Source organism: Gastrolobium bilobum, unplaced genomic scaffold, assembly GCF_033153095.1.
Source record: "Gastrolobium bilobum isolate Gb01-03AN ecotype WA unplaced genomic scaffold, APGP_CSIRO_Gbil_v1 utg57853, whole genome shotgun sequence".
NCBI classification, from domain to species: Eukaryota; Viridiplantae; Streptophyta; class Magnoliopsida; order Fabales; family Fabaceae; genus Gastrolobium; species Gastrolobium bilobum.
In genome coordinates, this window is record NW_026897351.1 from 164,273 (window position 1) to 226,387 (window position 62,115).

General features: G+C 34.1%; 3 protein-coding genes and 1 pseudogene across 7 annotated transcripts; all 4 read left to right on the plus strand.

Annotated features, from left to right (window-relative positions):
- Positions 1 to 7,722: 7,722 nt before the first annotated feature.
- Positions 7,723 to 15,194, plus strand: LOC133306160 (probable protein S-acyltransferase 19). 2 transcript variants are annotated; one of them, XM_061506432.1, is made up of 9 exons: positions 7,723 to 7,826; positions 9,040 to 9,153; positions 9,259 to 9,666; positions 10,438 to 10,506; positions 10,625 to 10,696; positions 10,797 to 10,925; positions 11,030 to 11,110; positions 11,768 to 11,968; positions 13,600 to 15,194. In XM_061506432.1, exons 1-9 carry the CDS (start codon positions 7,782 to 7,784, stop codon positions 14,689 to 14,691), a joined length of 2,211 nt encoding a protein of 736 aa, XP_061362416.1. In that variant the 5' UTR covers positions 7,723 to 7,781; the 3' UTR covers positions 14,692 to 15,194. The 2 variants fall into 2 exon arrangements, with proteins under 2 accessions (XP_061362416.1, XP_061362417.1); XM_061506433.1 differs by lacking the exon at positions 11,030 to 11,110.
- Positions 15,195 to 19,753: 4,559 nt separating this feature from the next.
- LOC133306167 (scarecrow-like protein 3) lies at positions 19,754 to 22,022 on the plus strand. Of its 4 annotated transcripts, none has more exons than XM_061506445.1 (2): positions 19,754 to 19,900; positions 20,381 to 22,022. In XM_061506445.1, exon 2 carries the CDS (start codon positions 20,428 to 20,430, stop codon positions 21,796 to 21,798), a length of 1,371 nt encoding a protein of 456 aa, XP_061362429.1. In that variant the 5' UTR covers positions 19,754 to 19,900; positions 20,381 to 20,427; the 3' UTR covers positions 21,799 to 22,022. The 4 variants fall into 4 exon arrangements, with proteins under 4 accessions (XP_061362429.1, XP_061362430.1, XP_061362431.1 ...); XM_061506446.1 differs by having other exon boundaries at positions 20,384 to 22,022; XM_061506447.1 differs by having other exon boundaries at positions 20,387 to 22,022.
- Positions 22,023 to 27,449: 5,427 nt separating this feature from the next.
- On the plus strand, positions 27,450 to 44,309 carry LOC133306170 (DDT domain-containing protein PTM). The gene is made up of 11 exons (XM_061506449.1): positions 27,450 to 29,329; positions 29,418 to 30,029; positions 30,477 to 31,635; positions 33,563 to 33,845; positions 33,958 to 34,082; positions 37,375 to 37,835; positions 39,871 to 39,899; positions 41,087 to 41,767; positions 42,002 to 42,204; positions 43,071 to 43,340; positions 43,624 to 44,309. Exons 1-10 carry the CDS (start codon positions 27,657 to 27,659, stop codon positions 43,083 to 43,085), a joined length of 5,241 nt encoding a protein of 1,746 aa, XP_061362433.1. The 5' UTR covers positions 27,450 to 27,656; the 3' UTR covers positions 43,086 to 43,340; positions 43,624 to 44,309.
- On the plus strand, positions 43,252 to 46,523 carry LOC133306158 (ubiquitin-conjugating enzyme E2 20-like; annotated as a pseudogene).
- The last annotated feature ends 15,592 nt before the right edge of the window (positions 46,524 to 62,115 follow it).

Genomic DNA, 62,115 nt, shown 5'->3' on the forward strand with positions numbered 1-62,115 from the left:
TTATTTTTATAAATTTAGAAAATATTATTAACAACGATTTTACTTCGTACAGAAATTCATAATTACTTTATTATAAAATAATTAAAATACATCATTAAAATAAATGAATACTTTACCTTTATATTGAATAAATTTCAAAATTAAGTATGTCATTTAATATTTTAAACTTTTAATAATAAAAAATAAAATAAATGAAAGTTCTTATGATTTTGGAATAAATATTTTTATTGCTTTTTTTATACACAGTATTTTTATTACTTTTAAACCGTTCAAGTAATATAACTTATGTCATTTGCAACTCTATCCTTGATATGATACTATTTTTTAATTCTTTTGAATGACAAACTTTTTATAGCAAACAAAAACTAAACATTTCATACATTATTTATAGCAAATCAATATTATTTACAGAAAAATCAATAAGATTTGAAATGCAATAAATATGATAATATTGTTAATGTTGGATATCGACACGATATTGCAAACAAGAAAAGAGAGTAAATGGATAGAAAAGAATGACACAACAGTTTACGTGGTTCACCCAATACATAGGCTACGTGCAGTTTATTTGAATTATATTCACTTCATTGACTCAGTTTAAAAGGCAACATAAATAGAATTTAAAAAAAAATGGTGAAGGAATTTAAAAAAATTTAACAACAGTTATTCATGGCACAAGTCCAAAGAAAAAGATAAATATAATGAGTCAGCAATTGACGGAACCTAATTGAGTTTCTGCTGACTCCGCCAACAAAATCTCCAATACAAAGTATGAGTCATGTCTAACAAATATTTTCTAAATAATAGAAATAGAGCATTAAAGTAAATTAAATACGTTATCTCTATATTGAATAAATTTTAAAACTAGGTATTTCATTTGCTATTTTAATTTTTTAAATAATAAAAAAATTAAGATGGTTATGATTTTTCACTAATACTTTTATTTCTTTTGAATTTTTCAAGTAATTCAATTTATGTCATTTTTAACCCTATCCTCCATATGATACTACTTTTTTTTATTTCTATTGAAGAATAAAGTATGGCAAACATTTCATTAATTATTTATAGCAAAATTTATAAGACTCGAAATACAGTAAATTGGAGAAAATCATTGCACCTTTTGTTTTATTGAATTGCAAAATAAAATATATTAAATTAGTACTATTACGAATATAGAGAATGTTATTCCCTGTGTGTGTAAATTATGTGTAAAGGCAACCCTCTGCCTACTAAATTAATGAAATTTATATAAAGTATACGCAAAGTTAGAGGGGAAAGAAATAGTGACTGAGTAAAAGAAAAAAATTGATCCAGATATTATAGACACAAAAATATTATTAATTATCTAGATTTTAAAATAAAAGATACTATCATAAATTAGAAAAAAAAGAACAAATATATATCAAAAAGATAAATTAACCTCCATGAAATAAGTAATAAATTATCAAAATAGAAAAACAAAATGATTTTGACCCAAAAAAATCATGAAAAATTAACGGATGACCTTTAAAAAATGTTTTTTATTAAGTTTATAAATAGATATTTAAATTTAATTAAATACTTTGTTATTATGCTAAAAGCTTTAATATGATATTATTTTTGTATAACTAATTATATATAAATTACTTTTGATAGGTTTTTATTTTGTTTTTAAGAAAAAAACTATTTCACTTATATGTTTTGTGCTGCGTCAGTCCAAATTAAGTGTATAATTATTTGTCTCTTCGGGACATCCGATAAGTGTATAATTATTTAGGAGGCCCTTATCGTGACTTATCACTTATGTGTTGGACAGTAGTCCCGTGAAACTTCTTATTTTGATTCGGAGTATTATGATTATAATATGGAAAAAAGGTGTATCATTTTAAACAACACACACCTTACCTTATTTCATTCTCACAAAGAGGCGAGGTTCACATTTTAAAACTTTTTTCCTTCACTCTTTCTTCCATGATTTATCTTTTTTACTCACTTAAAATGACACAACTTTATATTATTTAAAATGATATATATTTTTCCCTTATAACATATAATCAGAGGACATTCAATCTTCTTTTTAATATCTTTGAACTCGAAATAAAAATTAAATAACCTATCAAGGGAATTGGTTGGTGCCCCGTCAGCCGTCAATGTACATCGAGTCTATATTTGGGTTGTAACTTATGAACCCACGATAATAGATGATAGGTGGGTTTGATTAAAGTTGACATGATGATAGGATACAAACTATATTTTTTTTGGAAAATTATACTCTTATTTTGTATGGGATTTATTTCTTACCTTACATTCACGTAAAAAATGTGCTTCTCTTTTTCTTTTCTTTTTAAAATTAATGAATCTCATTTTATTTGTTTTATAATATAAGATAACTTATTTCTTAATATATGAGAAAAGTAAAGCACATATTTTTTATAGGATAATTTGGGTTGTGTTGGATCCAAGAGGACCGAATTGTGTTTATTAGATCAATGTGATCCAACTAACGCGGCAGGATATCAATTTGGGGAAAAAAAATTAAAATATCACACTTTTAATAATTAATTATGAATAGGTAGCATTTTGAAAATTATATACGAATTTATTGCAGTCATTCACCTCTAAATTAGGCGGGACTATTCACGCCTAAGTTAGGCGTGACTCCTAGGCATTCACGCCTAATTTAGGCGTGAATCATCTGGTGTTGACACGTGGTAAAAAAAGTCAACTTACGAACCGTAAAACTTTATAAAGCCATAACTTTTGACTCGGATATCCGAATGAGGTAATTCTTTTTTTGATTCCACATAACTTTTCGATATCTACGCAATGACATATCATTTAATATATTTTATCTCTCACAAACACAATTCAAATTTGTAATAATTATATTATATAGTGTATTACCAAAAAAAAATTAAAAAATTATTATTAATAAGAAAAACAAAATAAAGATTTAATTTGTGATTTAAAATAAAAAATCAATTTGAAAAATATGTATTAATAAATAAAACAATTAAATAAATATTCTAAACACTTGCTTTTTTTAATAAATAATTACAAATAAGTTGCCGTTTTGAACCTAACTACGAATATATTGCACTCATTCAAAATTCAAATAACCTCTAATAAGTTGATTGCATTTTGTATTTAATAGGAGTTAATTGTGTTTTGTATTTAATAGGAGCTGATTGCGTTGTAATTTTATGAGTTTGTTACAGATTGTCGTCAATTCAAATAAATTTGCTGGTGGTTATTTGAATTTTGAATTTAATGTTATAGAAGTTGATTGCGTTTTGTATTCAATAGGAAATTTGGTGCCATCTTATTTATAGATGAGTTAATCCACTTTGGTGTCATCTTTATAGTATCATTGTTGTAAATTTGAATTGTGTTTGTGAGAGATAAAATATATCAAATGAGATGTCATTGCGTAGATCTCGAAAAGTTACGTGGAATCAAAAAAAGAATTACCTCATTCGGATACCCGAGTCAAAAGTTACGGCCTTATAAAATTTTACGGTTAAACTATTAATTTTTTGTGCCAGGTGTCAACACCAGACGAGTCACGCCTAATTTAGGCGTGAATGCCTTGGAAGTCACGCCGAACTTAGGCATGAATAATCACGCCTAATTTGGACGTGAATGACTGCAATAAATTTGAATATAATTTCCAAATTGCCACCTATTCGTAATTAATTATTAAAAGTGTAATTTTTTAATTTTTTTGCCTATCAATTTGATCTTTTAAATAAAGTTAACAAGGTTATGTTTCCTTTCCCTCTCCCTTACCTCGTGCATTAGTTGATGTTAATTAACAAGGTAATTGAACTTCCTATGCCTTGCTTCAATTATATTAAGAGGCAAAAAATTATAATATATTTAATGGGAGATGTTATACTTGTAACATCTCGTTCTAGAATCGGTTTGTTAACATTACATTATGATATTAAGCGCAGTTACAATCACATTGGTTCAATTAGAAATTCAGATAAATTTTCTTTTTGAACAAAGCCGAATTTAAAATACCCAATTGCGTGATCATAACCATATGTCGTTGTGGAATAAAATAAACTAAGCTTAACATCATATTCTTATTTTATTAGATCGCACGTTGTTGAGTGTCTTTATCTATTTTATTATTAAATGAATTCTTTACTTCCTCTATGGTTCTTATCTACTACTATATTGTAGATCTCTTCGATTTCAAACCGCGCTCAAATCGGAGCACTGTAGCTCAAGTTATTCAGTTTTTACTAAATCATGTTTGTGCTGATTTGGGGCATAGCGTTCTGGCGCCCGGCTTAGCGTTTAAACGCCCAGAGGCAGAAAATTTGGCCTTCTCCAAGTCTTCAGAGCGTTTTGGCGCTCAATTTAAGCGTTAAAACGCACACTTGAGCGTATTAGCGCCCACTTGTGCGTTAAAATGCCAAAGGGCAGAGACTTTTCCTCCATTTTGCGAACTCTGCGTGTTTTAGCGCCCTTCCCAGCGCGCTAAAACGCTCTCCAGCAGAGCAAAACATGCCCTCCTCTGTTTTTATATAACTACATGGGGAAAACCCCTCCCTCTTTCACAATTTCCCTAACACCTAATTGATCATATATCTATCCAACATATCATTTATCAAAGTTTAACATAAAAGCTATTCAATTGTACAAGAACTCATGAAATTATATAATTTTTCATAGTCTCAATGACATATCCATAAGGTACTCAAAATACATATCCATGATAACTCAATTACAACCCAAGTTTCACCATGCTTTTCAACAAATATATTCATCTTGTCATAAGTGCATGCATAATCAAAATACCAGTTAGAGCCTCCATCGAATGATACAAGTATGCAAGCATGTCAAAATATTCAAAATGTATGCGAAAGTATGCATCACTGCTCGGGCCTCCTGCCTTGGGGTTCGTCTCTTGTACTATCTATGGATCCTAAAAATAAATCCCACAAGGGGTGAGAGACAATCTCAGTAAACTCAAGGGCTTTGGAGACCCCTCCAACCCTGAGCTCACTTACATGTTATACAGACATCAAAATGGCATATAGCATACACACATAGCGATTCTACTGGCCAGAGAACCATCCAGTCAAGCATAAGCGCAAGACCAACCAATCCAGTCAAGCACAAGCGCAAGACAATCCAATCCAGTCAAGCATGAGCACAAGACCAACCAATCCAGTCAAGCACAAGCGCAAGACCAACCAATCCAGTCAAGCACAAGCGCAAGACCAACCAATCCAGTCAAGCACAAGCGCAAGACCATCCAATCCAGTCAAGCATGAGCACAAGACCAACCAATCCAGTCAAGCATTTTTTAATACCACAGGGCCGTTTGGTACGAGGCATTTTTTAAGATTCCCGGAAAACTGAGAGTGGTAATCATATTTACCCATATTTGGTACAAGCTTTTTAAATTTTTTTCGAGAATCCGATTTTTCTGGGATTTTATTTTGTGTGTAATTTTTTTGAAAATACCTTTCAGGAATACCATCCAGGGGTGGTATTCTAGGATTTCTATGACAATGAAAAATTTAATACAATGAAACATAACATTAAGAAAATTAACCCAATATTCTCGAAAATATTTAAGTCTACCAAACACATTTTTGCTAAAATTTTCAAAAAACTCATCTTCCTGGAAATTGTGATTTCCGGGTAAATTTTTTTTCTCCTCTACCAATACATATTCCTGGAAAACTCATCTTAATAAATATCACATTACGGTTAACTTTTCGGTGGTGATCTGTAATCCAATGCATTATTATTTCTTGCGCAATCATATTTGTCCGTTATTGAATAAAAAGTCTTAAAACAAATTTTTATGGAAAAAAACATCTATCCTTTTAAAGGATAGAAGCTTATATCATTTTAGATCTTAACCGTTGATTTTCGTCCATCAACGGTTATAATCTATTGGGTCAAACTTAATGAGCCAAATTTATTATTAATTAATTAATAATTTTGATCCAATAAATTAACCGTTGATGGACGGAAATCAACGGTTAGGATCTAAAATGATATAAACTTATATCCTTTAAAATGACAGATGTGATTCCCAATTTTTATTGTGCTTAAGAGTTTCGTTAATAATAAAGGCAAATGTTAGAAAACATTTATTTATAATAAATTAAAAATGCATGTTAATCAAATTGAAAATACACACTCGATTTCTTTCACACACACAAAAAATACACACTCGATTATATAGATGCATTAGTGACGTGTGCGCACTTTTTTTTTTTTTGTTTAAAATTTTTCCGCATTGACAATTTGACTCACTTGGGTTGAAATTATGTCATCTATTGTGTTATATAACCTTAAATTTAAATTTAAATATTGTTGTAGAAGATAATATGTGACTGAATTTGTTAAGGGATAAAAATGGTGATATATTTGTTAGAGGGTGAAGTAGATCAATGTAACAGCGATAATGTGAGGAAATAATATGAAGTAATGGAGGTTATTGTAGAGAGGTCTTAGACAAATTGAGAATTAAGAGGAGGTGCAAGAACACGATTATGGCCATGAGAGGGGATTTCTCTTACTAGAAGTAATAACTCATCAATGTGAAAGTAGAGATATTTATAAGGCGAGGGGAGGTTCTCATGCGTGAGAATGGTGTTACATAATTTTTAGTTCTATGGACCTGCTAATGTATGAGAAATCGTGACTTCTCATATGTCAAGGTCATACATGTACAACAAGAGTAATATAGAATCAAATGTAAAAGGACATTTCATCCTCTCGTTAATTGGGAGTTGGGCTTGCCAAACGACCCAATGGAGAAATCCAAAAAAATCCAACCCACCAGTCATGAACTACCTAATTATGATAATAAATTGTAGGACAATTTTTTATAATTAAGTATTTTTTAATGGAATTTATACTTCTAATGCAATGTAAGAAGAGAATTTTTGTAGCACACACGTATTCAGGTTGGCCACATTAAAAATAAATAAATAAATAAATAAATAAATAAAACATATTAGCATGCAAATCGATGTAGATGTAACATACAGAGACTTTTCTTATCTTGTATGGATTTAATTATGTAATTATGTTATTTGATCACAATTTATCATTTAAATAAAAATATTACATTTTGTTTCTCTTATTTATAACACGGAGAAGATCCAAATCTATCTTGAATAAGAAGTATACACCCCCCCTTTTTTTTTTAAACTTGTTTACTTCGATGTTGTGAAAGGGTAACTCCAAAAAAGACCAAACTTCTTGTTTTGAAATTTTTTACAGTTTTATGGCTGTATGTGCGTGCGAAAAGTAAATTGAGATTTTGGTTCACGAAAGATTGTGTTATAGATTTTAATTTAATTTAAAGATTAAAAGGTCCACTTAATTTCCAAAAATTTGAAAACTAAATTAGTGTAGATGCAAAGTTTTAAAATTAATTCTTAAGTGCGTTTAATGAAACTCTTAAGTCTTAATTATTGTTCAAATATTTTTATCTGTTCATCTAAATTTAATCGAAAATCTTCAAACATAAATTGAAACTACTAATGAAAACTAACGATCTAAATTTTGAACTGAAAATCAAACCAGTGAAAATTTTGAAAACATAATTGATTATCGATTTAAACTTCCGAATTCATTATTATTTTCAGAAGACTGATAAAAACAAAGAAGTGTGTGTGTAAGAAACGTTTCTATTTTGGGATTAGGTATATTTAGTGTTTATTTAATGTTACTTTACCTTGCTATTCCAAGTCTGCAACTGGAACTGGAAGTGAACAAGCTGGTGCGCGCGCTTTGAGAGAAATCTGAATTGAGTAGATATGGTGAGAAAAAATGGATGGCAATTACCTGCTCACACTTTTCAGGTAAAACTTCTCGCACTCTTCTTCTTCTAATTCTGAGCTCTTTTTTTTTTTTGTTAGGGTTTGCTGGAATCAGTAATTCATGAATTTCTCCATGTGGATTGTCATATCGTGTGTTTTTATTTCTTCATTCTTGTGATCGTGTGATTTTCATACTTCTTTGTTATGTCTACGTTCCATGATTAACGCATAACTTGGCTGCTTGCTCAGAAAGGTCTACTTTGGGGTAGTTGAATTGAATCATGATTTCAAGTTTTCAATATATCAAGTTTTAGGACCTGTTTGATTATGTCTTGCTATCAACTGAATGAAGTAGTAAAACTCATCCTCTGTACATTTCTCATGCACTGTTTCCTAATTCCAAAGTTATAAACCACCAAGTAAGTAAGCAACAGCAGGTGTATTTCGTTTTCGTGGCACGGTTGAGAATTAAAAGGAATGCTATCTATAAATCTCATTCAGGTAGATTGGGAATATAGAATTTTTATTTTTAATTTTGGGTGATTTAGACTGGAACATATGGGTGTAAGTGGGCGGTCCATGAAGAAAATGTGCTGCAAGTTTTAGGATGTCCAACGTGACATATAAATATTTTTGATATAAATATGTTTGAAGAAAATGGGCAGTTTTCTTCTGTCTTCAACTCTCAATGTCACCAGTAGCTAGTTTTGAACACTCCTACTACCGAGTGTGGAACTTTAGATGATGAAATCAAGTTTTGAGCACATTTACTATCGGCTTTGAGACTTCACTTCATTTTCTAAAGCCCAAAAGTCAATAGTAACTTAGTAAGGGGTTTGAAATTAGTTGCTGATGATGCTAGAGAGGAAAATTACCCCGAAAAAAACTCTCTCAAATTGGACTGTAAGAGTAGCACATTTTAATCTCCCAGGGGATGAGAGTGTAATATTTCAAAATAGGGGAGACTGGAGAGCACAATATAATTTGAGCATATCTCAAAGAGAGGGGTATAAATTACCCTAATATGTAATATAACTGGTTTAATATTTATAGACTACAGGACCCGTATAATACTTAAATGAGAAAAATATATTTGATCCTTACATCAGTAAAATATATCCAAATTCTTTTTTTATTTTTTTTATTTTCTTGTTTATTTATATAATGTTTAGCATTTTGATTACACTGACTTGTATTTTATCAGTTGCAGGCATGTCAACTTATGTTTCTAAAATTGTTGGTTTTACATGAATAGGTTGTTGCAATAACTGTATTCTGCTTATTGGTGATTGCTTTCTATGCTTTCCTTGCTCCCTTCATTGGAGGCCATATATTGGAATACACCTTTATTGCTGTTTACTCTCCTCTGGTATGTTAATCTCCTTTTTATTATTTCACCTCTTTTATTATATTTTATTTACTTACCTACAAGAGGAATGGCTTATAATGTTGTCTCATTCTTTTGGCATTGCAGGCGCTCATTGTCTTCATACTTTACATCAGATGTACTGCAATTAACCCTGCGGATCCAGGAATTATGTCTAAATTTGACCCTAGAGTTGGAAATAAGTTCACTTCTGCCCATGGTTTATTGGGGAAGCATCAAGCTTCTGAACATGATGACATTGCAGCAGGAGAACATTCTTCCCCTTCATCTGCTGTTTCCAAAAGCTCTATGGCAAATGTGAGCAAGAAAAGCTCTGTGGAAGATCTTGACAGAGTAGATAGTTCAAGGAAACAGAATAACCGAAACTCATGTGATGTAATTGGAGGAATTTTCTGCATATTATTTTCACATGAAGATTGTCGGAAACGGGAAGCAACAGCTGATGAGCAGGGTGGTGGTGAAGATGCTCTGTTCTGCACTTTGTGCAATGCTGAGGTATAACATTGTGATCTGTGACTCTTTGACACATTGCATAACGATATTCCAATTTCCATTCTTTCCATTCCTATTCAGTTTGGTTGTAAGTGATATATGTTACATTTTCTATTACCCAGCCCCTGCATTGCTGTTAATCGCATATACTAATGTCACAAGGACAATACATTATGAATAACTTCAACATTAGAATTTTTTTCTTTGAGAAACACCATTTTTTTTATATAAACTGAGCCTGAGAAAAACATTAAGATGATATTAAATCATTTTTCATGGAAAAATGTAATAATGGTCACAAGCTTTGAGGAGCCTTGGTTTTTGGGATTTTTTTCGCTTTTTGATGGAGATATGGTTTTGATGATTTTTTTTTTTTGTTTGTTTATCTTTCATTTTCCCCCCTTTTAAGGACATCTAGTTCTCCTGTATGTTCTTCTTTTTTCTTCAATAATATCTCTCTTTTTAAAAAAAAAAATAATTTGGCCAAAACTTTTTATCTATCTGTGGTCCTAATTTAACTTCGGACTTCCACTTTCCTGGAAACTTGTGCAACAGAGATGCTGGTGAATTATGAGCCCTTTTGCTTTCATTCCTTTTTCATATTTTTTGGAAATCTGTTCCACTAGAAATTTGGGGCACAATGTTGGTTACTCTAATATTCTAAATATCTATGGTTGCATACAGTTGCCTATGGAGGCATTTAGAGAAGTAGCTTTAATCCTTAGATCTCCACTTCTCACCCAGTTTGTATATTTCATGCCCTTTGTGTTGTAGGTGCGCAAGTTCAGTAAACATTGTAGAAGTTGTGATAAATGTGTTGATGGCTTTGATCACCATTGTCGGGTATGATTCGGTGTGTTTAGTGTCAGCATACATCTTGGAGTATTGTTCCATTTTGGTAAAACATTTTTATCTTTTCTTTTCAACTTTGAGCTTCGCTTGATATATCACCTTGCTGCAGTGGCTTAACAACTGTGTGGGTCACAAAAATTACCATTCTTTTATTGCTCTCATGGCCTTTAGTCTTACGTGGGTACGTATATTGAACCATACAAAACATTTGTTCTTTAAAAGCAATAACTTTGTTTTGGTTGCTAAGAATGCCTTTTGTACATAATTATTCTGCATTTCAGCTTGTTATTGAAGCTGGAGTTGGTGTTGCTGTTTTAGTCCGTTTCTTTGTTAAGAAGAGAGGAATGGAATCTGAAATCATTGATAGACTTGGAAATGGATTCTCTCGTCCCCCATTTGCAGCAGTTGTGGTATCTCTTTTATTTTTTGTTTTATAGTAAATCTGGCATATGGCAAATAGTCATTTTTAAGTATATTTGACAATTTGTTATGATTCTGGGATTTATATGTGTAGGTCGTATGTACTGCAGTTTCTGTCTTGGCTTGTGTGCCTTTGGGTGAACTTTTCTTTTTCCACATGATACTAATCAGGAAGGTCAGTGATTCAGTAGCTGAGAGTCTGAGGTTGTTTTTCTGTTCTTTTTTCTCCCCACCCCCAGTCTTTTGTACATGGTTCTGTACTGCTCAGCTATTTCTGGTTTAATCGAGGGAACTCTCTGCAATGGATCTTAAGGTGCACATGGTGGAGTTTTATAAAATTTATCTAGAATCAGAAGAGCATTTTTCGAATGGGTTTGTATTCATAATTTGTTTTCCCCTAATTAAAATCCAATTACTTAGAAAAGAAAATAATAGTTTCGTCTCTGCATAAAAATGCTCTGGTAAAAGTTTCAGAATAGTGATTCTGGCTGTCTTACTATTATCTGCTTTTAGGAACAGAAAACTCACTTGGTTGTTTTTTCTATTATAAAAGAAGAAAAATTATTTGATTTAGAGAAATTAGAATACAAAGACAGAGGAGGGTAAAACATCATCCTAAACAGGTGCAAAAAACGAAATAGAAGGAAGGAACATTCATACTAGAATAGAATTTATCTTTGTTAGTTTGTGAACTATGCCTTGTATGTTTTGCTTCCGCATGGAGATCTACAAATCACTACAAAAACCTGCTTTTAGTTTATGGCCGTAATTTTAGTTATTTCACACGTGGAGCAATACTCTCATATGCCCCCCTTTCTTCCTATTGCATCAGGGCATCACAACCTATGAATATGTTGTAGCAATGAGAGCCATGAGTGAAGCACCTGCAGGGGCATCTGTGGATGAGGATTTACCAAATGTACTTTACTCTCCATCAGGCTCTAACACAACTGGATTGAGTGGAGGAAGTTCTTTGGGTTTGCAGTATAAAGGGGCATGGTGTACCCCTCCTAGGGTATTCGTGGATTATCAGGTACATGGATTGAAATTTATTTTTATCTGTATAGTTATTTGATTGAACGAAAGATAAGTTTTGCTACTATATTAAGTACTGAAAGATGTTTGTTTGGCTTGTGGTTTGATATCATAGATTTGTAGTGAGGAAACTTAATGAGGACTCTTGGGCAATAATCAATGCATCAGGAGTTTTTATTCAACATCACCATCACCTTTATCCCGACCCAAACTAGTTGGGGTCGGTGACATCAGGAGTTTTTATTATTTAGTTTAATTCTATTTTACTGCAAATAGGTACAGAAGTTAAATCCTTTAAAAGGAGATGTTTAATTATGTCATTGAGCATTTCCATCATGACTTTTAATTCTGTAAGATGTTCTACATCCATTTGGTACTTCAAATGGATGATGAGTAATTCTTGCACGTTCTTTTGCCATTTAGAAATCTTAATATTAAGAAAACCCCTGCATTGGCAAAAGTTATTATAGTTATTACTCTGTTGTATAGACTACGGATGTAGAGTGGTACTGCTATAGCATGAGGAAAAAGACAAGAAATTTCAGTTTGTAGGAATATAGTGGAATAATAAATTTCAAAATCTTCACCTCATTACCATAAAATTCCAGAAGATAACAAGAGGAGAAGGTACTTTTGTCCAACCAGCATTGTAGGATTGGGAGTATCAAACTTCAGCAAAGTGGCCAGAAATGCTAACTTTGAGGCTGCATATGGCAGTGTCTAAGACTTGAATACCTAATAAAATATGATCATTTTGTCCAATTATAAATCACCTCTAGAAAAATTCTTTTCCTATCATCCAAATGCTACTTATTTTAAAATTTTGAAGAACATGCATTAACCAAAAATCAGTAGCTTTCCAATGCACAGAAAGAAGTTAAGTGGTTCGATAAACTAATATAACCCATTGAGCATTACAATCATGCCTCTATGTTTTGAATTAAAACTCACTTCAGGATTTCCTTCACTGTTTTGAGCATATTGCTTGTTAACCCTTTTGTTTGCATAATTTTCATGAGACTAAATATTTCCATGGATGGGGTATTATGAAAATTGTGTTATGTTAAAATGTTTCAGCATGGCAATCATAAGTTAAATCCTAACGGTTGCGATGTATGACTTGCTTAACTCTTTAAAAAAGGTTTTATTAATGTATTGCTGAAAGCCTCCATCATCCCAAGTTCCAAGCAATAGCCAGTATCCTTAACTGAATTGTTGTGTTAAATGTCTTAAGTAGGATAGGTATGAGAAATGGATGAAAGAATGAATAGGAAGAACAAAAAGAATGGGGGCAAAGAATGAACTGTATATTTAATGACCCATGCTGCAACCTTGACTGGATTTATATTGGGCTGTTACGTGCAATCCCTTAAGAAAACCAAAGCATGATAGGACAAGTAATCTTATAGAATTTCTAAATAAAATTCTCATTGATTTTCCTTATTAGCTATTGTTCACGCCTTCTATTTATTTATTTTATACCTTTTTTTTACTTGTGACTTAATGAACATTTTATGTGGTTTTCGATGCAAATCACATGCTATCAACAATTTGACTTTTTTCTTACAAGAAAAAAATTGTTGTTTTTAAAAAGTATATATGACTTGATTTAAGCGCCTTGGGTTTTAGGATGAAGTTGTGCCTCACTTGGAGCCTGGAATGCTACCGTCAACTGTTGATCCAGATGCAGCTGGGATTGCAGAAAGAGGACAAAAGATGCCAAAAAGGCCTGTTCGTATTAGTGCTTGGAAGCTTGCTAAGTTGGATTCACAAGAGGCAATGAAAGCAGCTGCAAAAGCCAGGGCATCTTCTTCAGTTTTGCGACCTGTAGATAATCCCCGTCTACCAGATCAAGAATTAAGCTCTAGTGGCAACATGAGCATCAGAAGTAGTTTGAGCACGGAGACTGGAACTAATAAAGAGATAAAATATGAGTTGAGATTGTCTCCAGTGAGAAATTCTATGGCTCCTAGTCAAGGAAGTCGTGATGAGTATGAAACTGGAACTCATAGTATGAGTAGTTTCAGTAGTCCAAGCCATGTTCAAGAGGCAGTGTCTCTAAGCCCTCTTCCACAGGGCCACAGTTTGGGTGGCTTTAGGGCAGGTGCCTCAATTCCTAGTCTGGTGCCTGAGCGTCCTTTACCTTCTAATGCAACTTTGTCAAACTTGAGGAACCCAATATCTAACCCTTCTCTTGGATTTGATGGAAGAATGGTGCCAAAGGGAGTCGGTAATGATCCGTTATTGCTTTCAGCTTCTAGCACTTCTATTCTAAGAGAGGTGAAACGGACATCTGTTGTTTGGGATCAAGAAGCTGGCAGATATGTGTCGGTCCCTTTATTGCCCTCGGAAGCTCGAAATAGGTCATCCATGCGAATAGAATTGCCAAATTTAAATGCTGAAACAAGCAGTATTGGGAGAAAACCAATGATTCCTCCGCAGGAGTTATCATCATCTGCACCCAAATCTCCAGGGCAGCATTCTCAGAATCTGATGTATACAGGAGATTCTATCTTTTTTGGTGGTCCATTTTTTAGTGTCCCTGTTAAGGATGGTTTAAAAAATGAAAGACATTTGGGATCAGCAGAGACCCAAGATAGCACAGCAATAAACTTACCCCAAGAGCCAAGATATAAAAGGGATTCATTATCAAACCAGCTTCCCGTATTTGTCCCCGGTGGTTTTGACAATTCTCTTCAACCTCGGTCTAGCATAAATTAGCTGAAGATGTTCCAATGAGTCGGACAAAGTTTTTGTTGGAATCATATGAACAGTGAAGGGGAAGGTTTTGAAATTAAAAGGATCTGGTAGACATGATGCTAGCCTTTCTGACCATGCAATTTCAAACTATGGCGTACAACATTTGGCTCCAATAGCTGTGTATGTTTGGGATTTATCTCAATGCCACTGGACGTCTGAGAGAATGAACATCATTGTTCCTTTTGCTTCACATGCCTTGAGAAATGTGAATCTTCCGTTTTGCGGTAGATGAAATCTCAAAGCAGGTAGCACGTCATTAAAGACGAGCCTCCTAAATGGATTTTAATTTATTACTGTACCTTTTGTTCCATTAGATACTATCATACTAAAATTGTTCTTACCATGCCAACAAAACATTGTTTTGGTTCGTAGATTGCTCTGTTCTCTCTTCTCTTCTAGTGTTTTAGATCCTTTGCTAGATTTTCTGCCACATGCCACTTGCTTTAGGGTATACAAGGCTCTTATCTACCGACTAGGTTCCAGCAGTATCTCAGCTCCTACTATTATTGGTAAGAACTACTGATTCAAAAGATAATGACGTGTTCTGACTTCTGATAAAATACTCCTTACCGTTATTCTCTGCATCAGAAAGGTTTGACTGATTAGTTTGCTATGAAGATTTTGTCGTAACCAAGGCTTGATTCTCGAAGCAGCACCACGACACTGATCAATATAAATATTGATTCGCAGATAGAGGAAAATTTCTCGTGTTCACTGAGGTAATTGCGTATTTAACCCACCATTCTTTTATATTAAATAAATATATAAATTTTCGTATAAAACAAGAGGAGAGATATTTTCACTACCAAAATTTTTCACTACCAACTTACTACTTATCTAATCAATTAGATTAACATTTTCTCTCTCTTCAAATTTTTTTTCAAATTCTCTCTCTTTCATTCATTGGTGATGTGATGGGTAGTAAGTTAGTAGTGAAAATTTTTGTAAGTTAGAATATCCTCACTCATAAAACAATGAATTTAAAATTACGATCTGTTACTTTGTAATTAGAATTAAATTATATGATTTTTTTTTAAATGTTTTAAGATACTGGTTAAGAAACAAAAAATATTAAATATTAAATAAAATAAAATCGTTTAATGTATTGAGAATTTATAAAGTATTATTTTTTATTTAAGACTTTTTTTTTTATAAAGTATTAAGAAGCTTATTAAGATGATACTTTTTTATTTGGTATGCTGAGTAAAATCCCAGCAAGAAACTACAAAACAGTCACTGTTTGAGCTCTATAAACAGAGGCTAAATCAGCAATAAAAACAGACTGAATCTGAAAAGGGGGAAAACCGAAGCTACACATATCAGGAGCAGTAGTATTGTCCAGAGGATAATTCGCCAGCTAGTCAGCAACATAATTTCCTTCTCTATAAGTATGGACAAGTTGAATATTCCAATCTTTTTGGAACCAAGTCCGTATGCGAGTCACCAAGTGGGACTCACCTTCTAGAAAGAATGGTGATTGCAGATGTTGAATCATATTCAACAATTAAATTTTTCCAGCCTTCCTCCCAAGCCATCTCCAAACCTTTAAGTATACCCCACAGTTCGGCATTGAGAGCATTGCAATTTCCAATCCTGTAAGAGAAACCTTTAAGCCAGTGACCCTCATGATTTCTAGCAATACCTTCACAAGCTGCTAAACCTTGAGTGCTCCTAGCAGCTCCATCAGTATTGCGCTTAATCCAATTCTCTTATGGTGGTTTCCAACTAATGAAAATTTCAGCTCTGAGCTTGATTAATCTATTACAGGAAGCAGAATGAAAAGTCAATTTGTACTCTTCAGCTGTACTAATAACCGAATTCTTCTTATAGAAAAGAGAAGAAATAGGATTTCCAAAGACTAAGTCATTTCTCCATTTCCAAGCCAACCAGCAGGTAGTGCCAAACACAATACACCATGGTATATTATTTGTAAACTTGTCCAAACAAGATAAATTTTTTTCCAGCCAACCATGAAGATCAGCAGTAAAAAATGAATTATGCAAACCAATTGGAACTAAATCAGCCCAAAGCACTTTCATTTTCACACAGTCCCTAAGCAAATGCAAAGATGTTTCGGCCTCAACAAGACAGATTGGACATTAAGCTTGGCCTAGTTCAAAAGAACTCAACCTAGTTTTTGTTGGCAGTCTGTTATGAAGGACCTTCCACAAAAATAATCGGACAACTTAGAGGACCCTCCCAACTCCAAATCTTTTTCCAAATCTCTGAACTGCCAGGAGTATCAGAAACATTACCTGTAAGAGTTTGATACATGGCTTTTACTGAAATCCGATCTGAATGGTCTAAGCTCCAGCGCAAATAATCATCTCCATCTTGCTCATTTGGAGGTAAGATGCTCCTAATTGATAACACATAAGGTGATACTTTTAAATAGTATAGCATTACTCCCGTAATTAACTTAAATTGTGTTTGGTTTAACTTAAATCATGAGAATTTTTTTCTTCTTCCAAAATTGCTCTAAAAAAATTGCTAAAAGAATCAGTATTATTATTTAAAAAGTTAATTTCAACACACACTTAGTGCATGTTTAATAATTGATCAATTTTATAAAATAAAAAATCTAAAAGCTGTTAATTTTTTTTTCTTCACAGTTTCGAAAATAACTAATTCAAATACTTGCCTTATATAATTTGTATAAGACTAAAACTCTATAGATGGAGCAAAATCATTGAGATAATAGGAATGAACTAAAATGAAAATCATCTCCCTTTATTTAATATTATTTTCTACTTTTTTTTAAGTCAAAGAGAGATACCGAACACATTTATAAATAGTGACAATTTTATTTTATTTAATAGATTAACACCCTCCGTATAAATTATTATATTCAAATATGTATAAATCTCCCAGGTATAAAATTGTTTCCCTTTCTCAAAACCTTCAACAATTCTTGTGGTTCCTCCTTAGCTCTTTCACACTTGGGAGTTGCTTTGCCTGTTTGTCAATTTTATTTTATTTTTTGGGGTTAAAATGCCTGTTTTATATCATTAATCTTTATATCCCTTCTTTACTCTCTTTTTTTAATAAAAAATATCACATTATTTTATTTTATATTTTTAAATGTTTTTTTTAAAGAAGATAAAAACAGAAAAATCTTTTTTTCAATATTTTTTACAATTAAAAATAATAAAATACTTTTATAATTGTTAACAAAAGTATATTAATTTAAATTAAAAAATAAATAACTAACATAACGCACCAGCCTTCTTGTCCCATCTTTCTCACGCTTCCCTCCTTCTTAAATGTTTGTCTATAGTTTGGTACATGTACTGCATCAGGTCCTTAACTGTGGGCAGCAAACTTTTTCTTGTCCCATGATATAAATTGACCTAGGAATGCAGTGGATAGGCTATGTCTTCTTCCTTTTTTTTTTTTTTTTTTAACTTCTTATAGGTTGATGTATGTGATCTTTGAAGAGTTGCATTATGATATGTTCATGAATCTGCTGCCGACAATTGGGTAAATATCCTCCAATTCAAGCATCCTTTATTTTCAAGTAATATATTCTGTGCATATAGGATAATATTTTAACAATTATAAATATAATTCTTAATTTAAATATTAAGATGTACGCATACATTTATTTTTTCTGTCGTTTTGTATTTATTTATGTTTTTGTATAGAAAAATTAAAAATTACTCCACTGTAAGGTCATGATGATGATTTTCGAACTAGTAATATAGATTTACTAATAATCTACCAATAAAAATAAATAAATTCGAATTGAAGGCACGTATTTGTCATGGGTACAGACATATTTTTGTATTTATGTGCATTCGTGTTTATTTTCCATCTTTGTTTATTTTACTAACCTACGAATTTAAGGAAAAAAAGAAAGAATAAATAAGCAACTTAGTCACTTAAATTATCCTTCACACGCAATTTAATTCATGAATTTATTTATGTACACAAGTTGATCTTTAAACTTACAAAGTTATATTAAATTAGTACTTGGCAGGGACTAAAATGAAATACAAAAAATAATATGCTGATAGAACAACTAATTCATAAAAAAAAAAGATTTAAAAGTTAAACTTTAGGTAAAAGAATATTTCCAAAGACCAAATCAATAATCTTTTATATGAAAAAATAAAATAAAATCAGATGCTATGGTGTCATACTAGTTTATAATTGTAAACCAATACAAATATCTGATCACATAGCACCTAACCAGCGAATAAATTTTTGGTGCTACTGTTGCATTAAAATTCAATGCATTTTATTAATGAGAGCATTACACATTATAGGAGAGAGAGAAATTTTTACAGAAAAAAAAACATTTTGACTGATATGTAATATTTTTATTGATGAGATATACTAAATCTTTTGTGCTAAGAGTTAGGTGATTTTTGGCAATTTTGTATGAAAGTTGGGAATTCCTAAGAACAACGGCAGGGTGCTACGGTTTTCGTAATTGCCACCTAAGAATCCACAAGTAAAGATAAATGTTCAATCCCCTTTTGGATGTTTCCTTAACCTCCGTGTCTGTTTGTCCTAATAAAAAAAGAAGATAATACCAATTGTATGGTCAATTGCTTTTGAAAATAAAACAAAACCATAATTTGGAAGCATGTTTGGAGCCTTCTTGTCATTCTCTCTCACACGCACACCCCACTCGGAAGCAAAAACTGTGAGGGTAATGTTTGTCTTTGTCAAGGCATGTTTGGATTCATGTAACCTTTGGGAATATTAAAAGGCTTTTTGGCCAGCCCTGAGAAAAAGAAAGCCAGCTTCTAGAGAGAGAAAGAAAAGGACAATTCTAGAGAGAGATAGAGATAGAGAAATTTCCTAAAGGCTCACCTTCTCACAAATTCCATACTCCACTAAGGTTTGAAGGACAACAAAACAATAAAGACAAAAGGGACCCTTCACACATTGTCGACAACGTAGCCATGAAGAAGTCCTTGAAACCAAAACTAGAGTCCAAACATTGAAACTCACTCCCATAAAATAAAAATAAATAAATAAATAAACACTAACAGAGGAACCCGTTACGGTTCTGGTTTTTTCAGAGTGTTCCAAGAGGCAAGCTTTGGAATTTTCTTGGGGCTTCAGCTGGATTATTCTTCAATTTGAAAACCCACTGAAGGATAAGTGTTTCCTGGTTACAATGGCTAGTTATTGTGCTGACACTGCTTACCTGGTCCTGGTAGGTTTCCCTCTTCTTCTTGTAACTGCTTCCATGTTTTTTTGCTGAGTTGGTGTAGAATCTTTTACCATCACTTTCTGAGATAAAAAAAAGCTCGAGCTTCTGATCAAAGTTCTTAACTTGGGTCATCCAGTTTCTTATAATCAATCTTTACTGTTTCTCTTTTTCATTTTTGCTTGTCCTACTTTGCTTTGCTTATGGGATCTGCACAAGTCAACTGCAAAATCTTCTTTGCTAAATGTTGTGCTTTGAATTTGTGTTTTCTTCGTCATTCCGTATTCATTGGCTTCTTCTAAGTCCCAATTGTTGTAAAATGTGATGTTTTTATCTGAATGAGCCTAAAGTTTTTTTTTGTTCAACTTAATCAAATTTATCTGTGACTCCATTGTGCCTCTTTCTTACTATTGACAATCATCACCCTTTCGTTATTTCCAAATTCCTAAGATTGTTGTTGTTGTTACATGGGATTTATGTTGCAAGAAGAAGGGTCATCTTCTGTAACTCCTTCACCACTGCAGTTTTTCTCCATGATGTCACTTTCACCTAGCTTAGGATCTCCGAATTTCTTGCTTAGAGAACTGAAACCCGAGGAAAGGGGTTTGTACTTGATCCATTTGTTGCTCTCTTGTGCAAATCATGTTGCTGCTGGAAGTCTTGAAAATGCAAATACCACACTTGAGCAAATTTCCCTTCTTGCATCCCCTGATGGGGATACTATGCAGCGGATTGCAGCATATTTTTCAGAAGCACTTGCTGATAGAATACTTAAAACATGGCCTGGGATTCACAGAGCACTCAACTCAACTAGAATGATTATGGTTTCTGAAGAAATTCTTGTTCAGAAGCTCTTCTTTGAGCTTTTCCCTTTCTTGAAGGTAGCTTTTGCTCTGACAAATCAGGCAATCATTGAAGCAATGGAAGGGGAGAAAATGATTCATATAATCGATCTCAATGCTGCTGAACCTGCTCAGTGGATTTCTCTCCTCCAAGTTTTGAGTGCACGTCCTGAAGGCCCTCCTCATTTGAGAATCACTGGTGTTCATCAGAAGAAAGAGATTCTGGATCAGATAGCTCATAGGCTGACTGAAGAAGCAGAAAAGTTGGATATACCATTCCAGTTCAATCCTGTAGTCAGCAAATTGGAAAACCTTGATTTTGACAAACTTCGTGTAAAAACTGGGGAGGCACTAGCAATAAGTTCTATTCTCCAATTGCATTCCCTTTTAGCTTTGGATGATGAAGCCATGCAGAGAAAATCTCCTCTTCTGTCAAAAAGCTCAAATGGAATTCACCTGCAAAGAGTGCTGCCAATGAGCCAAAGCACATTGGGTGATTTGCTTGAGAAAGATATGGTTAATGGGTATACGTATACCCCAAGTCCTGACTCAACCTCATCGTCACCAGCATCTTTAAGTACTTCAAATTTGATGAACATGGAAAGCTTTCTTAATGCCTTGTGGGTATTATCACCAAAGGTCATGGTTGTAACAGAACAAGACTCTAATCATAATGGTTCAACTCTAATGGAGAGGCTACTAGAAGCTCTATATTCTTATGCAGCATTATTTGATTGTGTGGAATCCACTGTCTCAAGAACATCCTTGGAGAGATTTAGGGTGGAGAAGATGCTTTTTGGTGAGGAAATCAAGAACATAATTGCATGTGAGGGGTCTGAACGAAAGGAAAGGCATGAAAAGCTGGATAAGTGGTTCCAGAGATTTGATTTAGCTGGGTTTGGTAACGTGCCTTTAAGTTATTTTGGTATGTTGCAAGCAAATCGGTTGCTACAAAGCTATGGTTGTGAGGGATACAGAATGAGGGACGAAAATGGTTGTGTACTAATTTGCTGGCAGGATCGGTCCTTGTTTTCAATATCAGCTTGGAGATCTAGGAAGTAAGACATAATTAAAAGACATAACTAATAGGGATTTGTATTGATGGTAATATTTTTTCTTTCTTTCTTTTCTTTGTATGAAAGTATTTTGTCTGTATGGTAATGAATATTCATGAAGATGAGTTTTTAAACATACTCCTATTTCCCAATATACTCCATCAAGAGAGAAATATTTGGGAAGACAAAGAAAGGCAAAAGAAGAGGGACAGAAGAAATGAAAAGATTTAATTCGTGTTCTGCTTGCAGTTTCATTGTTTACTGATGATCAATTTAATTTTTATGAATTCCTATACCCAAACATGTATCTAGTATCCACCATCTTTTTTTTATTCATTTATTTATTTATTTAGTGTAAGTTAATTTTCTAAATCCCAGGACATATAATGTTGACTCACTTTCAGCAAATATAGCAAGTTGGCTTTTAGTGGACTTGGATCAGTCCTGAAAAATCATTGCCCCATATGCTTAGTAAGTTAGGTGGTTTATTCCAAACGGATGTAATGTAACAATACAATGTTTTTGCTTTTAGTGTTTTGGTCATAGTGACGATTGTCAAATGTCATGTTTGGAAGATTTGTAAATTATGGTCTGATATTTCGACTAGTGGTGACAGATGATCCAATTTGCCAAATTGTTCTTTAGTGTTATATATATATATATATATATATATATATATATATATATATATATATATATATATATATATATATATATATATATAGAGGTAGGATCCTTTGACACCGGTGTCAAATTTGAAATTTGACACCTCGTCTGATCAAAAAAGATCAATGGTGTCACATGCTTACAAATCAGAGCCATTGATTTTTTTTATCTAACGGCTCTCAGATGAGATGTCAAATTTTAAATTTGACACCGGTGTCAAAGGATCTGCCTCAATATATATATATATATATATATATATATATGATCTAATCAAATTTCAAAGATAGCCGTTAGGTGTCATATATATATAAATTATATATATATATATATATATATATATATATATATATATATATAGGTAGGATCTTTTGACACCGGTATCAAATTTCAAATTTGACACCTCATCTAATAGCCGTTAGAACAACAAAGATCAATAGCTCTGATTTGTAAGCATATGACATATCTAATCAATATGAGGTGTCAAATTTATATATATATATATATATATATATATATATATATATATATATGAGGTAGGATCATTTGACTCCAGGGTAAGACTTTTAAGTCTTACTCCAAATCTCAGCCGTTGATGGACGGAAATCAACGGTTGTCATTAATAGTATAATTAATAATTAATTAATTAATATAATTTCCTAAATTATAACCGTTGGATGAACGGAAATCAACGGTTAGGATGGAGAGTAAGACTTATAAGTCTTACTCTTGAGTCAAATGATCTCTATATATATATATATATATATATATATATCATGTCAACCGCAGCAAAAGAAAATCATGCTTTCCCCCATGTCATCTTTTCTTATGCTTTGCTTTTTCGGTTGGTATGGTGGCTGTTGGAAAATTGGGGCATGTAATCAATTCATAAACAATATTTAAATAATTGGATCAGGTAAAAAGGATTATTGTTGACCAAACAAGACACTTTATTAAAGTGCGGAGTTAATACTTGTAATAGAGTGAGGTACTGAATTAATAATATCTCTTCGTAACAGAGACTTTTGTGAGAAGCAACTAGAAGAGGAACTTGGGTTTTTGAGATGGTGATAATTCTTGCGTGAATTGGATTTCATGACTTGAACTGCTGATTTGATATTGAGAATCGGTTCATCAGGATCTATAAAGTTAAACTAAATGTCGTAACTACTGCAAAGAGAACTTATTATGTATATAATTAGCAAGGGTGGCACAAGCATAAATAGTAATAGGGGTATTATGTATATAATTAACAGGGGTGGCACACGAAAAATTTATATTTAGGTTGATTTATTTTTAAATTCGTATTGTGTATATGTTGCAAAAAATTAACAAGAAAAAATTCATGTCATGTTTCCTGTCAATCCATAAACACAAATTTGACCCACATTAATTTTATTACAAGTTATTTGTGTGTCTATCAACATGCATAATAAACAAAACATTTTGAGGTTGACAGGTTATTCGTATCGTATCAACTCACATAATAATTGACACACTTTAAGTTCGTGTTGAATGTATTCTTGTTCTTGTTGAATTCGTATTGTGTCGTGCCATGTCAACCTGAAACATAAACGAGACGTGTTTGTATAGAATGTCTTAACCCATTTTTAAATTCATGAATATATTTATATTGCCAAATTTATGTTATATTGTGTCATATCGTGTTAATCCAAATTATAAACAATATCTATAACTTTCAACATATACTGCCTATCGCAGGACAAACATATATTATTCCAGTTACGACATAGGACAACTCAAATAGATATTATCTCGTGTGTAAAAAAAAAAATCATTTCAATATTATTAAGATAAACAAAATACATTGCCTTTTTTTGTGTAAATTAGCAAGAAAAACGTTACTTTGAAGTTTGAAGTGAACGAGCAATAACGCGGCCGTTTATGCTTTATCAAATAAATATAGTAGTGTTCAATCCGGTTAAAAAAAAAAATCCAGGTCTTTTCTTTTAATTTCATTTGACAAAAGTATATATGTACATGGAAAATCATTTTCTCATATTGTTGGAGATTGCTTTCTCATGTTGTGAGGCATTGAAATCTGTGCTAATTTTTTTTTTTATTCTTTTAACAAGTGATGAGACCTATCACTTGTTATGTCTATAATATGAGAGATGTTATCTCATATAACATGAAAAAAGAAAAACCCTATGTATATATAATGTAATGCATAAACAAAATACAATAAAAAAGCCTAGGCTTACGGTGCAGTCCCTTGTTTAAGATATAAGCCCAAAAACTCACTTTTCATAATTCTGAACTCAGTCCAGTAAAGCCCAATTCATTTGTTGAGTCCATACTTTACGATTCAGATTTGGCCCAAATTGCACCTACCACTTCAACCTTACCCAACTATGTTGACGCTTAGTTCAACTTGATCAGAGAATTACTAAATATTAAGTTAATCGATACTTGGTTAAATATATAAATTATAAATTTTGATTAATTAAAATATAATAAAGAATCAACGGGTAAAAGTTAGTGTAAAACTTTGTATTCTTACATTAGTAAAAATAACTTGCCCTCTTTCTATATTGAAAAATTATATAAATTAAAAGATACGAGATCGATAAATTAAGTAAAAAATCAAAGAGCAACTTAGGGAGAAAATCAAGGAATGTGTATTAGGAAAAAAATCTTATTTTAACATGATAGTATATATATATATATATATATATATATATATATATATATATATATATGATTACAACATTGAATGATAATTAATTTGGCATTGAACAATGATAAATGGAGAAATAAATGCAAGATTTTCAAAATTCAAATTTAAATTACCATTTCGAAATTCAAATTGAAGTCATCCATTAATATTTTATAAAAAAATATTATCATTTTATCATTTTTTTAAATTAATATATTTAATTAGTAAAGTCAAATTATGTTTCTTCATCTAATACACATTACAAATTACACATATAATCTCCATTTTACAAATTTTGATAATTATTATTTTATAATTGAATTGTTTTTGAACCATTACATTTGAATAAAATAGAATATCAGGCGTAATTCTCACATATAGTGTAAATATAAGCGCAATTTCTTTACACATCATCTTCATGGCTATTTGTTTTATTTTACTTGATACCCATTATCATAATATTCTTCCATTAACTTTAATATCTCAAATATTTTATGATGCTTAATTGATTCAATAAAGTTTACGTTTGTACATAACTTTTCCTGCTTATATATTCCTTACTTGCATCCCTTTTAAACTGAATTTAGATACATATTATATTAGTGATGTAACTAAAACTAATCATTAAAGAGTTGATACTCATTTAATTGAATTATTGCAATTTGCAAACATATGAAATGTAAATTGAAATAAAAACGCAGTGCATGAGTCGAATGAAATAAAATATCAGTAGTTTGAAAGGAAAAAACTGAATAAAAGTCACGTGAAATGAGTGACAACGTTATAATATTGAAAAAAGCTAATAGAATAATAAATTAAGACGTGATAATCATGTAAAAAAGTTATTATGACAAATATAGAGAAATCAACCATGTACATTGTACAATCTGCACTTAAATATAATAGAGACATACGTAGGTGGATGGATCCTTGACTTCTAATTTCAACACACTTCACAAATCCAATGATAAATACAATAGAAATTACACTCTTTTATTGATTTTTCAATCTGTTATTTCCCATTGAGGCTTGCTTTGGTGAGCACTGAACACGAAAGTCTATTTCGTATTTTCAAGTTCCCCCCCTTAATTGGTAAACCTTGAACGGATGAAGAAAAGCCAAAAGTGGCGTTACTATATCACTTTTGCTACTGAATCATATGCCTGATATAAATGCATTATTTATATGTATCCTGAGCATTTAATTGCCTAATTTGTTCTAATTATCGAAAAAAGAAAAAAAAAAAAAACAGTTTAAAAAAAATGTATATGAAATTTTGTTATAGATATTTTTGTCTAGACACTATCTGAATAACATAATCCTACATACTGCATCTCTCTCAAACAGAAACACATCTACACTATAAAAGTGTTGGGTAAATATTATATTCTTTTTCCGGCAACATAGTGGTATTTTAAAAATGATGTTAGGAGCAACATTGCAAATAGAATAATAAGAACAATGAAAAGGCAACCCGCCCATCCAACCAACCAACCAACCAACTACGAACTATCCCTTTTATGAAAAACAAAATTTTTAAAAATTAAATAAAAAAATCCACATTAAAAATTGTGACTTAAAGTAAAGTCGTTATAGACTATGAAGTACCGATATTTTAAAAATTCTGACATGTCGTATCCTACATTTTCGACATTCACTTGGACACTTTTCAATACTCTAATACTCGTTGCAAAGATTTAATAAAGGTTCAAAAATTACGTTGCATTGCATTTTGAGTTACAATCATTATATTTGTTAGATTACGATTAAATTTTATTGAGTTTAATATAAACATTTGAGATATTTTACGTTTCTTCGTAAAATTGATGGGTATTATAAGTTTAACTTTATTTTTTTTGTTAAATTATTAAATACTAAATATAATATACACTACATAAATTAAAAATATTATACGTGTCTTAACGTGTCAAAATTTAACATTTTTTAAAATTAACGTGTCTAAGTGTCTGATCGTATTATATTTTGTCCATGTTGGTGCAATATAAATTGTAGGCACAACATAAATAACCTATTTAAATACAAAAAAAATAAATAAAAAATAACCTTTTCTTTGGAAAATAAAAAAAATCTCTTTTTTTTTTTGATAACAAAAAAAAAAAAAAAAAAATCTCTTTAACTACAACAATTTGTTGTCAGTGTTCGGTTTCTCTCTCCACACTACCTAGTTTGACCCACTTCCACTTTATAGCGAGAGAGAGAGAGAAAGAGTCGCATTTGGATTTCGCTCTAACTTCCGCACACTTTTTTTTTCCTCTCCCTCTCTCTCTCTCTCTCTCTCTCTATATTTCCTTGGCCCCTTCATTTCCGTTTCAAAACACTTCCAATTTTTCTCTTCTTTTGCTCCCGAAGGCACCCAGGGTTTTTTCTTTTCTGTTCGGCCAGTTCTCTGTTTCGATCAATTCTTATTTTATTTTTTTCTTTCTAGAAATTATTTTCCCTCTCAATTTCCTTATAGAGATCACAATCTGTGTTAGGATTATAGTGTTTTTCTTTGTCTTGAAATGGAGTTTGTGGGGAAAACTGTCAAGAAAGAGGTGAAGGGGTTTGGGGTTATCTCGGGAACTGTGAAATCTTACGACCCTTCCTCTGGGTTTGTCGAGATCCTTTACGAAGATGGTGATTCTGAGGAGTTGGAATCCTCTGAGGTCGCTTCCATCTTGGAATTTCAGCCGGAGCTTGCCAAGGCTAAGTCTCGGGTCGGTCGGAAGCCCAAAAAGCGGCGTCGTGTTGACCGGAAGTTCGAAACCGGAGCTGCTTCAGGTAATGTTAGGGAGAATTTGGGGGCGGAGGGTAGTGAATTTAGGGGGATTTTGTATGAGAATGCTTCTGATGGTGGGAATTCGGTAGTGTGTGGTGAATTAGGTTGTGGAATTGAGAGGGGCTCGAGTGAGGGAAATGGGAATGGAGGGAATGTTATGTGTAGTGTGAATGCGGGTGTAATTGAAAACGGGAGTGAAGAAACTTTAGGAAAGGAAATTGTGTTTGAAGAGAATTTGAATAGGAGTGTCTCTGCTAATGGGAATTGTGTTATAAATGGGCTTGATTTGAATGCTAGGCTTAATCTGAACGAGGATTTTAATCTGAATGACGTGTGTAGTTCGCCTGTTAACACTGAGGGTTGTTTGAAGAGAAGAGATTGTATTGATTTGAATTTGGATGTGAATAACGAGGACGATGCCAGCCTGAATGCGGGTTATTTGGGTTGTTCTGGAGGGGAAACATGGCAGCGGGAATGTAATTTTGATTTGAATGTGGAGGTATGTGAAGAAGTTAAGGAAACTCAGGGTGATGCTGCTGGAAAGGGACATTCTGAGGTAGGTGCTTTGTTCGGCAAGACGGGGAAGCTCCAAGAGGAAATGGAAAATGTTAATCATATATCTATAGAAGAAGACGGTGTTCATGGTAACTCAAATGATGTCTTGGATGCTGTCAAAGTGGAGGTAATTCATGTTTCTGCTGAGCATGCGGCTAAAGATGCTTCCTTGTGTTTGATTGCGGAAAAGGAAGGAGATGATGGCAAAGAAGGTGCAGAAGCTATTGATTCTCTTCAGGTTTCACATGCTAATTCTGTGAGGGATTGTGATTCTGTGGAGGTTCAGCATATGGGTTGTCCTTCTGAAGCTGGTTTTTCCATAATTCATGAATACCAAGATGATCCAGGAAGTCCATGCAAACATGGAAGTAGCCGAAGGAAGAGAAGAAAACTATCAGACAATCCAAAAACCACCCCAGAGACGGTTTTAAGGAGGAGTTCTCGCAGAGCATTAGCTAGAAAACAGGTTTCTAGCACCATATCATTGCAGGTGACAGATGATCCTTTGTTGTCATTGGGAACCAGTGCCTTGGCAGAAGAAAAACCTGTAATTTCTGGTTCTGAGAAAGATGAACAGTGCAGTGTTTCACTGCCAAAGCTGCAATTACCCCCTTCTTCTCAAAATTTGAGTTTAGATGATGTTCCTGTCCTTGAACTTTTTTCTATTTACGCTTGTTTAAGATCATTCAGTACTTTATTATTTTTGAGTCCATTTGAGTTGGAGGATCTTGTAGCTGCACTGAAGTCTGAAAACCCAAGTATACTATTTGACAGCATTCATGTTTCTATTTTGCAAGCTCTGAGAAAGCATTTGGAATACCTTTCCAATGAGGGTTGCCAATCTGCATCCAATTGCCTGAGGTTTATTTTATTTCAATCTTTCATTCGTCATGCTAGTCAATCTGTTTGACTGTGTTATATTTATTTTTATATTTTTATTTTAATGCAGAAATCTTAACTGGGATTTCTTGGACCTGGTCACATGGCCCATTTTCATGGCTGAGTACCTTCTGATTCATGGTTCAGGATTTAAAACTGGTTTTGATCTTAACCACTTAATGTTCAGAACTGACTACTACAAACAACCTGTAATTGTGAAGGTTGAGATTCTTCAGCACCTGTGTGATGACATGATTGAAGTGGAAGCCATAAGGTCAGAGCTTAACAGAAGATCTTTGGTAACTGAGACCGGTATGGGTTTTGATCAGAATATGTATTTTGACACTTGCAAGAAAAAAAGAGCTGTAATGGATGTGTCTGGTGGCTCTTGCTTGACTGAGCAGATCGTGGATGACACAACTGACTCGAACAGTGATGAATGCTGCCTTTGCAAGATGGATGGGAGTTTAATATGCTGTGATGGTTGCCCTGCTGCATTCCACTCAAGGTGTGTGGGCATTGAAAGTGACAATCTGCCTGAAGGTGACTGGTATTGCCCTGAGTGTGCAATTGGTGCACACAATGCTTTGATGAAATCACGAAGGTCACTTCGAGGAGCAGACTTATTAGGGATTGATCTTCATGGCTGTCTTTATTTTAGCAGCTGTGGTTACCTGTTGGTGTAAGCATAGTTATACCCTTTTTCTGGATGAACTTACATATTGGTGCCTCCATCACTAGTTTTCTACTGTTAACTTGCCAAATATTCTTTGATTAGTGACATCAACTTCTTTTACGGGTGATGGCTCTATGACTTTCAGTTGGAATTTTAGGCTGCTTGCTAGTTTTTCCCACTGTTATTCCTCATGTATCGGACCAGATTTATGCAGGGCGTCTAAGAGACAACATGAAGATTACCTGCATTTTTACTTGTCCATGTCTATTTGACCATTCTTTTCTATCACAAACTGACTCTTCCCTAAATTATTTAGTTTCATCCAGTGAATGTGAACTTTGAAATGGATATTGTGTAAAAATGCAAACCATATCACTGACGTCAAACTATTCTGTGCTGCTTTTAATCATCTTAGTATGTTCTTACTTTATTTGTATGCTGAAACCTTTGCAGGTCAAACTCATCTGATGCGGGTTCCTCGTTCAATTACTACCACAAAAATGATCTACATGTAGTAATTGAATTTCTAAAGTCTATGGATACTTTATATGAAGGCATATTAATGGCTATCTACAAACATTGGGATATCCCTTCTGACATATGTGCAGGTGCTAGTAACTTGGCAGTCTTTAATAAAAGTTCCTGCAAGAACATGCTTATGAAGGGAGAATATTCTGCTGTGAATGCATGCTTAGCACCTTTTCCTTCTTCAGAAACATGTTTGGACAATAGTCGGGCTGACGATCAAAGGAAGTTGGATGAAAACTCAACTATTGATTGTTGTAATCATCCTGGTCATGAGTTTCCAAAAGCTGGGAACCGCTTAGACTCAATGACAACTATAGAAAGTCCTTGTGTTGCTTCAGAAGGATCAGCTGATACCACACAAATGAGATCAGGCACAGAGAATGTTCCAATGCATGGGCTTTATGATTCCAATAGATCTGATGAATCCTTGGATCAGTCAGGAATACCAGGAAAACACCATCTCATTGGTGACTGTTCTTTGACATCTTCAAGCTTAGATGTGGGACGTAAAATAAACTTAAGATCTGTAGGTGCTAGTGGTACCCCCTCCGTGGACAATAAGGATACTTCAGAATTACCTTGTGGGATTGACTACACAAATTATTACAGCTTTGCCCGAATGGCCTCATTAGTTGCACAAGAGTTGATGTGTAAGTCACCTGAAAAGATGAATAAGAGTTTTGCGATGTCTGAAGAAGAAATAGTTTCTGACCAAGCAAAAGCCATTATGAAGAAATGTACTAACTTTTGTTGGCCAAGTGTTCAAAACCTGAATGCAGCTGCCCAAAAGGAAAAATGTGGGTGGTGCTTTTCTTGCAAAGTTGCAAATGATGACAGGGATTGCTTGTTTATTTCTGTGGTGAAACCTGTTTTGGAAGTGTCTAAAAGTGCTTTAGTTGGGCTTCAACCCAGGAAGACCCAGAATGGACATCTTAGAGAGATCATATGTCTTATTCTCTCCCTTGAGGTTCGATTACGTGGACTTCTGTTGGGTCCATGGTTGAATCTGCAACAAGCTGATCTTTGGCAAAAGGATCTTTTGAAGACATCTGATTTTCTTCCTGTTAAAAGATTATTGCTTCTTGTAAGGATATGCTTTCTTTCTGTCAATCATTTTCATTAAAGTCATTAGTACTAAGACTATCTCATGTCTGGTTATAAGTTATGAGAAACTTGTTTGACATCATTGGTCAGCTCATTTCTAATCTCTTTTTGCTAGTCACAATTAGTGGACATTAAGTTAAAAAAAAACATTTTTTGTTTATTTAAATATAGTTTTAAGTTTAACATTGCATATGTTTTATTCCGTTTCTATTTCTTATACTATTAGGTGATTGCAAGGTTTATTTCTTTTATTTGGTAAATCAAAATCATATAAACAGAAAGAGAAAAGAGAATGTACATGTGGAAGAAGAAGGATCAGAAATCCTTCTAAAAAGAAGAAAGAGAAGAAAAAAAGAGCCGAACTGGCTCAAGGATCCGAAAAAGTTTGTCCAATCTCTTTGCGTTTCATTATTAGAAATTCCCTTTAAGCAAACATGAGCAAAGCACCATAGAGAAGATATAAACACAATCTTATCCCCTAACAAATTGAAGGGCAAAGAGATACTTGTAAATATGGGTATTCCTCAAACCTAATATACCTGAAAACCACCTAAACTGTACATTGCCATAAAATCCTTGCCTCTTTTATCCTTCAGAATCTTTGAAACTTCTAATTGGAAACTGTTCCAAGGTGTAAGGCAAAGTCATTGTTCAGCAATAGCTCCTAACTAGTTATTCCATAAGAAACTAGCCTCCTTATGACGTGAAAATAAATGGCTTGCTGTTTTTGAGCTAGACCTACAGCTAATACCCATCAGTAAAAAGAGCTGTTTGAAGTCTAAGAATTAGTAACATGTCATTTGTCCTATGAAGTAACATGGTTGACATGACCGTAGAGAGGGAATTTTTTTCCAAATGGTTTAGTCAAAAAGGAGCCTTTTAATTTGGAGAGGGAGTTAGAAACTGAAAACGATTTACTGGGGGAAACACCAAAAGATTACATTGTCCAAGTTCTCTTATTTGGGTTGGAGGAGAGATGACTAGAATCAAGATAAAAGCATGAGGACTAATATATATATATATATATATATATATATATATATATATATATATATATTCAATTCTATTTTCTTTTTCAATTTTCTATCACTCAGTGATACATTTCTATCAAGACGACATCAGCGTAAAGATCCACAGTTCTCACTAATTTGATTTAGTTTTGATATGGGGACTGACTCTAACATCTTATTGCTTTATGATTTAGAAGTTTTGGTTCAATTAGTGTTAATTTAGCAGTATTATTATTATGGGAAAATTGCAAGAAAGGAATTCTTGGTAAAAATATTTATAGGTGGATATGCATTAACCACTCCTTGAACATGGCTAACCACCAGGGTGGTTAGTTGTCCCTGAATTGGAAATATGTTGCAAAGAATTTAATTTTGTAATTTCTTCAGTCCTTAGTTTTTATATTAGGATCTTAATGGTTTTTGTGGGCTTTTCCTTAAGTAATTATTGCTATTTAGGATTTTTGTTTTTGTTTGTTAGATGCTGGTTATTTGACTTGGGCTTTATGTTGTAAATAGCTTGGTGCCTAGGTTTGACTAGTGCTATATAAGTGGTATAACTGACTAACAGAAAATAAATAATCAGTACTTGTTGGGTGGGTCTTCATAATACACATTTCATAAATATACACATTTCATAAATATATGTTTCGGCAAATATAAATAGATATATTTTTTTCTTCCTATTTTACTCACTGCATTTTTTATGATGTTTTTGCTATAATGAAGCTGAATAATATGTTATAGAATTAGTAGATCTCAAGATTGCTTGCAACTAAAGAAACACCTCTTTTTTAGCTAGCTCATCATCTAGATTGTGGGTTTACATTGTTCTCTGGTTCAGTTGTTCATAATACTTCTATTGGAAAGTCTTACATTGTCTAATTTTGAATTTTGCAGTTAGAATGCAATTTGCGGCTTCGTGCACTTTCAGCAGATTGGTTAAAGCATGTGGATTCTGGTGTTACTATGGGATCAGCTACTCATGTTGTGGTCAATACATCACGCACATCTTCAAGGCATGGTATTGGAAGGAAAAGGGCTAGGTATTCAGATATTGAATCATCTTCAAACGCTACCGGTGGTTTGGGAATGTATTGGTGGAGAGGTGGTAGGCTTTCCCGAAAATTGTTTAATTGGAAGGTTTTGCCTCGCTCATTGGTTACGAAGGCCGCTAGACAAGGTCTGGAAATTGTTCTCTCTTTTATATCATGAATGGTGGTTGTATTAGGACTTGGGAGCCTGTTCATCTTAGTGATTATATTGTATTCATTTGAATGTTTTAAATTCTACAGCTGGTTGTGTGAAGATACCAGGCATTTTATACCCTGAGAATTCAGATTTTGCAAGGAGAAGCAGATATGTTGCCTGGCGAGCTGCTGTTGAGATGTCAACAAGTGTTCAGCAGCTTGCTTTGCAGGTATGGTTACCTTGCTGAATGCACTTAACATTCGACGTTACTGGTGCTCATCGTTAGATGGTGCCCATCCATATGTAGTCGCTTATTCAGATATTGTGGTTTGACTGTTAAGAAATTTGTCCATTTCTATCACTTTGTCGCTATATTTCTGCAATCGGTTTTGTATTTGGATATTTTCTTTAAATCAGAAATTTCTTGGGAAATCACAATGTAAAGATATTAACTCACTGGGGATACATTTTCTACTGTCTTTTGTTTTATTTATTTTTTTATTTTTATTTTTAATTCTTGCATTTTCTATTATGTCGATTGTCATTTCTTATTGTATTTATTTCCAGAAATAAATATATGAAAACATCTGCAAAATGTTGCAAGTTTTACTATGATATTGCATGTAATTCGTGTCACATTTTATTACCTTCCCGTGGAGTAGTGTCCCATATATTAAAAGGAATTTACAATTCAACTACTATGCTTAAGGATATAATTAAATATCGTCTTCACAATTGATCTTAGACATTAGTATTATTATTACATTTTATATCAAACAAAAATTTGCTATATTAGATATAAAAGAAGTACAAGTAGGAGTAGGATAAGATATCATCCAAAACTGAAAAAGTAATAAGGAGTGGAAAGGTTCAAGAATGCAACAAAGTGATAGAAATGGACCAAAATTCAGAAATTTATGGAGAAAACATTGGAAAATTTTATTGATAAGAAAAATAGAGTGAATATAGCGACAAATATCTAGGATTTTCCGCTAACTCAATTCTAATTTCACCGTGTCTTTCTATCCGCCCTTTGTTTCTTTTTATCCTAGAGGAATATCTTCCCAAAATTTGAAATCCTAACTGTTGTATCTAATCATGGTTATCAATTGCGGCGCAAGAGTGCGCAATCCCGCTGCAATAGCTCTCTCTACTATATCCTTTAAAATCAAGTAACTCTATCTACTATATATGACCATATCAATTAATAACAAATAACCCTATAGTATATCAAAAAATATCAATTAATATCATTGTAACATTATCTAATATATCTAACAATATCAATAACTCTAATTACTTTTACTAATGGGGCCTACCCAACTAGACCATTGGGGCAATTCTTATTTTTTCTAACCTACTTTCCTTAATAGGGGATTCTTAACAATACTCCCTCCCTAAAATTTCACTTTGTCCTCAAGGTGAAGGGTTGAGACGTACCGTGGTCCGCCAAATAACTCCCACCTGATTCCCATTGCTTGAATCTCAATGATATGGTGCTCCTTTCAAGGTTAAGAATTTTAACCAACACCACTCAACCTCTTAAAACATCGTGCACTTCCAAATTTGACACTTCAGACTAGGCCTGACGAGATCTGACATTGGAATAGGCTGGGTTAGCCCTCCCCCTAAAGCTGACCCATTGGCTCTTATTTATGTTATGATTCCCCACCTTTTGAGCTTGGTCCATTAGGTCAACAAAACAATCCAATTATCGTAATTCCCATGATACCCTTCCTCATTGCTCATTCTGCACACTGCTGCGATGCGAAGACCCAACTTTCTCCTAATGAAAGTCCAAGTCCGGTGGCTCAGGTAATAGTGGTGGGTTGGCCATCCCTGCTTATGGCGGTGGCGTCACTGGTATGTGTGCAACCTTTTCCAGAGCCTCCACTTTTAGATTTGGGTCATTCAACAAGGTCATAGCTTCTTTAGGTTCTTCTTCTTGGTTTCAATCTCCTCTTTGTCAAGTGTTGATAAAGTCCAAAATGTCTTCTCTGTCTCTCGCATCTCTAAAGCATCTCCTGTGAATAGAAGAATCTCCCATTTCTTCCCTTGTTTTTTCTCTCCCTTATGTCCTTGCAATTTCGTCTATCATGTGGCTATTAGAGGAATTTGTTTGCCGTCCTCCATTGGGACTCGGCAGTATGCCTTCAAGAACTTATTTTTCTCCTTCGCACAGCTCTCTTTTTCTCCTTCTCTCCAATGGCCCTTGCTGTGGGTCCTCCATAAATTTCACAAATTGTTCCAACCTTCCACCTAATGACTCCTCCTCCATCCTTGAACAAACCATGAATGAACTCTTTGAATTCGGAAGCTCTGATATCCGTTGATAGAACTGGACCAGAATTTAGGAAATTTATGGAGAAAACATAGGAATTTTTTTTTAGGGTTTCATAATTCTCAAGTTACATGAGAATTAAAATCTTATGCTGTAGAGACAAAAAACATGTGGGTCCCATATGTTAGAAAAAATTATGTGTAGGACCCACGTTAGCACGGAAATTGAAGGGTGTGTAGGAAGATTTCAATTCTCATGTTGAATGAGAATTATAAAACCCTTTTTTTTATAAGGATAATAGAGTGAATACTGATATCCAGGATTTTGAGAGCCAGGGATCTCCCTACAACTTAATTCGAATCTCACCGTACCTGCCTGACCTAGAGGAGTATCCCATCCCAAATCTTGCAATCCTACCTGCTGTATCTCATAATATCCCCTAAAATCAAGTAACTTTGTCTACTATATCTAACCATATCAATTAATGAAAAGTAATCCTATCTACTATATCTTAAAATATAAATTAATATCAGGTAATTATAATATATCTAACAATATAAATTAATATCATGTAACCAGATCTAATATATCTACCACTATTAAATAACTCTAATTACTTTTACTGATAGGGCCTATCCAACTAGATCATTGGCCAATCCTTATTTCTTCACACACAACAACAGGGTATTTGGAGAAGTTGCTATGTGGCACCTACAACTCTGCAACATGTGATTGATATTATTGCCATTAATTACTTTCTAAACAAAGGGTTGATTGTCCATGAAATTTAGATTTCCAGATGGATTTGTTTAGAAGAAACCTCTCCCTAGTTGAGAAAGAGTGAGAAACTGAAAAGTAGGCTTACAATAAATTGTGGTTGTTGTTGTATCCAAAAGATTAAAAATAAAAAGGAGTGACATGACTACCAAAAGAGAAGAATTCTGCTATCCAAATTAGATAAGGATCCTGAAATGACATGAATAAAGGTTTTGACTTATACAAAGCCAAGTAAGAATCTCACATTCTGTTAACCTGACAAACCTAGAATGAGCATGGGAATTATAGTAATATATGTAAACCTGTTAAAAATTATGAATATGTACGCACGTGTTAGTAGCTTTCCATCCAATGTTACCCTCTAGCCTTTTGTAATTGGTAGAAGCTGATGAACTTTGTCTTCTTCTCATGTAATGAAGTAACTACCTCTTATTATCTAAGATAAACTATGTCATGTTTTCAGGTTAGAGAGCTTTATTCTAACATAAGGTGGCATGATATTGAGAATAACCATCCTCTATATATGTTAGACAAGGAATCTAGAAAATCGATCAGGCTGTTCAAAAAAGCAATTGTACGCAGGAAATGCACTGAAGGGAAATCTGTGAAGTACCTTCTTGATTTTGGGAAGAGAAGGACTATTCCAGATATTGTTAATAGACATGGTACTTTGTTGGAACAATCCTCAAGTGAGAGGAAAAAATATTGGCTGGATGAGTCTTATGTTCCCTTGCATCTTTTAAAGAATTTTGAGGAAAAAAGAATTGTCCGTAAGTCCAGTGATAAGAAACTAGGAAAAATTCTTGAGATTGGTAGAGTGAACAAGAGGGTTCCTCAACAAAGTGTATTTCCATATTTGTTTTCTAGAATGGAAAGATCTGATTGTCATCAGTGTGGGCACTGCAACAAAGATGTTCCAATCAGGTATTTGCAGTATCCACTCATCTAGATAAATGTTTTAACAAGTTCCTTTTCTCTTACTCTATCTATGCTATTTCTTTTTTCAGTAATATTCTTTATATTTCCATTATAGTTTCTGTTTCAGTTTAATCAAAGATCAGACTAATATATGATTTCTCACGTTACTGATTGTATTCCTCTTAGTCTGCTAACTAAAGAAGAAAAGTTGTAAGGTAGAAAAGGACTCTAGTAAAGGAATATTCCTTGCCCAAATCCTCCCAAAACCTGTAATGAGAACCATAATTCTACCTCAGATATTAGTGGTCTGTAAGAAAAACACACCTGAGAAGTAAACATCCAAGGGTTGTTATTAAAACTTATAAAACGAATAAATGTAGTATTTTGGGTTTTCATTAAAACAAACATCAATATGTATGATGTTGGACTGTGGAAAGCTTAGAATTATTAGGCTAAAAGTAGGGTTTTATTGGGTGGCTTGATGGTAGATAATGTAGGACGGTAGAATGGTTAAGATTTAATGGGTTAGTGTTATAAAATGGCTTGTTTTTATTTTGGGTTTGACTTGACATATGAGCAAAGTTATCAAATGCGGATTGTGGCCTGTTGCGGCCAACCTTGAAAAACGGTATAGCGGGTTGCAGTTGCAGAAATAGTGAGTAGACGAATAATCCATTACCTGTATTATTCTGTTTCTATCAATAAAAAAATCAAAGCATGCTATTAAAACGAGGATAAGGACAGTGGTAGAAGCATCAACAAGTAACAAAACAATTCTTCAATACATGTAACACAACAAATTATTAAAAAAACAATGACACCCAAAAAAAGGGTGAAGTAGCCACTGAGTTTTATTGCCTCTGATTTTAACATTTTATTATATGTTCTCATTATAAATTACTTGTCTTTGCAGTGCCAATGTTTCTATGTATCATGTACTGAATTTAGTGTATTGAAATTCAATTATGTAATTGTGTTTTTATATATTGGCTTTGTTCCCACTAAACATAATCACTAAGGAAAATGCAGGACAAATGCAGTTAATAAATTTGCTCTAAGGAAATTCTAAGAAGTCTATAACACAAAGATAATGACAAAGAGAGAGACGCAGAGAGAGTCAAAGAGCTTAAAAGGTAAACAATACAAAAATATAAATATAAAAAATAAAATATTCTTTAAAAAAAAATCAGAGGCCAGAGAGCTTACCTGCGAATGAGAGAGCGAGAGAAGCAGAGAGCAAGAGAGGCAGAGACAGAGCGAGAGGCAAAGTAGAGAGTGAGAAAGGCAGACACGAGAGACAGAGTGGAAAGGGAGAGATGTGTGTGATAGTAAGAGGGAGTGGGTTAGGGTTAAACCCGCAAAAGACAAAAAAAACCCTTAAAATGTTTCTGTTACACATTTAAAACGAGGGAAAAATTGACTTTTTGACTAAAACCCTTATGTTACTGATGCGGCGCGATTTGGCCGCAAATGCGGTCGGAATGGCCGCTATTGCTTTTTGGTGCGGTGCGGCGCGGATTGTTGCGGTGAGGCACTCGCAGTGCTATGGCGGCACAATTGACTACTATGCATATGAGCCAACCAAACAGGGATTTTTTCTGAAGATCTATGGAGTGTATTAAATCTCATCAGCAACGAGGATTTTTGTTTGTTGGGATATGGGTTTGAGCGGTTGAGTGGCTACTCGTAATCTTCATTGATCATAATGAATTTTTTTTCTGTTTCTCCTATGGACGGAATCAATAATTTGTTGTAAGTTGAACCACAATAATTTAATAAAATCACTGAGTTCTTAGAGGATTGAATGTCGCCCTTTCTTGTACTTCCCTTTTTTATTCTTGGTGAAATCTCATTTTTTCGATAGATGTTTCTCTGTCTGTTTTACAAAAATACATGGGTGAGAGATTCAAATTATTGTTTTATGTATCTTTCCATCCTTTATTTATTGCCACAATTAAAGGTTAAGTGTACTGAGATATTTTTGCCTTATTTAGTACTTAATTTGTTACTTATAAATATACCCTTTTTATTAAATTGTCAGGGATGCTGTGAGCTGCCTTTATTGCAAAGGTTTGTTTTTGTCTTTTAATCTGGCTTTCATATTTTTTCTTATTAATTTTGATTTGCAGCTGGTGATTTGTTTTAATTGTTTCACAAATAAATATATATATTTTTTTAATTCTCCTTTTACTATTCCATTTTATGGCTATAACTCGTATCTCACTGAATCAGAAATTGTTATTATTTCAATGTCTTAACATATGGATCAGTCATCAATATATTTGCCTGTTAAAATTTAAATCCTTTGTTATGAAATCTTTTCAATGTTATTATCTAATTATTGGTAGGCAGCAGGGTTTATTCACGATTTTTATTGACATCTCATTATATTGTGCTTGACAGAATTGATATCGTAATTTCTTTTATAATTGAATTTTCAATGGAAAGCAATAAAAAACACTGGTCAATAAATTGAATCTCTTTTATAATGCTTCTAATTTTATATTTATTATATATTATTGTATAAATTCAATTTAACATGTTTGCTGGTCGAGTTTAATAAAATTGGTTGGCAATGAGTTGAGTTGAGTTAGGCCTAACTCATGCCAGCTTCAATAAGAAACCAAGCTTATTTGTTGGCTTGATTTTCGCTCACTTTAGGCTCACGAGTTGCTTGAGCTCACTTAACTAATATTAAGCCTTGTATTAGTAGAGTTTCTAGTCTCAATGAGTTAAGCTCAAATTTCTAACTCAACAAATTTTTCTTAAAATGTTCAATGAAAAAATAATTTATTCATACAAAACATAAAACCAAATGCTGATATATATTAAATTAAAGCATTGTTATTATTTTTCTTAAAAATGACCATATATATAGTTGACTCACAAGCTAATGTCTAATGAGCTGATTATTTCAAAGCTCAAGTTCGGCTCATTTAATAAATGAGCCAAAATCTTTGCTTTACTTAGTTGTTAATGAATCAATGGACAAGTAGGCCGACCAACTGGCTAGGCTCATTGGCAGCCCTACTAGTGCGGGTGCAACTGCTTTTAAAATTAGTACGAGGAAAAACTCATGTATATGTCTCTCTCCAATACCTCAACCCACGAAAATTACTTTTCATTTGTAATTAAGAATGAACTAGGCAGATTCCAAAGATACTGGATTACAGGGATGGTCTGTCTATGTTGTTAAAACAACGGTGAATGAACTACATTTGCACTTCAATATCTGCTTATCATATTTTAATTTGTAGGATATTTCCATAAGAGGCATGTCAGGAAATTGGGTGGCACAAGAACTACTGAATGCACATATTCATGTCACAGATGCCAGGGTGGGTTGCGTGTAAAGACTAATACTAATTCTAATAGAAGGAAAGTTGACTCAAAGCTGCAGAAGATTCAATCACAGAAATGTAAAAATGTCCCTTCAGTTTGTAAATCAGTGAACCTTAAAGGCAATAAAAAGGCATTGAGTAAGGTGCGACAGGGGATATCTCGAACCAGTAAGAAGATGCCATCCAGTATACCTCTTCGCCGTTCTACTAGGAAGGCCAAATCCTTGTATCTGCAAAATCAAATGAATGGAGGACGTAAAAAAGGAATTCAAAGTAAAAAGAATGTAGGACGTAAAAAAGGAAAGCAAAGTAAGTCCAAGAAGGTGACCTATCAGAAGCCCAAGGAAACTAATGGGCAACGTAAGAAGTTGGCAGTAACTATTGCACGTAAGAAAAGGACAAAAATCTGTAGCAGTTACTGGCTTAATGGTCTTCGGTTGTCTAGAAAGCCGAATGATGAACGAGTAATGCTGTTTAAAGAGAAAAAGCATGTTCTCTCCTCTGAAGATTTGTCTGGCTCTCTTGAACATCCTAAATGCTGCCTTTGCTGTGGAGATGGATGTACTTTAAATTATATTGCTTGTGAAATCTGTGGAGGTAACTACTTTTCTTCTCTTCTGTTTATATTTCTCCCTTTTGAGATAGGGTATGGTTGGGGAAAGGGGAGGCTAGCCGTTTTTACAAGTTAATAAAATAATATTTTAAATGCCTGTATACTATTTGATCTATGTTGCATAAGCATTGTATGCCCCGTTTCTTTTTTTTGTTATAATACTATACCTTTTGAACATGCACTAATATATAATTTGAACATACTATGCTATTTTGTAGATTGGTTTCATGGGGACGCTTTTGAACTCACCGTAGAAAAAGCCAGACAAGTCATTGGATTTAGGTGCCATGTTTGTCGTGATAGGACTGCTCCAATCTGCCCCCATATGAAGAGTAACGGATTGTCTCACGCTGAAAGCAATGCTGCAACTGAGTGTGCAGAGGAATTATCTAATCCTGTTTCTCTCCAACCTTTGAGTAAGGTATGTTTGCCTCTTTTATACCTGAATTATTGGAGAAAAGCTTTGATGATGAGGTGTCAATACAATATTAGATTGGAGAAAAGCTATTAGCATGGTGAAGGGTTAGACTCGTTATTCCTATATTTCAAATGGTCCTTTTTCAGTCTTTTCCCTGTTCATTTCCCTCCTTCTTCGTTTCCCCTTCTTTTTTTTTTCTTTTCTTTTTTTACTTTTATATTTATAAATATTATTATTTTATTTATTTTTATCCCTCCGTACCTTTCATTTGGGTTAATCTATCACCGACTCCAATTACTTTGGGATAAAGGTGTTGATGTTGATATACAATATTGGATGATAGCTAAAAAACTTTCAAATTGATCGTGCATTAAAATTGAACTCTTATCTAAAATGTCTTTTTTTTCTAATTTCTTTAGCCAAAAAATGATAAATGTCATGTATGGTTGCTTTTAAAATTTATTTCTTGCTTTGTTTTGGTATTGATGCTCGTGAATAATACTGTGTATTGTTTTGGGGCAGAACATTTTAATGTCCATGACACCCAAAACCATTTTATTTATGTCCTTGTCCCTTATGTGGCCAATATAGTGGTTCTATTTGTATTCTTCAGTTGCAAACAAAACTCTCTCTCTCTCTCTCTCTCTGTCTTAATTTGGCAGTTCTGCTGTTAAGAAAAATTGGTTCATTCCTAAGAAGATTTAGATTTTGATGTCCAATATTTCATTTTAGGATGTGCCACTGATGATGTGTACGTTATTTTTTTACAGTTCCCCTTCTTTGGGAGAAGAGAACATTAAACCCTTCTGTAGTTTTTATATCAGTTTTATAATAAATAATTGAAGTGAAATTTTCACTTGTCATTGCAGATCCGTTGCAATTAAATACTTTTGGCAGTCATGGATGAGATCTTCACTTTGCGGGGGTTATGATACATTTGTTTTGGTGGAAAGATGCATGTTGAGACAGCTAGTTAGTTAGATAAATGAGTTTACAGAAATCGGGTCCAGATTCTTTAAAGGAAAGATTTTTCTTCTTTAGTATGAGCCTATGAGGAATGATTTGGGTTTAGCTGAAATTGTTGAATACAGTAGTTGGTGAGGAGCCTTCTAGAGTATTGAATCTGCAAGAAAGAAGTGGTATTACCCTTGTCTTTCTCAAAATAAAATTACTGGTAGCTAAAATGAAGAATTTGTAGCCTTAAGGATGTAGTATATAATTGCTTATGTTGGATGTTTGGAAGCAAACTTTTATCTGTATTATTTTGTACATGCAAAAAATTGTTATATTGTCTTTATTCGTTTTACCTATTGGTTGTGCATTATGTTAAAGTACTCCATCCAACTAAGAAATAAGTTCAATTTATTCATTATGGATACCCAGTATGTGAACGATTCTTATACTTGTTTATCTTCATTGCAGGTTTGATGATTTACATTGAGAGGTCATGGTTGGACATTAGATGCCAGCTTCTTGTGGGGTTGTTTTTCTTCCTGCAGGATATGGTGGCACATGTTTATTTTTCTAAAAGAAAAAAAAGAAAAAAGAATGTTCTCAGTTCTAATTGGACGGGTCGCTGTAGAAGGAATGATTACTTGATCAGGCTTCTGCTCTATTGCTTTCTATTTCAACTGTTTTGGAAAGGGAAGGAAGAACAATGAAACGACAACCATGTTAGTGCAAAAAGGCTGAAGATAATTGTAATCAGGACACAGTAGAGTATTAGAGTTCATACATCAATTGCATTCATGATTGTTATTCTAACCCATCAGCATTCATTGTAGTTGCATTCTTTAATGTAGGTCCCCCCCCAGCGAACTGATTTCTCTGATGTCTTTTGAATTTAACTCTTTTTTAAGGAATGCAGTATATAAATCATAGCAGGTCAGTACAAGGAAAAAAAAAAAATCATAGCAGGTCTCTTAGTAAAGAGACTATTGCACTCTGAGTAATGATTCTGACGGGTATGCCCGAAAAATAGAATCTCGTTGGGTATCACTGACTAGTTGGAAATTATTTTTCCTTTTTTCCCCAAGTTCCAAAGTGTAATTACTAAGGATTTATTTGAATTTTTTCATGGTATGAGAGGGAAAAAAAAAACAATTACATTAGAGCTTGTTATTATGAGAAGGAGCCTAAAAAATTCAAGTTCATATACGTTCATCAATTTAGCTTTGTAGCGGATTCCAAGGTACCCATTGTATGGATGTTTGATAGCTCGTATAACTTCAACTAAACTCTTGCCAATTGAAGTTAGTCAAGAAGAAATCATGGTTTCCTCATAATTCATATGATAAAAAATTTAATTTATTTAATATTGATTAACCATGTGTTGTATGCACTAAGAAAAGGTTTATTTATCCACAAATTTCTCTGTAGACTGTAAAGTAAAAAGGGTAACAATTTTGTTTTTTACCAAAAAAAAAAAAAAAAGGTAACAGTTTCTGCCAACTAGCCGTTGTAACCTTCGGTCTCGCAGGGTTTAAATTATTTGAAATCCATAACGGTTAGTACAACGTTTCAAACCAAACCCTTTTCTTCATTCAGCAACAGGAATATTAAGCTTTTGTCTCTATAGTCTCTCTTCCTTTTTTCTGCAATTGAATTGTTTATTAATATTGAGTATACCAATACAGTTCATGGGAACACTGAAACTGCTCAACCCAACATTGCTTTTTCGAAGCACCCTCTCCCCTCTCCTAAGATGGTTGATTCTCAGAAGGTTTTCCATTCATTTATTCCTTTTTTTTATAAATCTCTCTACTATTGATTCAACATCACATCACATGCTATTTTCTTTTTTTTTTTCTCTGTTTTTATATCTAGAAATTATTGTACAGGGAACCAAATTGTTTAGCCATTAGAGGGGGCGGGTATAACCTTGAATTTAAGCAATTTTGGAATTTTGCTTGGTTATACTTTCATTATTGTTGTTATCGTTGTTGTTTGGTTTTTGTCATTGTTAGGCCATTTGTTTCTAACTCAGTTCCTTGTCTTGCGTTGGGGAAATTTTGCTCTATATTAAAACAGGCTGCAGTCTGAATTGATGGCTTTGATGGTAAGAAGCATTTGTCCAATATTGTCTCCTTATAACTAAACTAGTATTTTGGCAATATAGTGAACTTTTGAGGCAGCTTTCAATTTTCTTTGTAATTTGGGCAGCCATAGAGCTATTGTTGATCAATGGAAAATTGTACTAATGTTTGTTTCTTGTTGTGATTGGAATGTCAGATGAGTGGTGATTCTGGTATATATGCATTTCCTGAGGAGGACAACATATTCTTATGGAAAGGAACTATATACACGAAGCAAAGATACCGTTTTTGAAGGCAGAGAGTACAAGTTGTCCCTTTCCTTTCCCAATGATTACCCTTTTAAGCCTCCAAAAGTCAAGTTTGAAACAACATGCTTCCATCCCATGTAGATGTGCACGGCAATATATGCTTGGACATACTTCAGGTAATTTAAAATCTCGTGGCATTTTGAAGAGCAAATGTTCTTCCATTTGCATTGTATGCTGATTATGTTCATATAGGTGTTTTAAAAAGTTTGACCGGATTAAGGCTATGTTTGATTGTTGTTTTTAAAAATAGTTTTTTAGTTTTCAGACAAAAAAAATTAAAGAACTCGTTTGGTAAGGCCTGTTTTGTGAAAAAATGTTTTGAAAACTATAACTGTTTTTTTGTTTTTAGAATCAAATTTAGAGAACATGTCTGAGTTATTTATGTTTTCTGTTTTGGTTTTTAACTTTCAAAAATAAATAAATATAGAAAATAACTTTACAAAACAGTTTTAAGAACAAAAAGCCATAACACAATCAAATAGACACTTAGCTTCTGGTGAAACTTATTACCGAACTAATGCAAAACGATGCGCTTCAGGTGTTGCCGCATTAAGAGGAACAGTGACCATTTTGCCACACTTGGCAAAAAATTTTATCAAACTGCCACACCAACAGTAAATTTTGTCAAAATGTCATGCGGCATATTTCGCTACACTGTGTAGCGAAATATGTTTGCAAGTAATTCGCTACACAGTGTAGCGAAATATGCCATGTCAGGCTGCACATTTAGCAAAAATGACACGTGTCAAGCAGGCAGAAATTCGCTACACTGTGTAGCGAATTATGCTTGAATTTTGCCTGCTTGACACGTGTCATTTTTTGCTGACTGTGCATCCTGACAAGGCATATTTCGCTACACTGTGTAGCGAATTACTTGCAAACATATTTCGCTACACAGTGTAGCAAAATATGCCGCGTGACATTTTGACAAAATTTACTGTTGGCGTGACAGTCTGGTAAATTTTTTTGCCAGGTGTGACAAAATGGTCACTCTTCCACATTAAGACACGCACGTCACAAATTCGAGTTACACATAAATCGAGTTGGTCAGACGTGTAGGTATCGGTGTTTATAGATCATAGAGACGCGCAGTACCTAAAACCGCATTTATAGATGTCAGTAGGAATGTGCATGGAGCGGTTCATAACCGGTTTTGGCAAAATCCAAACCGAACCGGTTTGAAATGGTTTGGTTTTCAAACCGAACCAGTTTTTTTAAAAAAAAATCGGTTTTTATTATCCAAACCGGTTTGAAACCGGTTTCAAAACCGGTTTATGGTTCATAACCGAAACCAGTTTTAATTCAAAACCGGTTTTAAATCAAAACCGGTTATGAACCATAAACCGGTTATCAAGTTCAGAACCGGTTTTTTAACAAATTCAAAATCGATTTTTGATGGATTGTGCTATTTTAATAAGTAGTCGTTTGTTTCTCCCGGTTATAGGTAGTTGACCAACTATTTCTTGCAAGAACCTTCATTGTTTTGGAACTCTAAGGATGAAATGATTCTTATAGAAATTGTTTCACGTTATTTTTATGGAAAACATTTCCATCAAAAAATATTTTGTCGAATTTTTTTACGGAATATAAATTTAATCAAAATATTTCCCTCAAAATATCTCACAAAAAAACATATTCATCAACATTTTTGACGAAAAATATTTCTATCAAAATTTTCCACGAAACACATTTCCTTCGAAAACTTTTGACGGAAAATAATTTCATCAAAATTCTTTATAGAATTCAAATTCCGTCAAAAGTTTTCGACGAAAACATTTTCGTTAAACTTTTAGACAAAAACATTTTCGACAAAATTTTTAACGAAACACATTTCCATCTAAAATTTTTGACGAAAAATATTTCCGTCAAGTTTTTTGGTAAAAAAATATTTCCATCAAAATTATTCAACGAAATACATTTCTATGAAAAAATTTCGTTGACGAACAATATTTCGATAAAAATTGACAAAAATGTTTTTCGTCAAAATGCTTTATAAAAATATTTTTCGTCAAAAAATTTGAGGGAAATGATTGGAGGGAATTAGATTCCGTAAAGAACTTTGACAAAAAAAAATTGATGAAATTTTTTATAGAAATATTTTTCGTCAAAATTTTTTACGTAAATGTTTTTGGTCAAAATTTTCGCGGGAAATGTGTTTTGCTGAAAATATTTTTCGTAAAAATTTTTTACGTAAATATTTTTGGTCAAAATTATCGCTGTAAATGCGTTTTGTTGAAAATTTTGCTGAAAATATTTTTCGTCAAAATTTTTTACGTAAATATTTTTGGTCAAAATTTTCGCTGTAAATGCGTTTTGTTGAAAATTTTGCTGGAAATATTTTTCGTCGAAAATTTGGACGGAAATATTTTCTGTCAATTTTTTTTATGGAAATGTGTTTCGTCAAAAAAATTTACAGAATTATTTTTCGTTGAAAAGTTTCGACGAAATTTAGATTCTATCAAGAATTTTGACTGATTATGACAAAATCTTGTTCCGTCTCTAGTTTCAATGAAAAAAAATTTCGTCTCTATTTTTTACGTAATATGATTTTTTTCAAATTTTCGACGAAATATTTTTCTTTGATAAATTCTGTTAGTATTTAAGACTTTTCTAATAATGTCACATTTAAAAATGATTTATATTTATGTAATTTTCACATCTTAATGCTAAGGATAAAAGATAATACTTTATTTGTTCTTTAATTGTAAAATAGTTTGGTTATGGATAACCAATTATTTTTATGGTTTGGTAAATAACCAGTTTATAAAATAAAATGCAGTTTCATATGAAACCGGTTTTAAAAATAATCGATTTTTTAAATGTGGAGTGGTTTGGTTATGGATGGGTTTGGTTCTTTTGGACATTTTGCACATCCTTAGATGTCAGGCCTGAAGAGACACACGTACATGGATGCTGTGTTTGACCAAGCAAAGATGCGCAAAACAAGGTGATGCATTTGACTACATTACCGCATCTATAAGCGGTACATTGACTACCGTATCTCTTTATATATATATATCCATTCGATGAGTCTACACCCTTCTCCTTACCCATCACTTGAAAAATCTCTCCCAACTCACATTTTCATTCTGTCTACAAGAGTAAAAATTTGCACCCACTTGTGCTTTCTTCTTCAAAATGATTTCAACCTCATTTTCCAAGTAAGTGTGATTTTAAATTTTTGTTTTTATTTAATTAAACTTTAGGGTATCCCCAAAAATTATCATGTTATAGATTTTATTTTTATAGGATTTATTTAACCTTAGATTAATGACCTTAAATTTTATTAATGCTATATTTATATTATTAGTCTAGTATATTTAGTGGCTTTAAATTTTATTAATGATATTATTAACTTTTTTAAAGGTTCTATATTTATATTATTAAAGTCTTAGGTTCATTGCCTTAAATTTTATTAATGCTTTATTTATAAGTTATTTAAAAGTATTGTTTAGAAATAAGATAAAATTTTATTCTAATATAATAATTTTTTTTTTTTGGTAAATAAAAGGGTCGGAGTCCAAAACAACACGAAGAAAACTAAGAGACTAACAAAGCACGATCCCTCCCAACAGAGGAGACATCAGCTAAATACATAAACAAAGATCATTTGTAGGCTCACGAACCAACACAACATCCACTTCCTCCTCTTTATCCAAAATAAAGTTGGTCATCCAGTTTGCACACATGTTTCCTTCCCTGTATGTATGTTGAAGTTTAACCCGCCAATCTTTTTTGAGCCATGTCCGTATGCGAGAGACAATTTGACTCTCACGGACTGCTATGCCAGGATGGGATAGCATAGTGATTGCACTAGAGGAATCACTTTCCAGTTCAATATTGCGAAAACCTTCATTCCAAGCCAATTCTAATCCATGAAGAATACCCCAAAGCTCAGCTTTATAAGAAGAACAAGAGCCTAACTTATAAGCAAATCCACTTAGCCAATTTCTGCTAGCATCACGAAGAACACCACCACAAGCAGCAGGACCAGGGTTGCCGCGATATGCTCCATCAGTATTAATTTTAATAAAACCATTCTCTTGGAAACTCCATGCCATGCTTATGTTGATAGTTCTTCGGCCCAAGCAATGGCTATTTGGTTGAGAGAAAGCAGCATCAATATCAGTAACCAAATTTCGGATGATAATTTCCCTGTTCATCTCCACTGCCAATATTTCCAGCAAGACACAAAGAAAACCGAAATCCAGTTACTTGAAACATTAAAATTCTTCCAACCGTTTAGATTATAATCAATCCAAATATCCAAATTGCTCGCAAAGAAAACAGAAATCAGATGAGGAGGAAGAAGTCTATTCCAAATTAATTTGATCTCAAAACAATCCCTTAAAGCATGGAGAATTGTTTCACTAGCACTATTACAGATCGGGCATATGTCTGAAGAATCCCCCCACTGAGCAATTCTATCCATGGTTAAAAGTTTACCATGAAGAATCTTCCATATCAAAATCTTGAATTTCTGAGGGCCTTTCCAATGCCATAAGGTTGACCATAATTGTTTCCTGTCATCCAAAACATCTCCATTGAATAAAAGAGACTCGTAAATCTTCCTGATCGAAACAGTTGGAGTATTAACAAATCTCCACACTTTCTTATCAGGCCCATCATCACTGTTAGGGGGTAAAACACTTTTCAACTTGCTGATGACAGTAGGAATAAGGCACTGCTTCAAAACCTCCATGTTCCAACTTCCATCGAGCATAATCATGTCAGAAACCTTTATATTGAAATCATTATTTGTAACAACAGGGAAAATCAAATCCTGTAATAAATTCTTTCCATCAATCCAATTATCAGTCCAGAAATTGATAACTGTGCCATCACCCAAGTTCCAGATTAGGAATTCTTCAAACTTCCTCCAGATTCTACCAGTGTTCCTCCAAAAATTCGAGTCTCCACTTTTGTCCTTAAACAGATAATCTCTTCTGTGATGATTTGCATATTTGGCTTTAACAACCTGAACCCACAATTGACCTTCATCATTGAAAATTTCCCAAGCTCTCTTAGCCATAAATGCATCATTCATGATCTCTAACTTCTTTAACCCCAGACCACCAGCTTGCTTTGGCAAGGTAATCGTCTCCCAATTGATCAAATGATGCTTACGAATTCCATCATGATCCCCCCAGATAAAATCCCTTTGGATTCTTTCAATATCTTTGCACACCGACAGAGGAAGCTTAGTACTTTGCATCTGAAAATAAAGTATAGCTGACATAACAGAAGTAGCCGAAGTAATCCTACCTGCTTGGGATAAGCACATCTGATTCCAATTGTTAAGCTTGGATTTGACCTTCTCAATAATACCAGCATAAAGATCCTTCTTTACTCTCCCATGTTGCATCATAGATCCAAGGTACCGACCAACATTTTTAACCCTAGTGAACCCACTCCTCTGCACAATATCATTGATCAGATCATCTTTGGTATTCTTTGAGAAAAAAATAGATGTTTTTTCCACACTAAGCTTAAGACCCAAAGCTTCCTCAAATATGCTAAGACACTTCAGTAGGATATTCATTTGATCCACCGAAGCCTCCATGAACACCATGAGATCATCAGCAAAAGCTAAGTGAGATATGTTAGGACCAGCTTTCCCAGCACGCATTGGTTTCCAAAGACCCCCATTAATAGCCGTACTAATAATGTGAGAGTTTCTCCATAGCAATTACAAACATATATGGAGAAAGGGGATTTACCTTGACGAATGCCTCTAGAAGGAGTAAATTCTTCAGTTTTACCTCCATTCCAGAGTACACTAAATTTGGAGGAAGTTACACAGCTCATAACCAGATGAACAAATTGATCAGGAAATGAGACTTCTTCCAAAAAGTGTTTAAGGAAATCTCAACTAAGACTGTCATAGGCTTTAACAAGATCAATTTTAACAGCCATGAAAGCCTTCCTACCCTTCATTTTGTGCATTGAATGAATCATTTCTTGGACAATGATAATATTATCCTGGATTTGTCTCTTAGGAACAAAACTTGCTTGCCAAGGGGAAATAATCTTCTCCATAATAGGTTTTAATCTTTGAACCAAAACTTTAGAAACCAGTTTATATAAAACTGAGCACAAAGAAATAGGACGAAATTGAGAGATCGTTTCTGGTTTCTTAATTTTAGGGATCAAAACTAGGAGTGCGGAGTTAAGATCAGAACCCAGTTCAGGATTGGACCAAAATCATTTAACAGCCTGGACAACTTGATGACAGATTGTGTTCCATTGCCTTTGGAAAAAGGCAGCAGGATAACCATCCTCACCTGGAGCCTTATAAGCACCAATAGAAAAGAGTAATTTAGAGATCTCCTGAAATCTTGGAGCTTTAATCATTTCATTTTTCTCATCCATGGATAAACCAGGCCAATAGGAAGGGGAAGAGATCCGTTTCCTATGCAGATTTTCCTCTTGAAACAGCCTTCTATAAAAGTTGCAGACATGAGTCTTAAGTTCTACTGGATCCTCAATCCAGCCATTTGAATCATTTCGAAGTCTAGAGACTTTATTGACACTTCTTCGGATGATAGTTTTTAGGTGATAGAATCTAGTATTTTTGTCTCCATCCACTATCCAACTATGTCTTGATTTTTGAAACCGTAACATTTCTTCCTGGTCTAGAGTTTGATCTAACTCATACTAGATTTGCTTTTCCAAATCTTGAAGCATAATAGAATCAGATTGACTTCTAATCTCCTGAATATCAACAATTTTCCTAAACAGAGTTTCTTTCCTCCTAATAATATCACCAAAGACAGTCTTATTCCAGTATCGAAGATGAGGAGTTAAATCATCAAGCATTTTGTTTATCTCCTTTGAACCATTCCACTTCTCATGCAAGAAATCCTGAAATTTAGGATGATAAGTAAAGGATTATGATCATAATTGATTCGAGGAAGACTTCTGACTTCAGCATTCTTAAATTTTAATCTCCAGAAAATATTGGCACACACCCTATCAAGTTTTTTAAAGATTCTATCTAAATGATTCCACTTTGGTCCTTGCCAAGTGAAGGTTGAACCAGAAAATCTAACATCCTCCACATGACATGCCTCCAGAAATTCAGCAAATCTTTGACATTTGGCTAGATCAGTCCTTGAACCACATTTTTTTTTCACTGCTGGATTTTATATCATTAAAATCCCCAGCAATAATCCAAGGTTCAGAAATCCCCTGGCTAATGTTCTTGACATCATTCCACATTAACTGACGCTGCTCCTCCCTAGGACTGACATAGATTGCTGTACAAAGGAAACTCTCAAAATGATTGTATTCAATCTTCATATGGATGTATTGGGTTGATTGAGAAATAAGTTGCACCATAACTTTCCTGGAATCCCAAATAACCCACAAACCACCAGAAAAACCATTAGCTTCCTCAAAGATAACCTTATCAAATTTCAGCTTCTTCATAATGGAATTACATTTTTCACTTTTAGACCGTGTCTCTAAAAGAATCACAATACCAACATCATTTTTATCCACAAACAGTTTTAAGGTTCGACCAATTTTGGGGTTAGCCGCACCCCTACAATTCCATATTAGAATGGACATCAAGACACCATATCTGAATTTGCAGGTTGTTCATGTCCCTGCGACATCTTACCTCTAGCCATGCTTCCTACAATATCTTTTACCTTACCTGAGATACCCCTGGGACTTGCACTTTTGTATCCTGCAGTGGAAGGGTCAGGAGGTTTAGGATCCTTAGGCTTATGGATTCTATTCTGGTTTTGTCCACCTTGAATAGAATGCTCAATATCCTTAGCAGAAAAATTATTCTCTGTTTCCATTTAGACAGGCCTACTACCACTGCCTTTTTGGATTGAGTTAACTTTGAAATTAACTCTATTAGTTACTCTTCTAGTACTGTCTTTATTTATGTTCTCTTCTTTATTGTCCTTTTCCAAGTCAATCCTATGATCTCCTCCAACCAAAATAAAAGCATTACTGGTTTCAACAACTTGAACAATTTCTTTATGTCCTTTTCTCTTTGAGAATTTTTTTGGATTGGTCATCACTTGTAATTCTTTCCCCTCCTTATCCTCTGTAGCAGAATCCGAATGATCAAATCCATTTTGAGAAGTCATAGAAGATAAATTAGCCGATGGCTTATCCTCCTTCATAAGATCATCATAATTCCCTTTCGCCTCCTTTTTATTCTCCTTCCCTTGTTGATAATTAACTCTTCTATTTCTGTTAACCACCATCCAAGGACCATAATTGGATTTAGACTCATCCTCCATTTCAGCAGCATGATCTGTAGAATTAACATTAGTTATAAGTTTAACCCCCTCAGTAACAACAGCATTCTGTTCTTGTAAAGATTTTTTTGGGCAAGAATCCTCATTATGACCATATTTTCCACATCCATAACAGATCATGTGTAGTCCCTCATACTCCACCTGCTTATATCGAGCTTCAATATAGAATTCAGCTTTTAATGGTTGAGTGAGGTCTAATTCTACACATATTCGAGCATACTTTCCTCTTGACAGGGTTGTAGTCGCTGCATCAAGTTTCACAAATTTTCCCAGCCAATTACCCACATTCTTTATTAGCGATGTGTTAACATATTCCATGGGAAACCCAGGAAGGCGAACCCACGCTAATAATCTGCAGATTGGGGATTGGAAAGGATTGAAATCTGGTTCCCAAGCCCTAATAGACAAAAAATGATCAAAGATAATCCAAGGTCCAGCCGATTGAGCGAAATCCATATCCTTTTGTTTTTCGAATCTCACCATATAATAATCATTGCCAATATCAGTAACCATAATCTTCCTTTCTCTAGCCCACATATTCTCGAGTCTTTTCTTTATGAAGATAACATACAATTTCTTCCCAAGCAACTTAACGATAATTTTGCGTTTCCAGGGTTCCCAAGCCTTCCTTTTGAATTCAGCAGATAATTTGAAATTCATTCTTCCATCCGATCGAGTCTCCAAAACCACCTCTTCAGCAACAGGACCTTTGTCCTCATTTGGGTGAATCTCTCCTTCTTCTTCCATCACATCATTCCCTTCTTTAGCAGATTCCTCTTCAGATTCCCATTCACCATTATGCCTCATTAGCATTTCCTTGAAACTCATATGACCTTCCATCCATTCTTCACTCCGCGGTACCATATATTGCTCATGAGAGAAAACATCGTCACCGCTTTTATATTTCTTTGTACTTCTTTGAAGATTGTCAACCTCTTCAGCAGAAGGGACATCCGGATCAACAAGAATTCGCATGACACAGAAACCCTAGCAGAGCACTTTTTCTTTATTAGTTATTATCATTAGCATCTATCCAATATAATAATTTAATAATAAAACTAATTACAATTTTTTGTTGTTGAATTTAATAGTTTAATTATTTTGTTACATAAATAATGTATTTATCACATACATATTATTGTTGTTTAATTATATTTTTGTAATAGTTTCATGGATCACGACGTGATTAATTCGAGTCATGGAGAATATGGTGTGTTGAATAAAGATGTGCAAGAAACTCATGTGTCTCAGGTTGTATGGAACATGAGAGTAATGATGAGGGTTCTGAAGGTTCATAGAGCGGCACAAGGTGCTGACGCAGATCCTCATGATCCGAATAATATTCTGAAGCTAGTGGCGGAGCACCTTAGGTGTGCAGGATTTTATCATGTTGCACGCATGCGACATTTGGCATTTGTCGGTTAGTTATTTAATGGTTAAATAAATTATTTGCGTATGATTTATGGGATAATGACTATTTTTATTCGTGTAAAATGTATTGTAGATCAATCATGCACTACTTAGTGCTCTAACTGAGCGTTGGCGCCCTGAAACTCATACATTTCATATGCCACAGGGCGAAGTTACCATAGCTCTTGAAGATATTGCAGCTATACTTGGTTTGTCATCAGACGGACAACCACTGATTGGTGCGACATCCATTGATGAAGTGAAGTCATACATCAAAGGTTGGGTTTCCATCCTCTATCATAGGTAGAGGTGGCAAAGTGGGCGGCCCGCCCCGCCCCGCCCCACCCTGCCATCAACCCGCCAAAAAATGAGTCAGCCCGCCCCATTTGGCGGGTTGGGCGGGTTGGCCCGCCAGCTCGAGCCTATTTTACACTGACCAGCCTCGGCCCGTCTATGCCCGCCATCAACCCGCCAAAAAATGAGCCCGCCCCGCCCCGTTTAGCGAGTTGGGCGGGTTGGCCCGCCGAGCCGAGCCCGTTTTGCCGGCTCTAATCGTAGGAACTCAAAGAAAGCTATTTGCATATGTCCTTTTTATATCGACTATGGACATTGGGTTGCACACTAGGGCGATCCTGAGCAGGAGCTACTCCACACACGTGTGCTTATCTATTGCGCCTCATTGGTGGATTTATGTTCTGCGACAAGTCAAGAAATAAGGTTGTCGTACAATATTTGTTATTCTTAGGAGGAAGCAGGTATGACCTCTTATAGTTAGGGTGCGACAATGTTAGTTGTAATAAAATGAGAAAAATAAATTTGAAAAATAAATTTGAAAAATGGCCTTGTTTGGCCGAACCTTCAAAGGGAGGGGAGGTGATTTTGTGGTTTTTCGCGTTTTGATAGAATTGACGTATACTGATGGCTGTACATGGTTGTATAGGTTGTCGTACGTCGATTTGAATCTCGAACCGTGAATCGGTGGATTGCCCTCGGTCCTGGACCAAGTGGATTGAGGTAAGTGATTGGATCAATGCATGTATAATTGTGAATTAGCATGTGTTGTGTGAAATTTGAGTAATTGGGAATGTCCTCTGTGTAGGCATTCTGTGGAGTAATGGCCGACTTGCACCCTTGGGATTTCTAAAGAATTCTCACTCTATTTAATCATTCCACACCTCATACAACACCATTATATCAACATATAATCATCTATCAATTCACCAATAACATCTTAAAACATTTTCCAAAGTCCAAGTCATGACACTTCCAAAAATATTCTAAGTTACAAAATCACATTTTTCACCTAAAATTTCCATTGCATTTATAGCTAATACACATTATTCTAAGACACTTTCATGTACAAACTTTCTCCAATTGAGCTCTCTAACATCACACATCAAAATTTCAAGGTTTAGGGTTCATGAAAATAAACTACAATCAAACCATGTAAAGGGGATGAAAATATACTCACAACCAAGGCTTGATGCTACTCCAAGACTCCTCCAAGCAATGGAAGCTCAAATGACCCCATGGACATCAAATTCCTCCTTAAATTCGAAACTGAAAATAGCTTAGATCTCCCCAAATACACGGTTTCAAGGCTCAAGAGTTGTACCAATGTGTTTAGAAGGTGTTTTCCATCACGATTCAATACAAAAATCGTTGGATTCGGTGGAGAAATGGCTAAGTTATGATCAAATGAAAATTTGCACAATAAATGGGGTGAAAAGGGCATCAGCTCGGTTTTGCAAGGAAGGAGGAAAAGAAAGGTGATGATGAATAGTGAAGGGTGAGGTGGCCTAAGTGGAGCTTAAGTGGCTGGGTCCCACGCCACGTCACGCGATTTAAAATTCATCCGAACTCCCACTAAACGTCCAAAAATTCACAACCTATTTAGAAACTCTAATTTTTAACATTAACCATTCTCCTTTAATTATACTTGATCAGCTGAAGCCGGAGTTTTCCGGTCGTTCGGAGAAAACACTGTTTTAAGCTATTGCGCGCGTCGTTGGCACGCTTCCCCAAACTGACTTAATTCCATCAAATATTATCAGAAATCATATTTCCTAGTTCTATAGACCATTTATAACTCATATTTGAAACCTAGAGCTCAAAAATCAACTGGCACGTTTTACGGTGCAATCGTACCGCAATATTTTGACCCGGTAAAAAACATTATTCCCTGATTTTTTTAAAACTTGTCTAACCACTCAATTTTTTCGTTCTGAATCCATTTCCAATGTCTTTTTTATCATGTGAGACCTACTCAATGTTTATCTTCCTAGGGTTGCGTGTTGGCTAATTACTGTTTTGCCCTTTCTTTGTATTTTGGCCTTATACTCAGGATTTTCACTAATCCTTCTCTTTAATTCTCATTTAATATTTTAATATTTAAACTTAGAAATGCGAGATGTTATATTAGTACATCTCTATAGGGAGATGTGTCAGGCGCGACCGACCCAATCTAAAAGGAATGGCTGCTAACACTGCCACACCCCAACTATAGGAGGTCATACATGCGAAATCTCCTCCCAAAAATAAAAAATATCGTATGACAACCTTATTCCTGACTTATCGAAGAACATAAATCCACTAATGAGGCGCAATAGATAAGCGTGTGTGTAGAGTAGCTCTTGCTGAGGACCGCTTTGGTGTGCAACCCAACGTCCATAGTATTGATCTAAAAAAGACATCCGCAAATAGCTTCCCTTGAGCTCCTACGATAGAGGATGGAAATCCAACCTCCTTGAACTCCTACGTTAGAGGATGGAAACCCAACCTTTGATGTATGACTTCACTCTTATCAACTGATGTCGCACCAATCAGTGGTTATCCGTCTGAAGACAAACCAAGTGTAGCTGCAATATCTGCAAGAGTTATGGTGCTTTCTCCCTGTGGCATGTGAAATGTATGAGTTTTAGGGCGCTACGCTCAAGTATCTGGGTGAAATAAATATTTAAAATTTTATTAATAATCTCACAATTAATATAAGGTAACCGTTTTTAAAACGGACGGTGTAGGGTGCTAATACCTTCCCTATTCGTAATCGACTCCCAAATCCATTTTTCTATTTCAAAGACCAGTTTTCAAACAAAAAAGGTTTTCCCAATGTTTTTCCAAATAAACATTGGTGGCGACTCTATTGTTTTTAATCCTTCAATTTCTTTCGCCGTCACGTCGCGATCCGGTTGCGACAGCTGGCGACTCCACTGGGGAAATTTGTAGAGAGTCAAGCCTATTTTATTATTTGTGCAAATTATTGATAAAATTCTATTTTTTTTGTTTCACTCACCTTTTATTATATTTTTGTCATATATTATTTTTGTTCGCATGTGTTTTTCTTGTATATATAGCTCCAATGATTGACATATATCCTTCCTTGTACATATTCTGGCTTTGTCTCTATTTTGCAGCCTTGAGGTTTTATTTATTTTAGAATATATACATGTATGTACGCTCCTAGCACACAACTCACACACAATTATAAGTGAGGCCTTATACCCGGGTCTGAGTGAAACATGAGATTAGGTAAGAGGTTTTGTAGTGGTATCCATTTTTTATGTACATCCTGTTTGGTTATCATGAAAGCCTCGTTTAGAGCGTGACTCTTTCAGGATTGTAGTCATTTTGGATGTACATCCTGTTTGACTATTTTATTTCAAAATGAGATATGAGCTCCAGAGACCAAGGTTCCCATAGTTATAGAACCACCAAAATGAGAGTTCCCACATATTAGTAAAACCCCTTGACAGTAAGATTTTGCAATTTAACAGAAACCTATTCATGACACGAAGGGAGCACATATCCTTCTTACTTTTATTCTCATCCTCTATATGTTTTCATTGTCTCAAAATCATCATAAATTCATATTTCAACTATTCATGCAAATGCATAATGAATCATGATAGGCATAAATATTATCTTCATCATTTTTTTATTTGAAAATAAAATAAAATGAAATATATCATGCATCATTCTTCATACTCACTCATTCACGTTGTCTATTTTACACCATTATAAGAAAGTTTTTGTTGGAGGACTGTTGAATTCTCGTTTGATTGTAAATATCATTGTTTTCATCATTTCAAAATCATCATAAATTCATATTTCAACTATTCATGCAAATGCATAATGAATCATGATAGGTATAAATATTATCTTCATCATTTTTTTATTTGAAAAAAAATAAAATGAAATATATCATGCATCATTCTTCATACTCACTCATTCACGTTGTCTATTTTACACCATTATAGGAAAGTTTTTGTTGGAGGACTGTTGAATTCTCGTTTGATTGTGAATATCATTGTTTTCATCATTTCAAAATCATCATAAATTCATATTTCAACTATTCATGCAAATGCATAATGAATCATGATAGGCATAAATATTATCTTCATCATTTTTTTATTTGAAAAATAAAATAAAATGAAATATATCATGCATCATTCTTCATACTCACTCATTTACATTGTCTATTTTACACCATTATAGGAAAGTTTTTGTTGGAGGACTGTTGAATTCTCGTTTGATTTATGTAGATGACATTATTGTCACAGGAAATGATAGCTTATTCATCAAACGACTCATTACTGACTTGAACTCTCAGTTTGCTCTCAAGGATCTTGGTGAATTAGACTACTTCTTGGGTATTCAGGTCAAGAGACATTCCTCTGGTCACCTTTCTTTGTCTCAATCTAAATATATACATGACCTTCTGGCTCGAGCAAACATGTCAGAAGCCAAGAGCATTGCTTCTCCTATGGCTACTGGTTGTAAAATGACAAAGCATGGATCCAATTATTTTGAAAATCCCTATCATTACCGATCTATTGTTGGAGCCTTGCAATATGCTACAATTACTCGTCCGGAAATCAGTTTCTCAGTAAGCAAAATGTGTCAGTTCATGGCACAACCTCTTATTGATCATTGGAATGCTGTCAAGCGCATTCTGAGATATCTCAAAGGGACTGTTTCTTATGGACTTGTGCTTCAGCCAGCTCAACCACATTGTCCTTTCTCCCTCACAGCTTTTTGTGATGCTGATTGGGCTACCGATCCTGATGATCGCAGATCTACCTCAGGTGCCTGTCTCTTCCTTGGGCCTAATCTGGTGAGCTGGTGGTCCAAGAAGCAAACGTTGGTGGCTAGATCAAGCACTGGGACTGTTTCTTATGGACTTGTGCTTCAGCCAGCTCAACCACATTGTCCTTTCTCCCTCACAGCTTTTTGTGATGCTGATTGGGCTACCGATCTTGATGATCGCAGATCTACCTCAGGTGCCTGTCTCTTCCTTGGGCCTAATCTGGTGAGCTGGTGGTCCAAGAAGCAAACGTTGGTGGCTAGATCAAGCACTGAGGTTGAGTATCGAAGCCTGGCTATAGCTGCTTCTGAAGTTTTGTGGATTCAATCCCTTCTTCGTGAGCTCTGTGTTCCCTTGTCTACTCCCCAAATTTATTGTGACAATCTTAGTACAATTGCTCTCTCTCACAATCCCGTTCTGCATGCTCGAACCAAGCACATGGAGCTTGACATCTTTTTTGTTCGGGAGCGGGTTATTTCTAAGGATCTTATGGTCTCACATGTTCCTGCAGCTGATCAATTAGCTGACACTCTCACAAAGCCGTTATCTGCTCCCTTATTTGCTGAGTTTCGAACCAAACTCAGAGTAGTGGATATTCAGTTACTCCACTCCTCATGAGTTTGCGGGGGCATATTAGCATATAAAATGCTTTCATCTATTGCAGCTCTATAAGAGTGCATAAGTACATGTGTATGCCACACCTGATTACACTCGCTAGGTTGTTACTGATTCTGTTACTCAGTTATTCAATCTATTGCAGTTCTATAAGAGTGCATAAGTACATGTGTATGCCACACCTGATTACTCTCGCTAGGTTGTTACTGATTCTGTTACTCAGTTATTTGAGATAATGCTACTCTATAAATAGGACACTACAGTGTAGTTGTAAAGCATCTTTGAATATATCACTTTCTGTATTTTCCTCAAGCTTTCTAATGGATCTACTTAACTTTCTCTCTCTCTTCCCTTACACATCCAATTCTATTAGTGAATATCATTGTTTTCATCATTTCAAAATCATCATAAATTCATATTTCAACTATTCATGCAAATGCATAATGAATTACAAAGCTGAAAGAATGCCTTAAATGATAAATCCCACAAAGCTGAGAGAAGCTCAGATCCTCCAAATAGAGAATTTCTAGAAGCACAAGAGAAGACACAAGAACTTGAGGTTGAATTACAAAGACTAGCAGAATCTTTAAAGACCTCTGAACATGAAAATGCTCAGCTGAAGGGAGAGATCTCAGTTACAAAAGAGAAATTGGAGGGAAGTGGAAAGAAATATGAGGAGCTTGAACTGAATCACAAGAAATTGCAAGAGCAGATTATTAGAGCTGAGAATAAATATAATCTGCAGCTCAGTACTCTTGAAGAGGCGCTACAAAGTTAAGAAGTGAAGCAGAAAGAGCTTCTTCATGTGAAGGAAGCATTTGATGATATGAACCTTGAGCTTGAAAGCTCGAGAAAGAGGATGCAGGAATTGCAGCATGAGCTGCAACTTTCTGCAGATAAGGCATGGAAGTTTGAGGAGTTGCATGAGCAAAGTGGTACACATGCTGAATCAAAGGGAAAGAAGGCCTTAGAATTTGAGAGACTACTTGAAGAAGCCAAATTGAGTGCAAAAGGAATGGAAGATGAGATGGCTTCCCTGAAGGAAGAATTGAAGGGAGTTTATGATAAGATTGCTGAAAATCAAAAGGTTGAAGAAGCACTTAAAGCAACTGCAGCAGGACTCTCTACCATCCAAGAGGAGTTGACACTCTCAAAATCCCAGCACTTGGAAATTGAGAATA

Bases quoted from the DNA above. Each gene is read 5' to 3' on its own strand.
- LOC133306160 (XM_061506432.1), top strand. From the start codon at position 7,782: ATGGTGAGAAAAAATGGATGGCAATTACCTGCTCACACTTTTCAG. The intron at 9,667-10,437 runs GTATAACATTGT...TTTGTGTTGTAG, and splicing joins GCACTTTGTGCAATGCTGAG to GTGCGCAAGTTCAGTAAACA. The intron at 10,507-10,624 runs GTATGATTCGGT...ACCTTGCTGCAG, and splicing joins GCTTTGATCACCATTGTCGG to TGGCTTAACAACTGTGTGGG.
- LOC133306167 (XM_061506444.1), top strand. From the start codon at position 20,362: ATGGGATTTATGTTGCAAGAAGAAGGGTCATCTTCTGTAACTCCTTCA.
- LOC133306170 (XM_061506449.1), top strand. From the start codon at position 27,657: ATGGAGTTTGTGGGGAAAACTGTCAAGAAAGAGGTGAAGGGGTTTGGG. The intron at 31,636-33,562 runs GTAAGGATATGC...TGAATTTTGCAG, and splicing joins TTAAAAGATTATTGCTTCTT to TTAGAATGCAATTTGCGGCT. The intron at 33,846-33,957 runs GTCTGGAAATTG...TAAATTCTACAG, and splicing joins TACGAAGGCCGCTAGACAAG to CTGGTTGTGTGAAGATACCA.